Source organism: Cavia porcellus, unplaced genomic scaffold (genome assembly GCF_034190915.1).
Source record: "Cavia porcellus strain 051 isolate PalLab524CR breed Dunkin Hartley unplaced genomic scaffold, mCavPor4.1 scaffold_16, whole genome shotgun sequence".
In the NCBI taxonomy this organism is placed as follows: domain Eukaryota; kingdom Metazoa; phylum Chordata; class Mammalia; order Rodentia; family Caviidae; genus Cavia; species Cavia porcellus.
The window spans coordinates 58,683,569-58,755,657 of NW_026947499.1; positions in this window are offsets into that span (position 1 = coordinate 58,683,569).

The window sequence follows — 72,089 nt, forward strand, 5'->3', positions numbered from 1 at the left end:
TAAGTCTATGATTCTGCATCTCTTGGATTTCACTGGATGCACCAAAAGCAGTGGAGTTTGCTACCTGGAATCTTGGTGTTGGAGGTAACAAAACAACCATAGCAAATGAGGGACCTCAAAATTAGAAATATTTACATTTTATAAATGCCTTAAATTTTGGTACTCAACACTAGACCCAACTGTGCATTTTCACTTTTTGTTCTTGTTTTAGGCGTTTTTGCACTCTGAGTCTGTGTCTGAATTTTATTAACACTTGGTCAAGCCAATATGGGATTTCCTTAGAAAGTATTTCTGACAGAAAACTTCTTAATTTTAGCTTTTAATATTTTTTCCACAAGCTGTAGTAGTTTTAACCAGATCTCTTTCTCTAGCATGTAATAAGGTGCTTGAAAAAGATTGGATAAAAAAATACAGTTAGATAAAAGGAAGAAATTCTGGACTTCTAAAGCACCACAGTGAATATAATTAGCAACAATTTATCGTATACTTTAAAATAGAGGATTTTGAATATGCTTAAAGTGCAGAAATACATCTTGAGATGACAGATATGATAATTACCCACACTTAATGATTATACATTGTATACTTGCATTGTACATACTGTACTTTGGAAATATGTACAATTATTATATGCCAGTTAAAAATTTAAAAAGAATTACTGAATATACTAATTATATTTACAATGACATAGTATTTGAATTAAAAAAGCAATTTTAAAATGGCTTGAAGCCTAAGTATGAACTTATAACAATTGCCCAAGTAATTAATCAGGTTTCTTGACTTTTTGTAGTAACTGTGACAAGACTTCTGCCCCAAATTAACTCTATTTTAAAGAAATATGAACTCTTTATTGTTTCATTCTGGTCCACTCTCTCCTGTTATTCCTTTTGTTTCTTCTTGTTTTTCTTTCCTTCTCCGTGGTGTGTTGCTTTCTTTTCTTATCTTATTCTTTTCTTCTCCTATAACATTGTCCTCCTTTTGAGTAATCATAAAATGAAGCAGACATGTTTTATATTATGCTTTAATTTCTTCTAACATATGTAATTAGTTTTACATTTTGCAAATGTAATGCACTGATGACAGTTCCCAAGTCTTAAAACTTTGTTTTTAATAATTTTCAGTTTGAATGATTTAAAACTTTCCAGAGATATTCCAGTTAGAAAAAATGGGAAAGAAATAGTTATATGTATAGGAAAATAATGAGTTTTTTGAGACAGGGTCTTTCTCTGTATTTCACGCTGAGCTTGAACTTAGTATGTTGCCCAGGTTGACCTCAAATTCAGATGATTTTCCTACTTCAGCCTCATGAGTGCTGAGATTACAAGTGTTACCACCATGCCCAGCTGGGAAATACTGATTTTATGCATTTATAATTATCTGGAAAGTTATCATGAAATAATCCTAAATTCTAGAGGTGTATTAATGTATCATATTAAATCTTAATCATAAAGTTTCCAAGTTCCTTTATGGATAAAACAATAAGAGGCAACTTTCTTCATACCAGCTCACTACTTTTTGAACCAACCAACTTGAAGTCCTCAAATCTATCATCTGTTGAAAGGATGGGTTTTTTCACATCACTAAACGAATGGTCAGAAATACAGAGAAAGAAAGAACTGGAAGTAGCAGGCAAGAAAGGACAGTTCCCCAAAGAGTAGAGCAGAATTATGAAGTGCGACCCTAGACATACATGTACCTGGCTCTTTTTCTCAGGGCTGCGGCACAGCTGCACAATCTGCCACATTTCCAGGAGCTCCATAACCTTCTGCGCCCCATTTTAGCTGTGGGATGGAAAAGAGAGTCCACTTTTAGGAGAAGCCATCATCAGGGTAATATGTTGTCCCTCAGTTAATATGTAAACAACAAAGGCCAACATGTATTATCAGGGCAATGTTTCAGATTTGTCTCAAATGGAATTTTCCTCATGAAATTCAGAACCTACTGTACCTTAGCAAGTTCTTTGAAGGGATATTCCGTTACTCATTTTTCACTATACCCAGCTCTGAGGTGCATGGGGAAATAGTTAACTGTTCTCTCTGAGCACATACATTTTTCAACAGTTCATCCCCTTTTATCTAAAAAAAAGATACTTCTACCTTTATTTTCATAACATCATATTCTCTCCATTTTTTCCTTACTATTCTTCATATTTTATGAATGAATTCATGATTTGGCTTCAAGGATTCTTCATTAAGGTAAATTACTTAGCGTATAGGAGAGACACATATTACAATGATGGTGAACTGGTAGAGTGATTTATAATTCACCTAACGTTACTTATTATTATGTAGCAAAGGCTGTGCTTAGTATTCCTGCAGAAGTTGCCGCATTTAATTCAGGTTGTAAGCTGCTTGAGGATAGAGTTATGTGATATAAAGTTTGTGCTTTGTATTTGTACTCACTGGAAATATATAAAATAAAGAAATCATTGTTTTACAAAAATCTTTATTAAAATGTAGACCTTGGTATACTATTTTCTTGCATTAAACTGCTTTTTCTGTTCATAGAATTGAAAGCTGAAAAAACCCTCATGTTTGCCATGGAGATTTTCTTCACACACACAAGATTAGTTCTGTGCTATATTTCTGTGCTTCATTGCTACTTATTTTTATTAGTGCAAAATGCTAATTCCTACAATATATATACTTACTATTCTGAAACTTTGTTGCCATGTTTGCACAAATTTAATGCTTCACAATTCAACATGTAACATTTATTTTGTCAGTGAAGTAGTGAAAAACAAATAAGCCTTTACTATAGGATTTGCCTCTGCCAATACCATGTTAGCAGATTACAAAAAGTTCATTTCATCTAGTCCAGCAATTTTTACACAAGTTAGATATGATTTTTCCTTAGCCATAGTTTCTGACTATTGCATTATGTTTCTGGATTATAAGTGATCAGATCACACTGTTTTGTGAAGTTTTTAGTATTTATTATTAAATATAAATAATAAATGTAACTTTATTTAACTGATAGAAACTCACGGACAGACATATGTTTCTGTCCTTTAAAGCGATCACTTAGAAGATGGAGTCCTTTAGAATCCATGCTGGCAAATTCCTGGCACTTACGTTAGTCACTTTCTTGTCACCAGGACAAGATGGTCAACATTTACAACTTAAAGAAGAAGAAGAAGCTTATTTCAGTCTAGATTTTCAGGCCATGGTTGGCTGGCTCCAAGGCAGAAATATGGCGGAAGGCCATGGCAGGGAAGAGCTGCTCAACCTGTGGCAGCCAGGAGCAGAGAGAGAAGGGAGGAGCCAGGAATGAGAATCCACCCTTTCAGGTCATAGCCCCAGGTGACTACCTTCAGTTAGGGCCCTTTTCTTAATAACATATTTATCTACTAATCTCATCAATTGGCAAATTCACTGATGAACATGGTGCTGCTGTGACCCAAACACCCTCCAAACACCCACCTGAGATTTTTGGGAAACATTTTAAGTCTAGATCATAATAGCTCTCAAATCAGAAAAGTGGCTTAGTGAAGTCACATAAGAACATTTTGCACAGAGATTTGGGGACACTTGGGCTGGAACAAAACAGAGAATGGAGTTAAGAGATACCAGGAAAAGGACACTTATTTTTATTTCATCTGTCAGAGGATAAATATGTACAGTCAGGATGACATATGAAATCCTAGCACCCAGTGGAGCATTGCTGCCTACAGTCTCTCACATACGCACTTGAGAACTGAGATAAATCATATCACAATATTTGTTAGAGCCTGCAGATGCCCTCAAGTTGCATATCAACCTTGATAGTCATTTGTTCAGTGTCTTACATGAGAATTTTAAGAGGGCCAGGGCTCGCTATACTATAGAAAATTATATCCTTATTAGACTCTAATATGAGAGATAACCAATGGATACAGTCATCCTTTAATAGTCAAACAGCTTATCCTTAGTGTAGGCATTTGCTAATAAAATTAATAATGATATTGCTGTGTTAGCTGCTGAGACAAAATAACTGATGCACAAAATTAAAGGATAACAGTTGTATTGTAGCTTGTAGTTTGCAGAGGCTCAAGTTCATAGCTGGTTCACTCCAAAGCAGGGAGGCAGAGGAGAGGCGCGTCACAGCGAAGAAAGATTTAATGGTGGATGGAAGGCCACAAAGCAGCAAAGGAGCAAAGAGCAGCTGCAGGCCTACCTTCCTGCTATCCCTCTTTATCCATCCCGTCTGCCTCCTTTGAGTGGTGCTGCCCACACACAGAATGGATTTCCCAATATTTACACCCAGAACTAGGCCAATGATCAGTAGACTACTTTGGCAAGCACACACTCTTAATCCCACATTGCATACACTTGGTTGAGGCACCTCCGAAAGCCCCATCTATGAATGCATAAGGCTGTTGGGGACATCTGTTAACAAGCCATAACACCCCCAAACCTTGCTTATCTTTATTTAGTGATGTATTTTACGGAGCACTTGCAGTCTGGCAGTCGCATTGTATCCTTACTGGAGTCCTGAGAGATGAATAGAAGTGGAGGGTGAGTGTATTTGCCCAAGGAAAATAGGGAAAGTGGTCATGATGAAATGAGTTGGTTTAAAAAGATGTGAAACCATGAAAATAAACTATAATGTTTCTTATAAAAAATCAAACAACTTCAGAACAACATACGGAGGTTCAAAATATAGCAAACGTGAAAAATAACCATTTTTCTTGGATAACAGTGAAATAATTTTGGATATTGTTGTAATCATGTCTATAAATGTAAGTAAGACAGCATATATTTGTTGGCCTCTCAAGACAATTTATCTTAAGTTTGGTAAATTCCTATTTCTTTCTGTCTCTTGTCCAGTTCTTGATTTTAAAATATTCTCCAAATGCAGCTGAGTCCTTGAAAATTGACTCAGTTTGAGGCAGGGACAATACACAAGATGAACCCAGGCCATCTTGTATTGAATTGTAAAACCAAACAACAAATGAGGAAACAAAAACAGAAACAGAAAACAAAAGGATGTAGTGAACTAAAAAGACAGGAGCCAATCTGAATGCATTCCCAATCACCAAACCTGGAACAATTTGAGCAACAGAATAAAATAATATAACATTGGGTGATAGTCTAATATACAAATATTATCCATGCATCTATAGTGATACATATAAATGACTAAGTCATTTAATTGGGGGCAAGGAGAAAAATCTTCCTGGAAGAAAATTTCCAAGTATTTGCATTATAAATAATTCTCCAGAAGATCAAATAAACTTCACTCCTCCTCTCAATTTTACATATGGGCTAGATATAGTCACTTGCTTCCAAAGGGAAGGAGAAAATATAGTAACTTAATAGTAAAAACTTTGGCAAATACTGCTTTAACCAACTGATCAAGATTAACATTTCTTATCATCTGTGCATTATGTACTCCTGATATTATTTGATGAGAAGAATATTCTGTCTTTAATACAGTCATCACAAAACCCTGTAACCTCAATCTAATCATGAGAATAACTTTAGAGAAACTTAAGTTGAATGGTATTTTATAAAATATCTGATGAGTACCACTCAAAGCTTCAAGATCGTTAAAAACAAAGAAAAACTATAAAACTGTCAGAAGGAAGGAATCAAAAGAGAGAGTAAATAAAATGTAGAATCTTGAATTGGGTACTATAACAGAAATCTGTTATTAATGGAAAAACTTGTGAAATTTAAATGAAGGCCAGAGTTTAATGTAATGTAACAATGTTGTTTTATTAGCTTGGAAATTATTTCAAGGTTAAAGTCAAATGATTTGATAGGAGAAAGTGAAGCTTGGTGTGTAAGAATTCTTTGTAACATCTTTGCAGAGTTCTGTAAATTTAAATTATTCCCAAACAAAAAATTCATTAAAAACAAACTATCAGTTCCAAAGAAAGTCAAGTCTATGTTTGTGTCTGTATAAGTGTACATGTGCGTATACGTGAATGTAAATTAGTAGAATTTAGCATATAATTGACAAATGCAGCATTGAGTGATAGCTTATTTTAGTTTATCGTTTCTTTTATAGTATAAATATGGAGACTCACATGTTGAGGGCTTGAGCCCTAAATCAGCAGTGTTTGCAGCTGAGGCTAGTGAGGGGATAGAATCATAAGGGGAACAACTTCATCAGCAGATTAACCCATTAAGGAGCTCCTGACTGAGTAGGCTTTTAGTAGCAGTAGTAGAGCCAGTGGAAGAAGCAGATCACTTAGGGAGGTGCCTTTCCAGGGCACCTTGTCATTGACCTTTCCCTCCTTTCTTCCCCCTTTGTCTCTGCTTCTTGGCTGCCATGAAGTGAGCAGCTTTCCTACAATATGTTCTTCAACCATGATATTTCTGTCTCACTTCAGGTTTGCAGCAATGGAACCAGCCAGCCATGGACTGAATCGTGTGACACCCTAAGCCACAATGAACATTTCTTCCTTCAAGTTGTTTTTATTGGGTATTACTAGTAGGTCACAGTGATGAAAACATGGCTGAAACATGTTGACCACTTTTGTATGCGTTCATAAGCTCACCTGGAGTGTTTGACCATACTCATGTATATCATACTCAAATATACTCACACTCGTAGTCATATATATCTTCAATTTTATATTTATTTTCATTCAATTGTGAAAAGAAAATTTTTAATTGACAACTTTTTGAGCATTGAACAGCCCAGGGACATGTGCCAACGGAAAGCCAGAGAACATACGTACTTGCTTTTATTTCTTGCAGTGATTAATGGCAATGACTGTTCTAAAATCTCAAACCCAGAGACTCCCCATCTGTGCTACTTATGATAGCAGTTGTACTGCAGAGGGCAGGTCTGTATCTTTCTAGCAAGGAAGGACATCAGATTCAAGTACCGACATCTCTGACAGGTCAAAGGACCTATATCTCTGCTTTTAAACCTCACACAGCATTGTCTCTGGTACAGTGATAAATTTTGATCATTATAAGGAGAAATCTTGTCTCTTGCTTAGTGATTTAGTGTGTCTCTGTATGTATCACTTTACTTTGGTGACACAAATAGAATGAGTAAGAAACTTTGTTAGTACAAATGGCTAGTTAGTGAAATAGCTCCTGCAGAGCTTTGCTATTCATCACGTTTGGTATTTTTTGGAGGAAAGAATAAGAAAGAATGTATCAAATTCCTCACTGTTCAATTTGTGTATGTGTCAATAGCAGCTTTGATGTGTGTTTTTTATATCTCTATGCTAATCTGGCCGGATATGAGGAAGCTACTGATGCATTTCTCATATCTAAATCGGTCCAAAATGACTCAATATTTCTGTTTGTGTTCTTAAGTTTTCTCAGCTAATCCCTCTGACGTTAGGACTGTGTGAAAGATGTCAAGTTAAAAAACAAAAGATACATCCATCTTATTGTTGGGTGTTGTTTTGATAAAATGACTCATTGATTGATGATGGCTTTCGTTCCAATCTGTTGAAGAATTGCATACACAGCCTCTTATCCTGCCAAACAGCAGTTTGGGGAATTTTTTTATTGACTTTAATTATTTGCCAATGTCTATAATGCCAAAATTTTTCTCATAATGCCAGACTTGTGGATAATGACCAAAAAATATACCCCTTTTCTCCCAATACTTTGAAACATCTCCACAATTTGTTGACTTTTTAACTATTCAATAATTTTACATACTTATTAGTCAGCTTTCCCACCACTAGACACAATACCCCAAATCCACAGTTTCAAGGAGGAAAGGTTTATCTCATGGTTTTAGCAGACTCAGTCTGCCTTCAACTGGCTCCAAGGTGGAGCATGATGGTGGAAAAGTATGGTAGAGAAAAAATGCTTCCTTAGTTCATGGTGATGGAGAAGCAGAGCACAGGAGCAGTGCATGAGAGGAGAGGGCTGGAGAGTGTGTATCCCACCAACGTTTCACCTCCATGAGCCTCAGAAATACCCAGACCTCTTGGTGAGTTCCAAGTCAATCAAGTGAACATTCCACCACAATTACCACAAACTGTTTGCATCTTCACATATTAGCATACAAATTCTGAGCTCAAATACAGGTATGAACTAACTTAGCTTTTTCTAGGTAGAATAATCAAACATCTCACTTACATAAAAAATAAAGTATTAAAGTCTCAAGTATTAGAGTCACACCTAAAATGCTTCTCAAGTGGTAAAACTTAAGCACTAATCATGAAAACTTTATTATTTCTAATTATTAATTGCCAGATTTAAATAGGTTGCTAACAAAAACCTTAAGAATAGCACCTCTTATTTTCTGATTTCACATGTGCATTTCCTCAGAAGATTATAAACTCAAACAGTAAGATTTCTTTTCATATATTTTTAAGAAGAATAATGCTTTTGTGCAAAACATCTCTGAAAAATATTAACTGAACTTCCTGAGGCAATGGTAGACAGTTTTTTTGATTGCTTTTTTCATTTCCGCCTCTTGGATTACAGGATCTAAAATCTGATCCTTAACACTCATGCTCTTGAAATTCAAGGCTTGTGAGGCATTGTGTCTTATCTACACTTTTTTTTCTTAACTTAGATGCACTTTATTTCTTTTTTTATTTTAAAGAGATTAAGACATAACAAAGCAGATCAGAACAATGTAAACAACACAGCATTTCACCAGAAGACAGCCTGTAATTAACAGTAACTACCACAATGTCTCTTTCTTTGAAATAGTTGAGCATAACTTCATATACAATAGTATCAAACATAACAAAAAAGTATAAAACCATTCAAGAGAATGAGAGTATTACAGGGCATTCTGAACCAAATAACAGAAAACAAACAATGGCTACTATGTTATCTCATTTTCCATAGAAAATTTGTTCATACTATCACACAAATACAATCCAATAAGATACAACATGATAAAGCCAATGGAAACAGAGGAGCAAAAGCATGGTAGAAGTTCAGAGGAAGATGATATTATATCAGTACTGGCTATTATAATGTCTTGTTTTCTTCAAAATAGCTGTTCATACCATCACAGATTTAAAAAAAAAATCAAAAATACCAGGATAAACCCATTCCAACTAATGAATGTGATCATTATAAGGCTTCAAAGGCAGTGTAATGGGGAATCATGATTACTGTAAACTCTTATGTACTCTTACTATTTCTTACACTGTGGAGACTATACAGTATTTATTCAATTGAGTTTGATTTATTTTGCTTATGAGTACGGTCTCAAGTTGAGCCCATTTATTACTAAATATTTTTATTAGTAAATATCTCAATACCTGAATAGTACTCCATTGCATAACAATACCACAACTTTTTTATCCATTCCTCAGTTGATGGACACTTGGGTTGTTTCCAAGATCTGCCTGTTACAAATTGTGCTGCTATAAACATGGGTGCACATATATCATTGTGGTGTTTTCAGTTCTTCTGGGCATATGACTATAAGTGACATAGCTGGATCAAATGGGACTTCCAATCCCAGCTTTTGAGGAATCTTCAAACTGACCGACACAGTTGGTTGCACCATTCTACACTCCCGCCAACAATTCAGGAGAGTTTCTTTTTCCCCAGCTTCTCCAGCATTTGTTGTTGGTAGTTTTCTTGATCCTGGCCATTCTTTCTGGAGTGAGATGGCATCTCGGTGTGATTTTAACTTGTATTTCTCTAATGACTAATGATGATGAACATTTTTTCATGTATTTTTTTGCCATTTGTATTTCTTCATCAGAGAAGTGTGTATTCATCTCAGATGCCCATTTTTGGCTTGGGTTCTTGAATTTCAGGGGTCTGATATTTTAAAATTCTTTATATGTTTTAGACAGAAGTCCTTTGTCTGAGGAACAGTTCACTAAGATTTTTTTTCCCAGTTTGTGGGTTTTCTTTTCACTGTGCTGGAGATTTCTTTTGATGTGCAGAAACTTTTTAATAAGACATGATCCCAGCTATTGATTCTGGGAAATAGTTCCCTTGCAGTTTGATTCCTGTTCATGAATTCTCTACCTACCCCTATGTCTTCAAGATTTTTACCTACTTTGTCTATCAACAGATTTAGTGTTTCAGATCTTTGATCCATTTAGATTTTAGTTTAGTCCATGGTGATAGGCATGGATCTAGTTTTAGTTTTTGGCATATGGAGAGCCAGTTTTTCCAGCACCATTTATTAAAGAGACTGTCATTCTTCCAGTGAACATGTTTGGCCCATTTATCAAAGATAAGGTGAATAAGTGTGTTTGTAGCTGTGGTTGTATCTTCTAATCTATTCCATTGATCTTCGGCTCTCTTTTGATTCCAGTACCATGTTGATTTTACTACAGTTGCTTTGTAGTATAACTTCAAGTTAGGGATTGTGATGCCTTCTGCCTTGCCCGTGTTGCTTAGAACTGTCTTTGCTATTCTAGGTCTCTTCTGGTTCCAGATGAATTTTAGAAATGATTTCTCCAGATCTATGAGGTATTTTGATGGTATTTTTATTGGGATTGCATTGAATCTGTGTAACAGTTGTGGGAGAATGGCCATTTTCACAATATTTATTCTTCCTATCCATGAGCAAGGGTTGTTTTTCCATTTTCTGAGATCCTCTTCAATTTCTTTTTTCAGGACATTATAATTTTCCCTGTATAGATCTTTTACTTCTTTTGTGAAATTAATTCCTAAGTATTTCATTTTTTTAGATGCTAGTGTGAAGGGTGTGACTTCTCTTATTTCTCTCGCCATAATTTTGTTGTCTGTATAGAAAAGCTATTGATTTTTTCAGCATTGAATTTGTATTGAGACACATTGCTGAATTTATTTAATATATCTAGGAGTCTTTCAATGGAGTTTTGGGGGTCTTCTATGGAGAGTATTATGTCATCTGCAAATAATGATAATTTAACTTCCTGTTTTCCTATCTTTACCCCTTTTATTTCTCTTTCTTGTCTAATTGCTCTGGCTAGTATTTCTAGTACTATATTGAATAGGAGCAGTGATAAAGGACATCCTTTTCTGATGCCTCATTTTAAGGTAAAGGCCTTCAGTTTTTGGCCATTTAATATGATGCTGGCTGTTGGTTTGTCATAGATGGCTTTTATTATATTGAGGTAAAGACCATCTATTCCAATTTTCTGTAAGGTTCTTAGGATGAATGAGTGTTGGATCTTATCAAAAGCTTTTTCTGCATCTATAGAATTGATTATGTGATTCTTACTTTTGGCTTTATTGATATGGTATATTACATTTATTGATTTACATATGTTGAACCATCACTGTATGCCTGGAATTAACCCCACTTGGTCGTGGTGTATAATCTTCTTGATGATTTGCTGCATCCTATTTGCCAATATTTTATTGCAGATTTTTTAATCTGTGTTCATCAGGGAGATTGGCCTGTACTTCTCTTTTTTTTTGTTGGGTCTTTCTCAGATTTTGGTAATAGAGTTGTATTTGCTTCCAGGAATGACTTAGGAAGAATGGCTTCCCTTTCAATTTCATTGAAGAGTTTGAGGAATGTTGGCATTAAGTCTTCTTTGTATTTCTTGTAAAATTCCACAGTGAATCCGTCTGGGTCTGAGCTCTTTTTTGTAGGTAAGAACTTACATTTTTAATTTCATTAATGGAAATTGGGCTATTTAGCAGTTTTACTTCTTCTTGACCCAGTTTTGGTACTTCATATATTTCTAGGGATCTGTCCATTTCTTCTGTGTTATCGAACCTATGATAGTAGAGGTTTTTGAAATAGGTGTTGATGATCTTCTGTATTTCCACAGAGTTGGTAGTGATTTCACCTTTTTTGTTCCTTAGTGTATGAATTTGAGCTTTTTCTTTCCTTTTTAAAATTAGGTTGGCTAGGGGCTTATCAATTTTATTTATTCTTTCAAAGAACCAACTCTTTGATTCATTGTTTCTCTGGATTGTTTTCTTAGTTTCTATTGCATTAATTTCTGCTCTGATTTTTATAATTTCCTCCATTCTTTTGGCTTTTGGTTGGACTTGCTCTTCTTTTTCTAGATGTTTGAGGTGTGGAACTAGGTTGTTTATTTGTGTTCATTCTATTTTCTTATATGGGAACTCAGTGCAATAAATTTTCCTCTGAGGACTGCTTTCATTGCATCTCACAGATTCTGTTAAGTTATATTTGTATTTTCTTTGCTTTTAGGTATTGTTTAATTTCTTCTTTAATTTCCCTTGTGACCCATTGATTGTTCAAGAGTGTATTATTGAATTTCCATTGTGTTTGTGTAGTTTTTGCAGTTTCTTTTATCATTAATTTCTAGTTTCATGGCACTATGATCTGATAACATGCATGGGATAATTTCAACTCTTTTGCATTTCTTTAAATATATTCTGTGGTATGTGATCTATTTTAGAGAATGTCCCATGCAGCGCTGAGAAGAATGTATATTCTGATGTTGTTGGGTGGAATTCCCTGTATATGTCTATCAAGCCCATTTGTTCATAAGTATGATTCAGTTCTATTATTTCTTTGCTGATTTTCTGTCTGGTTGATCTGTCCCTTGGTGTCAATGGTGTATTAAGGTCTCCTGTTATAATTCTATTATCACTTATTTGATTTTTAATTTCTATTAATACTTGCTTTGTATTACTGGGTGCTCTGGAATTTGGTGCTCATATATTTAACATTATCTCTTCCTCTTGAAGTTTTCCCTCGACCAGTATGCAGTGACCTTCTTTATCTCTTAGGATCATTCTTGGTTTGAAGTTCACATTGTCTGACAACACAATAGCTATCCTCTTTTTTTTGGGCGGGGGGGCTTCCTGTTGCATGTAGTATTGTTTTCTAACATTTGACTCTTAGTCTGTGAGTTTCCTTTTGAATTAGATGGGTTTCTTGTAGACAGCATATGGTTAGATATTGTTTCTTAATCTATTCTGCCAGTCTGTTTCTTTTAATTGGTGAATTAGACCATTTACATTAATGGCTGTAACTGTTATATATTGGTTTATTGTTGACATGTTATCTTTTTGCTGTTGCATCTTTATCTTTCCATTCTGTTTAATTGTCTGCCTTGTTTATTGACTTTTTCCTATGTGTATCTAAACTGTCTTTCAGTATTCTTTGCATGGTTGTCTTGGTGATCATGAAGTTCTTCAGCTGGTCTTTGTTATGGAAACATCTTATTTCTCCATCGATTTTGAAGGACAGTTTTTCAGGTTACATCAGTGTAGGTTGAAAATCATTTTCCTTTAGGATCTGAAATATTTCTCTCCATAGTCTTCTTGACTTCATTGTTTGTGTTGAGAAGTCTGCTATAATTCTGATAGGCTTTCCTTTATAGGTGATCTGTCTCTTCTCTCTAACATCTTTTAATATTCAATTTTTATGTTGGATTTCCAGAATGGTGATTATTATATGTCTGAGTATAGTTTTATTTTGGTTATGGTTATTTGGAGTTCTATATCCTTCACTAATCCTAATGTCAATTTCCATTCTAATGTTTGGGAAATTTTCAGCTGTTACGTCTGTAAATAGTCTCTTGATATCATTTGGGTTGTCCCCTTCTTTTTCATTTATCCCTACCAATTGTATTTTTTTTTTCTTTGCATCATTTTGAAGCTGTTGAATTGTCATTTCCTGATTCCTTGTTATTTTTAAGAGATCTTTCCTTTCTTGTTCACTAGCTGCAATCTTGTCTTCAAGATCTGAAATTCTATCTTCACCTTCGTTGAGGTGGTTTTTACGACTTTCGATGGAATTTTTGATTTCCTGTATGTCTCTTTGAATGTTGTTTACATATTGTTTGTTTATTATATTATTCATCTAGGGATTCTATCTTTTTGTTTTGTTCCTCTAATGTTTTAACTGTTTCTTCTTTAGATGTGTTCAGCATCTCTTTCATTATTTTTATCATTTCTTCTTTTACCTGGGAGATTATTTCTTGTTTGAAATCCTTTAGAGCTTCCCAGAGTTGCTTCTTTATTTCAGTTACTATTATTTCAAGTATTCAGGCACATGGTATATATTTTCTTCTATGTACATGGCTCCTAATCCTTATTGTGATGGGCTGGATGTTTGAGATTGTGTTTTGGTCTTTCGTTTTTTCATTTTCCTGTATTTCCATGTTTAAAGTGTTGTTCCAACACATCCCTGGGCTTGTTGGAAATTTTCTCCTATGTCCTGGGCTTTTGGGACTCCTTTGGCAATGTAGCTCCCTCCTTGGGCAGTGAGGCTCCCGGATTAAAAAAAGGTTACCATGCATGGCTTAGGCAGGCCTAAAGCCTCCTCGAGCAGTGCACCTCCTCTGTCTGGCAGCAAAGCTCCCCGGACTGAAAGAAAGCTACCAAGCACGGCCCAGGCAGGCTGGAAACCTGCTGAGCCCAGTCTTGTGTGGCCCCAAGCCAGGCAGGTCCCCAAGCACCCAGTGCAAGGATCTCAAACTTTCCCAGGGTGGGATGATGTGCAGGCACTCACCTCCTCAGGCGGGGAAGCTCTAGGCCTGAAAGAAGGTCACTGGTGCAGCCTAGGTAGGCCTTCATGTTGCAGCTCCCTTTTCTGGGTGGTGGCAGTGGCAGCAGCAGAGGCGAAGCTCCCTGGGCTGAAGAAGATTGCCAGCGTGTCCTACCTAGGCCTCTGCAGTGCAGCCCCCTCCTCCAGGCTGCAGTGATGATGGCTAATGTTCCTGGGGTGAAAGAAGGTCGCTGCGTGGCCTAAATAGGCCTCAGTGCAGCTCCCTCCTCCGGGAGGCCTTATCTACACTTTCTGATGGTAATGGCTACTAAACTTGAAGGGGAAAATTATGTGCAGTTCGCATCTTCCCATGGTACCCTTGGGCAACTGTATAGCAACTACAATAAACATGGGGGCAATAATAAGGGAAAAGAGATTGAATAAAAATTTCTATGATTTTGCTAGCAAGGAAATGTTTCACTGAGATCTTTCCCAGAGTTATCTGATTCTTGGGTTTGCAGATTCTTGACTGTACAGTAGTGAAGGTTTGTGGTAATGGAGTCTGGAACGCAGGCAACAAAATGTTCCCTCTTTCTCACTCTCTTTTTTGTTTGTCCCAAGGGTAATTTTCAGTTAGAATTTTTGCTCCTGATTTCATCCCTGAGTTTTTTTGGAGAGGAGATTTAGTGAAAACTTGAATTTTTGACCTCCCTTTTTGGCAGATGAGAGATTTGTAGGTGAATGCTTTTTGAGGCAGTAACTTAAAATGTAAGTGCTCTGCTTCATGTAACCAAGGCAAATTGCTTTTTGCAGGTGCTGTTCTTTATCATCTCTCAACCCATTAAATTTTTTTCTGAAAATAAAAGTGTGACATGCCAAAGACCTTGAAAAGTCATGTCTGAGGAACTCAAATGCAAGTGTCTTGATTCTTTGGAATATGAGTAAGAGAAGAAACAGCATGACTCACTTTGTCACCCAAAAGACAGAATACACTGAATATTTTGTAAAACAGCAAATGGCTTTAAAATTTCCATTATAATGCGTTAAATATCCTCTGGTTTGCAAAAAAATGTACATTCTTGACAGATATCTAGAAAATATGGAAAAGAAAGGGAAAAGAAAAACCTATGAAAAACTCTCAAAGATAATGGTAACATTTTGGGTTCTTGTTGTTCCCACAAAATAGTGTCAGTATTTACATCTTTAATGTCACAGAAGAAAAGTAACTTTTGTGTAACTTGTTTTTAATTTTATTTTTCAAAGTAAAACAAATGCCCATTGTGCACTTATATTTTTAGCATATTGCTAAAAATAAATATCTTTCTTAAAAATGAATTTTTAAAAGAGAAAGTGTACCTAATTTTTAAAATCTAATGCCATTTCTTAGGATATGTAATTTTGAGTCTCTTTCCATTTGCTATAACCAATCCAGAGATAGTATGACAAAAGTCTCTGTTATTTATCTGATTCACAGGAAGAATTAATGGAGCAAAAGTAACATCAGTTGGAATAAGAACACTCAGAATTCTGTGTAAATATTCTTTATTCAAAATTATTCCTTAGCCTTTCATATCATGTTTAAAATTATCAGGCATCTGAAACTTAGCAGAGTGGTTCAAAACACCATTGTTTTTTACCACATGAATGAAAACTCATGAGAGCATTGACCCAAGACTTCTACCTGCTTCTGTCTTGAGACGCTGAGGGAGGTGGGAAGAAAAGGAGCAGTGGACCATGGAGCTCTAGTTAGCATCAGCTTTTCAGTGACCCACAGATTGGACTCCCAATGCAGCCAGTCCTCTCAAAAGACCTGTTTCTGGTCACAAATGGAAATGAAGTGAGGGTGCGTGAGTCATTTTGCATTCTTTAAATTTCTAGCAAAACAATTTTTCTAAGGAGTATGCAACAGTGTCATTTTTGTCTCAAAAGGACATACCTTAGATAATTGAATGAAATAGAAACGCAATGAGAGATGATGTAGATATGTGAGTTTAATCTAAGGTCCTAGTTATCCTCTGTTCTATGGAGAAGTACCACAACACAGTAGCAGAAGTCTGGGAGTTTACTGGAAATCTCTTGAGAGACCCAGACGTTAATGGCTGGCTGTTTAAGGTGTCAGAATCCAGACCACAGCCTTTAGTTAACACTGAGTTAAATCCAGGCAATGGTTTCCATTGTGGAATTAGCCGAAAAGAGATTGGTTTGAGAGTAGGGTAGAAACTTCTCCTCCAAAAAGCTGTGTAAAAATGGGATCAAAGAGCAATAGAATGCACCAACACTGCTTCAGAAAAGAGCTTGGCAGAGCAAACCAACCTGCTCCTTTCTCTTCTCTGAAGAAAGAGCCTCCAAAAGGAGAGGTGATGTGGAGTTTAGAAGAGTTTACTTCTAATTGGGCTCAGAATATGCTGCAAAGCACAGTCAGTGAGTAGCTTCCTATTAATTATGTGTCCTTGTTGATATAATTATTTACATGGAGCAGAATAATAACTACCAAAAAGTAATGAAATTGTCAAGGGTGTCACTAATGTATTAAAAAGTAAGAGTTTAGAAAAATTAAACAATTGTCATTTTAAATCATTTTTGTATAAATGAGGGTAGGAAATGTAGGTAAAAATAAACGAAGCATAGCTAAAAAGTGCCTTGATGAAGTATTGTGTAACAGATGTTTCTTAAATTATCTGAGAATGCATGCTTCAGCTTCCATTTCCCATTGACCTAGAAAAATTATATACCATAACAGAAGAAAGGAAACATAGATCTTGGAATAAGCTAAGACCCACGGTAGCATAAATTATATTTTTATTTTAATATCTTAAATTTTTTTTAATGTAAAAAATAGAACTGATCTTTTTATCCTATCAAATAAGGTCCTCCATACTATTGCTTAATTTTTCAGTATTAAAAATGATTTTCTAATACATTTAGTGCAAGTCTGTTCAAAATTAGTAATGAGAAGCATCTTTTTTTCCTACCAGACATCCATTAGCCATTTAAATAATGGACATTGAACTTCAATCTTTAAAACATGTGTAAATATTTACATATCTGCAAGTTAGGAAAAATGTTTTTGCAACATTATTTAACAAAAATTTTAAACTTCACTTTATTTTTGTATTGAAATTAAATATTAGGGATCTATTTAGCTGCCAGTCTTTAAAAATATTGTTTGTATCCAGGCATATTCAGAGGTGGTATAGTGGCTATCAATAATTTAGTCAAAACCAAACAGTAGACATGTATTTGCTTATTTTGGGTAAAATTTTTAATATAGTTTCACTTATTCACAAATAATTATTGAGTATTATATATATATCATCAACTAAAATAGCATTTTATTTGAGATATAATTTCTTGAAATTACATAATAACTTTAATTTTGTTGGGGAGTCCACAGAAATGGGTTCATTGGAATCACTTTTCATGAATATGTCACTTTACCCATTAAGGGGCCACATATACTGGTAGAAGGTAAGCTTACCTAGTTGCTAACCAGGTGAAGATAAGTTATAGTAATACTATACTATAGGTGCTGCAATACATATTTGCAGAGGGTGTCATGAGAGAAAAAAGAAGATACAGCAAAGGTTTAGCAGATAAGGGTATAATAGGGTAACCTTCTGAGAAAAGGGGACATAATTTGATATTTGAGGTCTTAGTATAACTGTCTTATGACTAGGGGTCAAATTGAAGTCAATCTTTGTGTGATCAAGGGAGCATTTACATACATGTTTTGTTTACAGGTGGCTGACTTTCTGTAGACTTTCCTGAGATTAATCTTGCTGCTAACCTTGGATCACATAATTACCTAGTTGCAAAGTGGATAGCTATTTTACACATTATCTATCTTAGTACCTCTCAATCTGAGTGTCCAGCAGATTTCCTGGGCAGGTTTACTGCAGAAGACTGGAACAGAGTTTTTAACCACTTTCCAGATGATGCTGATGTTCCTGTCCTGTCTTGTCATTTTAGGGTGCTATAACAAATGCCATAGACTGGATGCCTTATATGCAACTCAATTCTTAACCCCCAGAATGGTTATAAAATAAATTCCTTTTGCATATAGATGTCTACCACCTTGCTCCTTCCTCAGATGGTGGAACGTGTCCTAGTTCTTATGTCTATTAGACTTCTAAAGGCTCAAATCTCAGGTCCAGGATCTCCAGCCTTGTGACCTAATTACTCAAAATGTGCCACCTTCAAATAGAAGCAGTAGGTTTCCAATGTATAAATTTAGGGAAGAAACATTCAATCTGTAGCATGGTCTGTGCACTGCATTTTGTTGATTACCAGATTCAGCAAAGAATATATTAAATATATTTGCCCCTGGGGTCCACTGTTAGCAATTTAAATATTATTGAATCTAGTGGTTAAAAATGCAAAAAAAAAAAAAAAAAGGATTTTCAAATTTGCACTTTTAAGTCAATATTATTCTTACATAACTTTAGTATGAATTTTAGTTAATCCAAATTGAATTAAGTTGTTTAAACTGCATAGAATTTATGAAAATCTTTAGACAATCAAGGAACTCATTGATTTCTATGGATATAGAGGAATTAGCTCTAAATTCTGCGCTTTTGATATTCAAAAAAGTCTTACAGTGTAGTGTGGGTGTGCAATGTGGTTAGAACAATTGATGACTTGTTTTTCTCTATTTAACAAGCATTTTTAACGAATGCAGTTTGAATTATTTATATGTACTTACAAGTCATAACAAATTCATCATTTCAAAACAAAAAATAAAACATCTTTATTTCTGAGACATGGTGTTCTGAGTAGTCAAATCCCATAGCTATCTTTTTAGCTACAAATTCCTGGGTTGGAATTTTTTATTAGGCATTCCATTCGCTCAGTATTCAAGCTCACTTCAGACATGACTAAGAAAATTATACTTTTTCCTAGACAAAAGATGTGACCTTAAAAAGAAAGGCAAAATATATTCATAATATGATAAAATTTAAGAATATACCAAATTTTCCTGAATGTTTCAAATACATCCTCTACCTCTGCAAATATGAGAGGAAATTGGAGCATAAATGACACATAAGAAGTGATATTTGAATTTTTGTGTAGACAGTAGAGCATAAAATACTACTCTAAAATGATTGTAAGCTGTATCATGAATGGAGTCACTTAGTCTCTGTTCAGTCTGTACCTCTTCACCTCATAAGGTGAAAAGTTTATATAATATGTGCAGGTCTCTACTGCACTGTGAGCTTCACTCTCACAGTTTCTGCACTGTACTCTCAGAGGCACAACACTTGCCATTCCTGGCCTTCCTCTGAAATATTGATGACAGTGTCCCTGGTCCTACAACTCTTGTGTTCGCCAGGTGAGTAAAAACTAGCATCACGAGGATGACACCCAGGTCAGCTGCCACCTTGAAAAGTAGTATAGTAAAATAAATTATGGTGAATCAGTTTTTTAAGAGACTGAGAACAAGGGTCCCAGAGACTCTCTCTGCAAACAAAAGTTTGACATGTTTTTATCCTTGACACTACAGTCCATGTGATCTTGCTGAATTCCAAGATGCCCTCATGGCATCATCTTCTCGGTGTACACAGCACTTGAAGCACTTTTTAATGCTTTTAATGCACTTTAATGCCTCTTTTGATTCTAACGTTGTATGTTACTTTTAGGTCAAAATTTAAGTTTTTCAATTTTTCTACTCACCAATTTCACTATAAATTCTGCTAAAAGCAATCAACAAGATTCAAGCCACACTGATAATTTTAGGCTGTCTTGATCCTTTCTCTCCCAGATAAATTTGTCCATTGCTATTGTTCTCAGTTTCCTGCAAAGTGTCAGATGATGGGCAAAATACTGACACATTTTCAGGCATAGGGTAGCACTGATGGCCTCTAGTACATCTGCCCATGGAATTCCTAAATGAAACTGAGCCTGATCTTACTCCTCACATTCCTGGTGGCATCATGGACTTCTGAGCTCTGAGCAGAAGAATTACCCAGGAGTAACTATCTGTTAGCCATTTCTTAATCCAGTTGGTGCATCAGGATTAATGGTTAATGTGGTAACTCTTGTTCTAGGAACAGCATGAAAAATTTGCTGAGAAGACTTATTCTGGGTATATCATTGAGTTTATTAGCTTTAATTTTCATATCTGCAAAATGAAAGAGCAGAGTAGACAATCTCAATTTTAAACTAACTTAAATTCAGTCAGTGGATGACAAAGCAAAGGATATTTAGGCAACTTTGCCAATTCCATATTCTATTAACCCATAGGACTTAGATTCTACTTTATCTTGCCAAAAACACAAAAGAAGATGAAGCTGCTTATAATATTTGAATATTATTTTAAACAAATTTTAAAAAAATTACCTGTTAGAAAAATGAGTTAATCATTTAAAAATATCTAATCTATTTCTTAGAATTTACAAGATTTTTGTTTGTTGTGCTTTGCTTTGGGCTTTCAATTGTTTTCTCTGCTTGTTAATACAGTAAATTAGAAAATTCTAGAGATGTTAACATTTTATATTTTGCAAATGTTAGAAAATCCAGAGTGTCTAAACTACTTAACAAAATATTGACGTATGAAAATTTTGAATGACAAAGAAGTAACACACTGTTTCCAGTAAAAACTCTGGCTAATAATCATGCCACAATTGTTGTTTTATTTATTTCCAAATTACCTAGGAACATGCTCATTTATAAAATGTTGAAATATGTGCATATGAAAAATAATAGTCACTACATGGAAAAGTAGCAAGGTCTAATTAAGTATTGTCAAAACACTTTCCACTAGATTTTTTGTATGACGCACACATAGATTTGTGTTTGTCTTATTATGTTTTTGAGAGATATTTTGACTAAAAAAGGATAAAAATAGGAATCGTGCTATATCCAAATGATTAATCTGATTTAATTGACAACATCTAAAGAGTGTTAGTGGCAGGCTATTTGTAAGATATTCATATCCTTGGAACCGTCAGTTTAGAAATGTAGAAAATCTGAAAGGACTGTGAGCTCTTTCACAGTACATGTGGGATCCTTATTTGTTGAATTAAAACAACAAAAGCAGTGACAAACTACCAGCTATAAATCCAATTCTGTACTGAAGTGTATATATCAAAATAAGTAATTCAAATCCTCTGTGTTATGACAGAAGAACTAGCAATTAAGATTAAATAAACTCACAGATTGCATTCTAATCCAAAGAGATTATTGTCCTAGAAAGACACCAAGGAAGTTACAAACAGAAGAAAGACTACATGAAGATGGTGAGAATGTGGTAGTCTACAAGAGGATGCAAGAGAAGACAAATTTTCTAAATCTTAGTCTTAAACTTTCAAACTTTAGAACTGTGAATAATTTCTGTTGTATAAACCTCTAAAGTCTAATGATTTGTTACAGCAGCTCAAGTAGATTAGTGTGCTGGATTTCTGGACCATCACTGCTGTCCATGAAGCTACTCAAGAGTCATAGCTTCAGTCCAATCACAAAACATGAAGGACACCTAGAACAAATCTGGCTACTTTTCCATCCACAGTGCCATCCAGAATTCTATGTTAAAATATAGACTTGAGTTAATAACAAAGTATCAACACTATCAAACAAAATGATTATAACAGGTATGTCATTAAGGAAAGCTAAGATGTGACTATTAGTGGATACTGTCTTTTCTGTGCAACCTGCTTGTTTTCTTTACATCAAAAATTTTTAAAATATATATCTGTACTAAAATGATGATCAGGAGGAAAAATTTGCATTACCTATTACCTTCTCTAAAAGATGATTTTATTAATCTTAGCTCAAGAAAACATCTTTCTAATTTAAATGCATAATTTTCTAGAATGTTGCTAGAGGAAAACATCTACATTAGAAAACAAAATTCCATGTATTAAAAGTGTTGGAACTCTTTCTTTTCCTGCCATATAGCAAACTGATGTTGGTGTAGATAAGAATATGTGGAATAATTTAAACTTATTGTTAGAGTATGATTTTAAATTACTTGGCACATATAAGAGGGAGATTTTATCTGGTTCTCATTTAGTAAATCTTTAAGGTGAATGTAAAGTGTCATGGCAAATACATGCTTTTGCCAAGATGCATGCATTTTTTTAGTGATATGGTCTCAATTTGACAGTATTTTGAATTTAATGTATCTTTTGTGTACCACCAGGTGACATCATAATTTTAAGAGATCTGATACTAGAAATGGCAATGCTGTTCCTACATCTCACTATTAAAACGTATTTAACAAGGGATAAATGTATTCCCTGGGGTCATTCAAGGCCTCATTGTGTAAATGAAAGGGGAAAACAAAAACACCTGGCTAAATCACTAAGAGCTGACTCTACTTTTGCTGAACAGCAGCCAAGCATTCTGTACCCCTCAGACAGTAGTTTCATAAGATTTAATGGGTATTCTACCAAAACTGGTGCTCACACAAGTTTGGAAAAACATAGGTTTAACCAAAATGAGAAATATTTGCAAGGCTTCTCAAAATGTACCACTTTGATCGCTCAAGTTTTTGTAATTTTCCAAGCTTCTTAACCCACAAAAGTCATTTCCAAAGAAGACATTATTTGAAGAAATAGATTTCTCAGGAACTGCTCTTAGGGAAACTTGGTTTAGGTAAATGCTCCTTAGATTGAGGTCTTCTAAACAAGAAGATATGCTAGAGGAAAACATCTATATTAGAAAACAAAATTCCATATATCTTCTAAACAGGAAGAGCTGAATCTAAGGAGCCAGTTGTCACTACTATTGCTTGGGAAATTATTAGAAAAGTAAATTCCTTATGCATTCACCTACATGTTCTGAATCATAGACTTTTGGATTGGGAGCAGGAAATCACAACAAGCATTTGGGGTGCTGTTAATGCACCATTAATTCTGGAGCTCCTCATGTCCTGAACTTGGAAAGCAATGTTATTGGTTACTTAATATCTTTATTATAGTTGTCTTTAAAGGAACTGCTATCTTCACATAGGAAGCCATGACTTCATGTTGATTTTCAAGAGTCTCTTTATCTTTAGTTTCTGAAATCTCATAATCAGATAAGTGGGAGAGGCCAATTAAGAAGCCTGAGATGAATCAGAAGAGTTCTTTGATTCTGTAAGTATCTGACGTTTTGCACAAGGTTGAGTGAACGTAGAGGTCCTCTTTTTTTTTTTTTTAACACTTGAGACCATGGTGTCATTATGGAACAAAATGAAAAACATGGTTGTAAACTATGAGGACAGCTTCATTTCAAGGCCTCAAATCATTCAATCAGTATAATAATAGTGTAACATACATCCACAGTGTGAAGTATGTCAGATTAGGGAATACATACAGAATACTTAAATTTGGGGACTCTGGATTCAGATTGTTTAAGGGTGAACTCCAGCCCTATCTCTAGCAAATTAATTATACCCTGTGCTTCAGTTTCCTATTGACAGAAATGGAGATTGTAAAGTACTTACTCCAAAGTATGCTGTAAAGATTATACAGATGAGACCATTTTTCAACACAAAATAGTCAAGCTCAGTATCACTGTTAAATTAATGAAAATCAAATATGAATAATGTTGATTTCAGTCTTACATCTGTGGTCACATGAAGGTTGTGATTGTTTATTAAATTGAAGTAAAAATTTATATCTTTATGATATTTTAATGTGTATTATACTAAAACAGTTGAGAAAACAGTACCATTGCATGTTTAACTTTGGTGCTTCATTCAGTCTTTCATCTCATAAATTTATATTCGGAGCTTAATATTTAAAAATTGATCTCAAAATGATTGACTCAGTTGATTTATTTTTAAATTTATTAACTGGATCTGAACTTCATACAAAAAGTTTATTTTTCTTATTATTATATAATCTGATAGATTATTTTATTTCATAATATATTATGTTTTAAAATTATATGTGCTTCTATATTTATTGATCAAGGTTTATAAGAAACAGAATTGAAAATACAAACTATATTTTCCTTTAAGACTATATGTTGATTAAATAATACTTTGAGGTAAATTCATTTTTATCAGAGGCTAAAGTTTAGAAATGTTTGGAGACATAAAATTAGTTCTCTTATGTGGATTTTACTTAAAATTTGCTTAAGCATGCAATATTTAGGCATTAATTTATTTAAATCTCCTTTTAAGAGAAGAACTAAAAAGTTCACCTAAAGATGAAACCTATATAATAAACTAAAATAATACAAAATTCATATATACTTTTCATTTCAGTATTACTTCTAAATATGAATATAAAATTTACATAAATGAACTCAGTTGCTCTCCAGTGTCAAACATATTTACTCAACCCATGATTAAATAAGGGTAATACAGCTACAATATCAAAGAATACATCAAGTATAGTTTGTCCTTTTAAATGTCTATTTTTAGCTTGACTAGGAACGTTATTTACACATTGTCTATAATGAAATATTTGCTTTATTTATTTTGACTATTGTATATTTATTGCTCTGTGCTACCTAATTCCCTTTCTTCTTGTCATTAAATAAAATGTTTCTTTAAATGCGTGTCTGTGTTCCCCCACTGCCCATACATAGCCAGCTATGCTATTTTTTATGAAATATGGGATAACAATTATAGTTTGCATAATTTTCTGTGCAGTTTTGTCTTTATTGGTGCATGGAAAAAGTGATTTGTATGTGTGTTGTCCAGTTTCGACTTTATGTATACATTTCTTTTAATTTACTGTTGTGATTGTATCTCCAGAGCTTTATGAAACTCTTAATTTCTAATTGTTGCATTCTCACCATACTTTTCCTCTTCAAAATACAACAGTAATCAGCATGTTTCAGAATTCTGTCCTACGTGCCACCTTAGCTGTCTAAGTTATGTGCACCTTACCTCCAAATGTGTTGTTAGGTTGCAGACAGCAGGGGCCTGCTCTGTAGTATGTAAGATACTTAGTTTTTCAAATGACAGACGACACACCAGAATACAAGATTTTGGAGCCAATACAGTTCTATGTGCCTAACAAACTGTTGTGTAATGCCCACCTTGTACCAGTTATGTGCTTAAACATACTGTCTTGCTTGATTTAGGGTATTGAGTCCTAGTATTGTGTTTGCTACCTGTATAACATTGGGTGGTTTCTCCTCAGAGTGTAAGTATTTTATAACGTGGTGATAAAGACTGTCTTAGAGTATTTTGGCAGGATTATAAAAACCCCACCATCTGTAAAGTTCCTGGCAAATACTAATCACTTCTCTGCATTTCACACTTTTCTACAGACTATTAGATATGCAAGTGGTGATTGTCATTTCAACACTCTAAGCCCTTCTGTTATGTCTGGTCTGAGTTGGCACATGTTTAGTGGGCTGTAGGACAGGGATGCTAAAGAAAGGGAAGAACAACTCAATCTGAAAATTCAAAAAAAATCACTGGTGGCTTATAGGAAAGCCAGAGAGCATCTTTTAAAGAAAGACTTGCCAAGAGCTGTGTTTGGGTGTTTCACCATCCAAGCACCTGGCAAGAGAAAGATCAGGATGTGGAGCACCACTGCCTAGAGAGAGCATGACCATAAATGACATTGCTCATGTACAACCCCTTATTTCTCCTTTCTCGTTTTATACTTTGGAAAATATTGGGGAAAGTGATACATGGAAAACTTTAATACTATTGCGTTATTTTTTTTTTACCACAGCTTTCTAAGGTGGGAGTCATTTGGAGTTCAATGAACTTTAGAATTCTGATAGTGTGTGGGAATGAGCTTTCTTAGATCTTGGAAACAACCTAAGTGTTCATCAACTGAGGAACGGATAAAAAGTTGTGGTATTTTTATACAATGGAGTATTACTCAGCTATAAAGAATGATCACATTGAGATATTTATAAATAAATGGGCACATCTTGAGACCATACTCATAAGCGAAATAAATACAAACTCACATGTGTAAATACCAAATAGTTTCCCTAGTGTAAGAAACGGTAAGAATACATAAAAGTATGCAGTAAACATGATTCCCCATTATATTGCTTTGAAGCCTTGTAATGTTTTCATTTATTAATTGGAATGGTTTTGTTCTAGGTTGTTTGATTTTATTATCTGTGATGGTATGAACAGTTATTTTGAAGAAAACAAGACAATATAATAGCTCCCGCTGATTTAATATCATCTTGTTTTGAAGTCCCATGAAGCTTTTGTTCTTCTGTCTCCATTGGTTTATCATGTTGTATCTTACTGGATTTTATTATATGTGATAGTATAAACAAAATTTTTATATACAAGGAGATAATATAGAAACCACTGTTCATTTTGTGTTAGTTGGTTCTAAATACCCTGTAATACTTTCATTCTCTTGAATGGTTTTACACTGTCATGTTGTGTTTGATGCTATAATATATGAAGTTATACTCAAATATTTCAAGGAAAAAGACACCATGGTAGCTACTGTTATGTCAGGTTATCTTGTGGTAAAACACTATGTTGCTTAAATTGTTCTGTTCTGACAGAACAATTTATTATGTGTTATTATGTTGTTATGTCCTCTTTTATCTTAATCTTCTTTCTTTAAATTTTTTTAAATAAAAAATAAAAAGATTTGAAGCAATCTGAGAAGTGATAAATACTACTTATTTTATCAAATTTTAGAACAAATCTGGGGGCAGACTATAAATATGGAGGTAAGAAAAACAAAATTTTCTTATAACACTATACAAAACTAACTAAATATATCGTATACATTTGCTTTACTGTCAGAGAATAAGATAAAACTTAGTTTTTATGAATTTTGATATATTCTATGTTAGGAGGATTTAAAACAAGCAACAGGTACCTACAAGGAGCCTTGATTCTAAGCACTGACACATTTATTTTGGTACTAGGCATTATACTCAGGTATACTATGTCACTCCCAAACACATTCATGATGAGTTCATACTCTAAGTATACGAAGGACAGTGTGCTTTGTCATTGCTGACATATGTAATAATGCTGTGACTGAATGTGCAGCCCCAGATATTTTCTGGGGGAAGGATGGTGGGAGGATGAAAAAAAATAAAAAGAGATGAAAACTGGGATCAGAAGGAGACCTCTTCCTCCTGATGGGAGGAAAGGCACTGCCCCCTCACTGCAAGGGTGTTTATTTATACATTTTAGCAACTTAATGTCACATGACACCCTGTTGTCCTAGCAATCCATGGTTCAGATTGTCTAGGGGCTAGGTGTTCTCTGGCTGAAGCAGCTTCTTCACGTGTCTTGCCCTGGGAACTCTTTGTTCCTGGGATGGCCAAGCCTTGCCTTGTGTGGTCAATTTCCAACAGAGTAATTCAGAAATGAGACATAAATAAAGATATAGTTAATGATAAAAAGAGAAGAAATAGACCTGATAGATAAACAATGCAGCTCTCCCTAATGAGAGAGAGAGAGAAACAGGGGGAGAGAGAGAGAGACAGAGAGAGACAGAGAGAGAGAGAGAGAGAGAGAGAGAGAGAGAGAGAGAGAGAGACAGAGAGACAGAGAGACAGAGAGACAGAGACAGAGAGACAGAGACAGAGAGAAAGCCAAAATGGTTTCAAAACCCAAGACTTCACAGTTAAGTGTATAATATGAATGGAATATACTTTTTAGTGAATCTTAGGATTTTAGAGGGAGAAAGAGCTTGCCATCACCCTTTCCCCCCATTTCATCTTTCTGTAACGTCCTTTGGCCAAACCCCTGGAAGCCAGTAGAAAGAAGCAGAGTCGCGGAGAGGGAGGGAATCTGGAGAGGCAAAGGCAGGACATCTGGCCGGAGAGGGCAGACTTACCGTTCAGACCCCACCTCTGGTTTTTTTTCCTACTGCTTTGACACTGTGCCAAGGACAAGGTTTTTGTTTGTTTATTTTATTATGCCTTCCGTCTTTCTTGGTCCCTATTGTAAACAAGGACTCTTTTAAAATAGATCCTTTAAGAATCTCTAAAGTTTTCTCTCTTGTTTTAAATAGTAGTTTGATCTTAAAATAAACTACCCAAAGGGCTGTCTTTCCACTGTACCTGTTTCACTCCTTCTCTTTCTAAACTTCAGCTTTTCATCATTTCATGTTACTAACATCTGGTGGTTACTAAAAAGTAAGCAAACATCAAGTTTCTCCAAATGCATACATTACAGTGCCCACAGGGAACACGCCCGGGTTGAACAAAACAAACCCAGAGTGGTGACAAAAAAGGGACAGTAAATAGAATCTTCCCGGGAGCCAAGGCCCTCTGGTCAAGGCGTCTGAGCCCTTCCAGTCCTGGGACAGCTGGCATTTAGTTGGCTATCTGAATTCTAAATTCAGAGCTGGACCCTGGGCTGTGCACATTGAACATGCACTGAGTTTAAGCAAACTCTTCAGTCTTCTTTTCTAGCAGCCTTTCCCCCTCTTCTTAGATTGATGGTCTAGACCATATATTGTCCAATTTTGGAACCCAGACTCTTTCAGACACCTTTTGGTATTTCAACTTATCTAATAGTAAAAATTAATTTAAAATCTCCAGCCATCATTAACAATAGCATCAAGTGAGAGTTCAAGCTCTTCAAAATGTGAAGTACTTCTTTTGCTGAGTAAAGAATTAGCTCAGCCATTTTCATGTTTGATCAGAAAGAAAGAAGGAATGGGTAATGGCGGAGAAAAATGACAAATATTAACTGCAGCTTTGCCTCACAACACACTGGTTACACCTAATAATGGATCAAAGAAAAAGTCTTGAAAGAGATGGCTAGGGATCACATTTGTGATCTTCTCATAAAGTGTTGTGAGATGAATATTTTGGTTCAGTCTTTTTGGGAAATAGCAAGTTGTCTCCCACTCTTGGGTTTCTCTTCGGAGAACATGTATTTAACAAGAAATTTCCTATTTCTCACATCTTTTGCAATCTAGATAGACGGAGAATTTTCCCAGTTATCAAGTCTAACTTCCTTTTTTGCTTAACAGTTCTCCCTTTTTGATCTTTCTCTTTCCTCTAGTAGCACAAAAACTTGGCTGGATTTTTGGCACTTTACTCTCTTCAGTTAAATATACGTGTTTATACATTCTGTGTTCTTCTCTCCATGTGACCATTGGCACTAACTCAGTTACAATTTCTAACTCTATATTGCTAGTTTCAATAACTGTCCTCTAGTTTCAAATAACATCATCCATATTTCCTTCTTAGGCCTCTCCAGCAGTGTGTTCATGTGCATGTGTCTACCAATGGTCTATTGATGATTACCTAGGTGTTCTCTCTAAGATGATAAGGGTTTTCTCTACCATACTGTTTACTTTACTCTCGGTCTTCATTAGCAGTGCCTTTAACAACGATGTGCTCAAAGCAATCTACTTTTTCTTTCATGCTCCTCATATTTCTCTCTTTACTCAGTTCCAAGATAACAACCACATATTTAAGTATTTGATACAACAGTATCCCACTTTCATTATTAGGTCTATTACTTTGGTAACAAATTACGAAAATTCAGTAGATTAAAATAACATGAGATTTCATCTAGAGGTCAAGAGTCCAAACTTGATGAGCAATACTCATTCCCTCCAGAAACTCGAGGGGAGAATGGGTCTGTTTGTTCTTTCCAGTTTCCAGGCCCTGCATATCTTGTCTGCAGAAACCTTTCCTCTGTCTTCAAAGCTAGAATCCTAGCATCTGTGAATTCGACTCTCCATTTTTGTCTTTAAGTGTTTCTCTAACTCAAATCCTCCTGTAATGCTTCTATTGAAAGGGCTTTTTGTGATTACATTGTACCTACAGGATAATCCAGGATGACCTCCCATTTCCAACCTCTCCCATAGGTGACACTTTTGCCTTTTTCCAGGTAAGATGAGATGGTCAAGCTTTTGGGGATTGGTATGTGGACATTTTATTATTATTTTCAAGAGAAAAAATAAAACAGACTTTCAAAACAAGATAATGAGAGTAACAATAATTCATGCATTATGTATTGTTATCTTCATAGTAGGTGTTCAGGGTACAAGATACAGGCATGGAATATTGTCCAAAAAACACTAGCACAAACCTTTCTTTTCTATGAACTAAGAGAAACTAGCTATGTAACTATCTTAACTGCCACCTCTCTCTCTCTATTATATATATTATATTAGATAAATTATATATATATAAAATTTCCTTTCCCTTTCCTTCTTTTCTCTTTCCCCATCATGGTTTCTACTTTGTTTTGAACAATTTCTTCCCAATTCACAGTATCTATTGTACACTTTGGATCTTAGTTACTCATTCAGCATCTCTTTTATTCTGTCCACCACATGTACTCATTTTTGAGCCATAGATTTCAAACCTTGAACTACATAGAATTTTACATTTTTAATTTGCATTTCTTTTTTCTTTGAGTGTTACTTATGTTGTGAAGCTTTGAGTCTTAGCTTGAGCGTTCTTTTTTATTTTCTTAGTATTGCTACTACGGCCTCTCCTCCTGTGGGCAGAAACAGCAGGATGTAAAAAGTGTTAGAAGTCAATATGGGAATGAAGATTGAAGAGATTTTTGCGATTCCTCTACACATCTCACTGTGTTTGTACTATATGATGCTATCACTGCCTCATCTTATCTCCAAAATATTTATTCTTTACCTTTTATAATGAACAAATTGAAAACACTTCTTTAGGGAAATGTTAACCACATTTGATTAATCATGCAACAAGAGACTCCTATTACATACTGAACAAAATGAAGAAAAAGAATGTTTGCATGAAAAATGATAACTAGTACCTGAGAGTAAACTGCTTCTTAGTTGTTGTTAATGGTTGGTAGTTTTTTTTTTTAACCTTAGACATTGAAACTTCTGAAAAAGTCTATGTTCCAAGCATAGTCTACCTTCAGTCTTATTTTATAGTCTCTTCTGTTAAGATACTTCAGTAGCTTCGTATTTGAGGCATAACTTGAAAAGTTGGTGCTTCTGTGAATTGGTAATGCTACTGATAGTATGAACTCATCCTTTTACTTGGGTATCAGGATGAACAGCTGTCTAAAATGTGTAGGTTCTTCCACTTAGTGTAAGATCATGTATCTGAACTTCTCCTTTGTTAGCGGAGAAGTCACTCTTTGGCAGTAAACTCCCTCTCAGGAAAATGAAAACAAAATTTTGATGTCTTGCCACAATCTAGTGATCCAAAAAGATTGCTTTCGAAAGCCTTTAGGGGAATCTCAACTGTGTAATGCTGTATAGAAAGACATTATTGTGAGCCTTCTAGAGCTTTTGAAATTTAGTGTAGATAAGTAAATAGATATGTAACATCAGTGGTTTTGTTTTGTTACCCTGTAATCCATGGAGCTCTGGGGATTTCACGGATGGGCCACAGAGACTGTGGTGAAGAGTGAAAGTTCAACCAAAGTGATATGTTTCATCTGATTTATGTGTTGACTCTGGATTCTCTTTGCTTGACTAAGGCTTTTTTATTTTCTCAAAAAATAGTTGGATAGAAATTGCATCCAATGATTTGACCTAAGCTTTAGCCAGTGAGGGACAAAGCCAGAGGAGAGCCTCATCATTTGATTCCTTTGCTTAAATCCCTTCAGTGTGTCCCTATCAGCCTCAGAGTGAAATCTGTGCTTCTCCACCATAGCCTGCACACTTTTCCTGACCTACACTTGCCCAGCTCTTCAGCTTTTCCCTCTTCCACAGTATTTTTGCTGCTTTGAAGCTTCTTTCCACAGGATGTGAAGTCCATATCCCTGACCTGTCACCTGGAAATCTTCATAAATTGTGTTTGAAATATGTTAAGTAAATGTATGGGAATACAATGTACTCTGAATAATCAATATGATCTAATAAAAAAACTTTACATTGAATGCCATCCACCATCATTTAACTTACCACTTAAACTCTAAGTTTACATCGTAAACCGTGTGATTGCAGGTAGTTTTATACACAGAGTAAATGTTATTTTAAGCATTTTTTCTATTTCAGTATGTACCTAAGGCATTAGTATACTATACCTAGGATAGTATCTCTCTGAACTTTAGATTTTATAGACAGCTTGCAAGGACACATTTTATTTTTGTTTCCTCCAAAATGTTATAAGATAAGTGGCTTTCTAGGTCATCAAATTATGTATTATCAGTTGTTATTGTTAAGATCAGGAATGTCTCCTGAAAGCTTTATAAAATCAGAAGTGGGACTTTTGGAAAGTGATGGAAACTTGAGGTGCAACAGCTGACGGTGTTAGGAGGTGCGGTTGGCTGGAGGAGGTGGTCACAGGAGACATGATCTGGAAGCATATATCTCCCTAGTCACAGTCCCAGTTTCTCCCTTTTTTGCACCCTGGCTGCAATGATATGAACAGATTTCCTTCACTGTGCCCCTCTGCCATATCTTCCTGAGTTGGAACCAGCTGATAATGAACTGAGAATATAAGCTAATATAAACCTCTCCTACTTTAAGTTGTGTGTCTCTGGTATTGTGTCCAGCAACAAGAAAGTAATTATGACAGATTTTGGTACCAGAAGTTGTGTCGTTGCAATGATTTATAATCATATGTGGTTCAGAAGTCTTTGGAACTGGTTTTTAGGAGATGTTTGAAAGGGTTTGGAGAGATCACCTAGAAATCCCTAGAACACTATAAACTGAGCTTAGTGAAAGATTCTAGTCAGAGCTCAGAACACCAGAATGTTGAGAAGTGCAGAGCAGAAAGACCAAGTTCAGGAGGTTTCTTCTGGGAATAGGAACTCTGTTGGCTGTTGAAATAGAGGCTGTAAGTGTTATACTTTGACTGAAGTATTGTCTATACTTTGCCCATGTCATGAGATTTTATGGGATACAGATTAAGGGCAGCAGACTAGTTAATCTGGTGCAAGAAATTTCAAGGCAGCTCAACGTTCAGGATGTTGTATGATATGGCTGGATGCCTTTAGTCTGGTTTATATTGAAAATCAGGAGCAAAAGCTCATTTAAAAAGTTTTCAGCTCAGTCAGAAAGGAAGTGCTTGCAAAGGTGCCTTGGAGTGAAAAGTTGGTAAAAAAAGCTGAAGTGAAATTAAATGCTTGCATCAGGACAATAGGAAAGATATTTGAGGTCATAAGCAAGACCCTAACTTTGGAAGGCTACAAGGTATACAAGTCAACAACTTTGTTTTGAGAAAAGAGCCATCAGGTGACATGATTGAGAAAGGTCACCACGGGGATTGATTCCCCAAATTCTCTTCATAGTGCTTAGCTATTCAGGCACTCAGTGGCCTCTGCAGCTCTAATCCAAGCGGACTTGGCTACTGCTCTGGCTGGCAGCAGATCGTGGCATGATCCATGTGGTTTTATAGGAATGCAACACAAGAGTTGGGTCAAGAAGGTTTCTATGCAGATTTCCAGAATCAGAAGTCCTGGGAAGCCAGACTGTGTTCCCTGAAAGCAATGCATGAAGCTGTGAGAGTGAAGCTAAATTGCACGGAGATAACAGAAATCTGGAGAAGTCAGGAATGTGGAACATCTGAGGAAAGTCACAAGGAGGGAGAAAAAACAACCCAAGAAGCAATGAAAGTTGCAGCCACTATCAATGTCACAGGGGTGGGACCATTCTTGTCCTTTGGAATTCACATCTTGTTGCCTCAACTTGCCCTGGGTGCTGTTCATGACCAGATTTCGTGTTTTCTTTGTTTGGTTTTGGCATTGCTTTATTCCCATTTCTTTCTATACCCTGTATTCCCCTTTGGGAATGAGAACTTTTACCCTGTGCCACTGTATGCCAGCAGTGTTTTATATATATATATATATATATATATATATATATATATATATATATAATTTTTACAGGGGCTCACAGCTAAGAGTTGCATTGAGTCTCAGAGGAGACTTTGTACTTGGATTTTTCAGCCATGCTGGAACTGTTATAACTTGGAGATGAATTAACTGCATTTTGCATAAAGTGATATGTGTCTTCTGGGATAGGGCGCAATTTTATGGTTTGTGTTAGGAATCCATAAAATCTATACAAGCCCACCAAAATCCATATACGCTCATAGATTAGGCTTTTTGGAAGGTGACTGAATCATGGAAGTCATAGATTGAAGTTGCTTCTAGGTTAGGGATGGAAGAGGTGGATCACTGGGGGTATAACATGGAATGAAGTGTTTCCCTCTCTAGCTCCTCTCTTCTCTCTCGCCATGATGTGCAGTTTTTTCTTTGATAGGCCTTTCTTCCATGCCTTCCTGTTTTGGAGCCAGCTGACTATGGCCTGAAAGCATGAGCCCAAATAAGCCTCTTCTCCTTTAAATTGTAGTGGCTTCTGAATGTGGTTTGTAAAACTATAAATTCCTTGCCAAGAGACATTCCTCAGAGAAATTGTCTGTTCCTTTTCCTTGAAAATGCCTCCTGAAGAATGCTGATCTCAGTGTATGCCAGGACCTACTGTTGGGTCCATACCAAGGAGCTAGAAAATAATAAATCTAATTAGTGCATTTTAAGAGTATCCCAATACCGAAATTGTCATAACTGTTTAAATATAGAAGAAACATGTTTTATTGCCTTTTCTTTTGGAAAGCTTTTCAAACAACTTAAATTGGAACTTTTTAAATAAAATAATATAATTTTATAAGAGATTTCTTCAAGTTTAGCTTCTCAGTAGTTTCATGAAATTTGGAAAGTTGGTAAAACACAATTGTATAGTGAATAGAATATATACATAATTTATACAGTACTATTGCCTAGTGATATAGTAGCTGTGAATTTAGAAATAGTTTTCTTAATACTATTTAAAATATTTAGCTTAATTGACCAAGAATATTTACATTCCCTCTACAGCATTTCATTTAATATCATTTGCTTGTGAATTATAATCTTGCTGGAAAAAGCTAAATCAAATCAGAAGTATATTATAAACAAATTTCCTCCATAAATATCAAGTACAGTGAATTAAATCATTAATATTTTTCCTGATACTTCTGGAAGGCTGTATAAAAATATTCAAAATAATTAAAGATCATCTTGATTTTGCCACTGATTCTGGAAAATTAGGTTACTTTTGAGTTTTCTTTCCAGATATTGTAAAATCTTTAATTTTTATAAGAACTTTTTAATGTGCAATACATAATACATTAAGATATTGAAAAAGAATATTATTGAATTTTTAGTATAATTAAAAGTCATATAGCATAAATCGCTAAATTTGAAACAAGAGCTGAATCACTAAAGCAGGCTATTTTTCTATTCATCAGCTTGTCTTCACAAATTTTTGGGTTATTGGAAACCTAGAAGTAATGTTACTGCTTCAAAGTTAATAATCTTAATCAATTGGGCATCAGCATCAGTTTAAATAAAATCTACAGATAGAAGTGATCATCTTGCTTTCTGAGTCAGACCCTGGGCTGAACTTATTGGAAAATAATTAAGGTAGGATCTAGGAATCTTTATTTCCTTCCTCAACTGACCTTATAAACCAATATAACTTTTTTGCTTCAAAGGCTATGCTGCATGTTACAATCTACTAAGGCCATAAAAGGAAAATCTTGGTATTTCCTGTCAAAATCATAGCAGCCAAGATTTAGTGATAACAATTTAGGAAGAAGTGTTTTGTGTGTTAAAATTGCAACTATAAAAGAACAACAAAACTATGCTTCTCTTTTTCCTGTAGAGCCTTTTCAAAGAGACTGGTGTTCCAGGGCAGTGAGTCATACACGGACGGCACCATGATAAATGTGTCAAGAATAAGCAGGATTACGGTTGACTAAGGTCGGAAAATTTTCTAGGCATAAAGACATAGGAGAGTACAGAGGTACAGCTCAGGAGTTCTTAGAAATTGTAGCAAAAATGGAAACATTAAGGACTGACATTTTGGAAAATGTTCATTATTTGGCAAATACTCCATAGACTTTTAACATCACATGAACTCTAAACAATTATTCATTTATTTATCTAAAAGTAAATATTATCAAATACATAGATCTTTTTTCAATTGCAGTAAATTTACTTTTTTTGCTTTGATTTCTCCATCTGAGATGGAATGTATTTCCATATATACATAAAACTCATATTTGTTATAATGGAAAATTATATGCTATCTTTAAAATACTTTGAAATAATAAAGAGTAGCTGACATTTATGGAACATCCACTATTTTATATTATTAGCTTTATAATTTTTAATCTTATTTGTACATATTTGCAGTACACAATGATTATATTCATTGTGGGGAGTTGGAACATGTATATAACTTATGCTAATTCTGCCAGAATTGCCTTAACTTCTACCTCACATAAGGGCACAGGGAAAGCTGACAGACGAAAAATAAATTTTCTGTTCATCTAGGTGCCCTCAGGATAGTAGTTGTCACATCAGAGCTTGTGATAAGAATCCCTTGGTCAGGAAGGCAGTGGGAGTGCTCCTGTTCTGATGATGACAGCATCCCAGAGTCACCACGTGTCATTGTCAAGACTCTAATTACTACCTTTATAGCTTGAAAATTAAAGTCTGATTGTTTTGTTTGGTAGTTGAAAACTAAAAATGATCATCAAGGCATTGCTATCTTTTCTTGAATGCCTGGGGAACTGTGGGAATTGTGTGTGGTGAAAGCACAGGGGAGTTCCTCTTAACAACAACGCAAAGCCACTATTGGTTGCACAAGGATTGCTGCAGGTGTAGAAATAACTTGGAAATGACTTGGCCTTAAGTGTGGGAGAATACTCTTAAGTAAAGCTAGGAATAAATATATTGCTATATTTTTATCATTTTGAAAGATCCAGAGAAAAAGTATGTGAATAACAATTTACGGTTTTTAGTTATCTTATGGATTCTTTATGTCTCTTAACAGGAGGAGAGAAATAAAATAAAAACAATGTTACTCTCTCTTTAGCAATACTAATGCATTTGGCATTAACCAATATATTTTCTGTCCAGTAGAGAGCAGTCAAAGCCCATGATTCTTTGAAGAATCAAACCCTAAATATAAATATATGACTATTACCACAGAGCCATTCCATCAGGTCTTGGTAGGGTAAGGATCTTCTAGAATCCTAGCTCAGTGATCTCTCCTGGGTACAATATTCCTCCTCATCCCTGTCCTTTGTATTTACAATGTAGTATCTATGTATCAGGTTATATGGGCATGTAATTGGACACAAGAAACTTTGTGACCACCTTGCGTTCAATTACCATGCTTTTAAAATTTTTCAGAAATATGAACTATGGAATTATAAGAAGTTAGTGGTATAGGGACGAATGAAACCTTAACATTTCTGGGAAAAATAACCGATTGCTACACCTGGGCCAGCTTCATTACTACCATCAGCTAAACGAGGCTATTCTTGTGGAAATAATGATGAAATACATGAATTTTTCACTGAATGATAAACTAAGGAAGAAGTAAGAATCACCAAGTGAAGACTAAACAGTATAAAGGAATATATAGCTATTCTATGTACGCATATACATATATAATCATACATATGAATATATAGGAATCAACAAACTTCATCTTTGCCAACTTTTTATTCTGTCTTAAAAACTGAGACACAGTACTGTACACGTATATGCAATTCTGTGCTATAATTCAATCCCCATATACAATGTGTAATAATACAGTAAGTTATAAGCACTTCTATCTCCTCAAAGATTAATAATTTATGTTTTGAGACAGGGTCTCACTATATAGTTCATGCTGGTCTTGGGCTCACTATGGAGCCCAGTCAGGCCTTGAATTTATAGCAATCTTCCTGCCTCATCCCTCCAAATTCTTGGATTACAGCTGCATCACCACACACAGATTGCAGATTAATGTATTTTTATATGTTGAGAAACTTTTGTACTCTTCTAGGTGTTTTGAAATATAGAGTGTTGTAAATTTGCTTTACTGTGCTATAGAAAATCAGAACTAATTCCTCCTAGCTGTGTTTCAATGCCTCTTCCTTAACTTACATCAGTTCATCCTACTCCCCTCTTGTGATAGTAGTTACTATTACACTTTCTTCTTCTAGAGAACAACTTCTTGTTTTTCACAAATAGGACATGTGGTAACTATCTTTCTTGTCTGGCTTATTTCACAGAAAACAGTGACCTCTAGTTCCATCCATGTTACTTTAAATGATAACATTTCTTTCTTCTTGTAATTAAGTAGTACTCCATTGTACCACCATACTTTATCCAACCATTGGTACTTGGACTGATTTCTTATCTTGGCTGTTGTAAATAGTAACATAACAAGCATGGGTTTGTAGGTGTTTTTTAATGAAACAATTTCATTTCTTTTAGGTGTATATTCAGTCATGGGATTGTTGAATTATATGGTAGTTTTATTTTTAGTTTTTCAAAAAGAAACCTACATATTAATTTCCATTGTAACTATATTAATCTACATGTCCACCAACAATGTACAAGTGTCTTTTCTCCTCCTCCAAGCTAACACTTGGTATCTTTAGTCTTGTAAATGGTAGTCATTTTTTCCAGAATAAGATAATATTACACTGTACTTTTGAGTTGAATTTATCTGACAATTGGGGATACTGAACATTTTTTTCATGTAGAAATTGGATATTTGTATGGGTTTTTAAAAAATGTGTATCCATTTTTAAATTGGATTATTCAGATTTATATTTTTTATTAATGATTTTTTAATTCCTTGTATATTCTGGATATTAGTTCCTTGTCAGATTTATACCATCTGCAAATATTTTCTCCTATTCTATAGGTTGTCTCTGGATTCTGTTTATTGTTTCCTTTGCTATGCAGAGACTTCTCAGTTTAACCTAATAACTTTGTCTGCTTTTCCTTTGGGAGGCTTTGATTTGGAGGAAGCTAGCCAAAATAAAACTGCCTACACCAATGTCTTGAAATGTTTCCCCTGTTTTCCTGTAGTGATTTTATAGTGTCAAGTCTTACAATTAGGTCTTTAATAAATTTTATGTTGATTTCTTAGCACGGAAATTGGTGAGGCACAGTTTCATTCATCTGGATATGTGTATTAAAGTTAACTTTTGTTTGTTTTGTTTTTTCAAAACGCCAGAGGAGATCAACATTTTAAAGAATTCATCTTTCTGTTTTTTTAGTTATCAATAGGTTTGATTGTTTTAATATGTAATGTTTCAGTGTAGGTCATCTCTGCTTTTCTGATGCAACATAATACTGGAAAGTTCTAGAGGACTGTCAAGAGACAGTGTCTTAAAAATGTATACACTGCCCTATTGCTGTTTAGCTTCATTGGCAGAAGCCAATTTGTAACTGGGTCAGTGTGATTCAAATTAAAGAATGACCTCTATTAAGAAAGAGACAGACTGAGGAGTTAGACCCTCAAAAACATGTTCACCCTTTTGCTCTTTAGAATAAGTACCACCAGTAGATTCATTTTGCTCACTAAATTGCTATCTTCACTTATGTGTCAATGATGCTACTAATTCATCATCAATAAGGAAGGCATAGAGTTTAAAGTTATTTTCTCCAGTAGTTACGTTGTTGGAAAACAGCTACAACCTTTGATTTGGCCATCCTTTTAACCAAAGACATGCACTTTAGTTGGTTTGCATGAATTAGGTGTATAATTTGTGGCCACGAAGTAGACTAGAACTAACTATTCCACATGCAGTGAATCTGAATGTCAGCCCGGTGGTTTCTACTCTTGCCAGAAAAGCTAGACTGTTACAGGAGCCACTGTTAAGAATAATTTCATTACCAATACTTTTGTATATCATTTTAAAATGTATGCTTCTACTTAGGTTTGTAATTTTGTTGTCGAGGAATTAAAAATAAGCTTGTATTTCCTTGAAATATACCATTATTCAATAAATGAAATAACTGGCTTTTTTAGTTAGTTGGAAAATATAGTTTTCTGCTTATGAAATATTCTAAAATTTTTATTGGACAATACTTATTAATTGAAAAATAGTCTTAAATGATAATTTAGAAATATTGCAGGTTGATTAGTAGCTGCATTTGTTTTGTTTTAGAAACTACATAAATACATATCATAGTGTCTCTTTGTAATTATACTTAAATGAGACAGTGTGTTGTAGTGTCAAGCACTTGGAATTTACAGTTAGGTGACATGGTTCTTAAATGAATCCTGTAATCTGATGTTTAGCTCCTCATGATTCCTGTCATGTCCACCAAAACATTCAACATACTCCCTGATTTGGATAATACATTTTCTCTCCAATTTCATTTATAAAATAAATACCTTTCCTAAGCTATTTCTTTTTTTTTTAATTTTATTTAAGGAGAAAAAGAAAAAAAAGCAGAGAAAGGGCACAAGTTATATAGATTTACAGAAAAAAATAAACAGTAGGAAATCACTAGTTAATGGATTACATATCGTCATCTTAGAAATAATTGTTCAAGTTACAAAATTAAAGCTTATAAAGTTGACATCCCAACAGTGAGACTGCAAACAGTTCTGTTCAGTGATCCAACAAAACTCAGTGATATCATTATCTATCTTATATACTTAAATATACATGCATTTATATCATTTAGAGCACTTTCTTTTCCTCTCTTTTGTACAATGACAATTACACATTTTGGGTTTTGTTGCTCCCACAGTTCTTATTACTTTTTTGGAAGAGAATAGAACCAAATGTGACATAACAGAGCAGAGTCAGTCAAATCAAAAGGGTGGACCTAATAGATAATGTGAAAGCATAATACAAGGTGATCAACAATGGTTACCATAATGCCTCCCACTATCTCTAATAGAATTGCCTATATCATCAGTTATAATAAAATCGAACAAAACAGTAAAGAACGAAACCAACAAAACCAAAACATTGGAGAAATTACAGGTCTTCAAAAGTAGATAATAGTCAACCAGAATGGGCACCATAATGAATCCCACTATCTTCACAGCTATTGCCTAAACTTTCGAACCGGGTAGTATCAAGCAAAACAGAATAGAGGAACATCAGTCAAAACAAGATGGTGAGAGCAATACAGGGCTTTAAATCAAGATAATGAAAAGTCAAGGTGGGTTACTATAATGTATCCTGCTATTTTTTATTTATTTTTCCCTTAATTAAAAGGATAAAAATAAAAAAGTAAATAATAAAATGGAGATTGAGATAAAAGAGGGCATAACAGCAAAACAGCGCAGATCAAAACATAACCATTTAAGCAAAATAGTGTTTCACCACAAGATAATCCTGACATAAAAGTAGTTTCCATATTGTCTCTTTCCTTGAAATCTTTGAGTATAACTTCGTATACTGTAGCATCAAATATATCAAAACAATGTAAAACCATTTAAGAGAATGACATATTATAGGGTATTTAGAATCAACTAACAGAAAATGAACAATGGTTTCTGTATAATCTCCTTGTCTATAAAAGTTTTTTGCTTATATTATCATATATGATAAAATCCAATAAGACACAACCTATTTAGACCAATTGGGACAGAAGAACAAAAGCTTGATGAGACTTCAAAACAAGATGATACTAGATCAGTATTACCTCTTAAGGCATCATTTTCTCCAAAATAGCTGTTCCTATCACCCAATCTTCTCTGCCTCATTTCTGTTGAGCTCTTTTTCTGTCATTAGTTGTCAGTTTGTCTTCTTCATTTTGTTTTCTGCTCCATTCATTGTGGCCTCTCTGCCACTATTTCTGGATTCTTTGTATTTTTCTTTTTTAGAATATCCTGCAGTATTCTCTGTAGAGTTGAATTGGTGGTTGCATATTCCCCTAGTTCCTCTTTATCCTGGAAGTACCTTGTTTTCCATCAATTTCCAGGGGTAGTTGTGCAGGATATATTAATCTTGGCTGGAGATTATTATCTTTCAAAGCTTGAATTATTTCCCCCCATACTCTTCATGATTTGATGGTTTGTGCTGAAAAGTCTGCTGTAATTCTGATGGGTGTTCCCTTGTAAGTGGTCTGTTTCTTGTCTCTGACAGCTTTTAATATTCTGTTCTTGTATGGGATTTCTGGAATTTTAATTATTATATGCCTGGGTGTTGCTCTGTTTGGGTTGTAGGTGGCTGGGGTCCTGTATGCTTCATACAACTGAGTATCTTTACTTTTTGCTAAATTAGGAAAATTCTCCTGGATTACTTCTGTGAGTAGCTTTTGTAGTTCATTTGTTTGTGTCCCTAGTTCTTCTTTTATGTTCTTAATTCTTAAGTTATAGATCCTTTTATCATCTTCTAGTCTTTGTATTATTGCTGTTTGTTTCTTTGTTATTTTTAAGAAGTTTTTCATTTCATGCTCCCATATTACAACTCTGCCCTCCAGTTCAGATAATCTGTCCCTAGTTTCTTTCAAGCTGTTATGCCAGTTTTCGATAGACTTTTTAGTTTCCTGGTAATCTCTTTGAACCTGCTTCACGTGTTCTGTGCTTTCTCTATTTTCTCCATTAAACAATGCTCCCCTCTTTTTCTGTTCTTCCATTCCACCATCTGTTTTTTCTTGGGTGGTGCTTAGCATTTCTCTAACTATTCTGCTTATGTCTAGCTTCAGGTCATTAATAACTTCATTCCTGAACTTGTCTATGAGGCTCTGGAGATAGCGCTTTATATCTATTGGTGCTGTGTCTGCTATTGCCTGTTTCTCAGGATTGGGGGCTGAGGAGCCTTTCTTGTTGCTGCCTCTTCGCATATTCTTTGTTCCTTATATATGCAAGTGTATATAGGAGGTCCAGCTTCCTTCCCTGTCAGCCACAGTCTGATTGAATTGTGCCGGCTAGGTGTTCCCGCCCACCACAGTGCACCAGGAAGTTGCAGACCGGGCACCCTATGTGGGGCCCGCCCCTCTAGGTCAACCTACCTTCAGGCGCTGGGACCTGGGTTGTGCTAGCCTACTGGGTCTCAGCCAGCTGCGTCACATAGGCTAGGCACTGCTCACCAATCCCGCTTGAGAGGGGGATATGTGACTGAAGTCATTGCAGCGCCCTGTTCCTGCAATTCTGCCAGGTCCCAGAATGTCCTCTGTTGGAGTTTCCTAGACCATGGAAGAGTCCCAGTTTCTCTCACTCACCGCAGGGCAATGCTCAGCTCCCCGCCCCTCCTGCTTTCAACTCTGCTCACCGATTCCCATCTCTCTCCCTGCCGAGCCAATGTAGACACAGCAGCAGCGGCGGGAAACCCAAATCGCGGCTTCCAATGGTGTGGGCTCCAGCTTCCATATGAAGCTTTTCTGTTCTTGTTATAGCACCAGAATTGCATTCCCAGTTGGTTTCTCTCAGCCCAGTTCGTTCTTGGTTCAGCGGGGCATATCTCCTCTTGCTTATGATTCCTTACTCCGCACCATTCCTGAATTCTAAGCTGGGTCTTTCAGAGAGCCTCCATAGGTGCTGCTATCTGTCCACCATGTTCTCCTGGAAGTTTCCTAAGCTATTTCTAACCATTGATTGCCTAAGCTATTTCTAGAGATCATACTGAGGGTAATAGAAATCATAGAGTATAATAAGCAAGCTCATTTTCTGAAACTTATAATTCACAATTGGGCTTTTAGGTGATCAATTCCTTTCCAGAGAGGACACAAGGGGACTTTGAGGTGAGGAGGCTTGGAATAGCCCAGATAGTGCTCTGAGTATCTCAGATAAAGCATAGAGCCAAAGAAATTTCAAGGAGGGATTTGGCTGATGAGAAACTGCCACAATGAGAGGAAAATATGAAAGATGATTGCATATTTTCTTGTCTGCGAAGGAGATCATTTTGTGGAGGAGAAAGATAAATCCAACTCTAGATCTCTTGAGGCTTAAGTGGCCTTATGCTATTTCAGATGGGATGCCCTTAGCTATCTTCAAAATGGATTAAAATTTATGTCAGAGATTATAGTTAGGTATATATATTCAAGTACAGGTATAATGTAGCACTATTTGTACTTATCCTCTTTCTTACTGTCATTCTTCAAAAATTATATGCTCCTTTGTCAACAATGGAGATTGGAATTTTTGTCATTATTTTCAATTCAACCCACTGTAGTGTTTAAAAATTAATGATATGTCCTATAAACTTATTCTTCTACTCCTGCACAGGAATATGGCTAGAGATGATTTGGGAGGCCTATGTGTATCATTTTCACTAAGGTGCTATTCTTTTTTCCCTGAGAACTTCTTGAAAAACCTCATGCCAAGCTTGACTTGTCCTGGAAATTTTATGTGAATAAAATCTGAAAAACCAAACTGAAAACAAAATATTTTTTTTCTTGTACGTTGTATAGTCAAAACATAACACAAAAGAGTTATTTTCATGATTTTTCAGTAATAACTTATCCCAGTATCTGGACCATATTCAATCTTCTCTGGAAGTTTGTATTTTGTATACAAGTGGTATGATTCATTTGTTTGTTCTTTCCAGGAAATAGTTGATGACTCCACTATGTTCTAAGTAGTTCTCTAGGGGAATAGCAGTAGGGAAATAGTGGAAAATAAATATATATGACTCCAATTTACATTCCAGAGAATATATGAAAAATGCACGTAAACTAGTAAGTGGAAAATGATTTTTAAATGGAGTTAAAAGAAGAATGTGAGTGAAGAATTGCAGTAAAAAGTTTCAGGTTGTTTAGTGTAAGAACAATTTTTTTGTTACATCAACCATGATTCCATATTCCATTTTAAAAAATGTTAAGTGAAATACATCAGACATACAAGCTTAAATATCACATGGGTTTTCTTATATGAGAAACCTAAATTATAAATAATGAGCCAAATAAATATAGATAATAGGTGTTATGGTTTGTATCTAGATACCCTCCCAAAGCTTCATGCAGTCATGGGGTGTGGGCTTTTCAGAGGTGGTTGGCTCTAGAATGTGTGATTAATCCATGGCAAAATGCTAAGATTAAGGATGTGAGTGCTACACACCATAGGGCAGGTAGCCTACATCTAAGAGACAGAAAGAAGATTGTGCTCTCTCTCTCTCTCTCTTTCTCTCTCTCTTTCTCCCTCCCTCTCCCTCTCTCTGTCTTTGTCTCTCTATCTCTCTGTGTCTCTGTCTATGTCTCTATCTTTCCGTGATTTTCTGTCTTCTGCCACCATGAACTGTTGCCCCTCTGCCATGTACCGCCCTTAGAACCACTCAGTTATGGACTGAAACCTCTACAAACTCTGAGCTAAGTAAATCTTTCCTCCTTTAACTTTGGGTTTTGGGTATTTTGTCTTAGCAAAAAGTAGAATAACTAAGACAATAGAGGAAAGACACCATGAGAGAGAGGTAGGGAGAAGATGGGAAGAGAGTGAAAATAGAATTAAGGTGTGTTATGTACATGTACCAACTCCCCACAAGGAATGTTATCATTGTGTACTACAAAATATATATTAATGAAAGTTAAAAATTGCAGAAGTTCAAACAGCTTCTGTGATGCAGAATTTTTATGTTAGGATAGCTCATTATCAGAATAGAAATATCCATACTATACTGTATTAAAACATGTAAGAAATATGATAGGTTCTCATCATTCTCCACTCTCAATTTCAGGGACTCTTAATAAGACAATTATTTCCTTTTACACTGGGTTGGAACTTAAATCTTCCATTACCTTGTAAGAATAATAAATTTTCATTCAAAAGTCCTGTATTCTAAGGCTTTTTGCCTATGGGGCAGCACAGAGATTTCATATGTTCATTACTACAACGAAGATAGATGTTGAGGCATCTGCCTGATTATCACATGTCTGCCTGGGAAGGATGATCCTGTGGGCATCATAAGATCTGCATCTTAGACAGGAAAATCTAGTGGAGATCAGATCCTAGAGGCTGGATTTCTGGAGAGTTCGTTACTTGGATTATTGAGTCTAAATTGAAATTACTAAGGAAATAAGGTGACTATTTCTTAACTTCCCGCCTGATTTGCCAAATGAACTGCAAAAGAACACTAAAGGTTTAGGGTACAGTCAGACAAGAAATATTCTGTAAATAATGTTCTCTAAATTTCATCTTCTAAGTTGGAATTTTTATACATATGTATGCGTATATGTATATATATTGTACAATTAATTCTCCTGTTTTATGATAATTGTGTTCTAAAAACTTGCCATAAACACAAATTAATGAATCTAGAACTATTATTTTAAGAGAAAGCATTAAGTTCCCACAAGCCTTTGCTTACATTTTCATCATCTGATCAATACATTAGCTTTTAATGTATTTTTATGCTTACTTTATTTAATTTATATTATTGATTTCTGAAAACTGAACTTATGATTAAAAAAGTTTTAGCATCACTAAAACTTCTGCTTAAGGAAAGCTTCCCAGATACCTGTATTTTCTCTGTAAGACCCAGAATAGCTTTCCAAACTTATTTGTATCATTTTTGAAGTGTAATAATGATCATTATAAACACATTCTCATGTAAAAGTGTATCCTATCTGGGAAACTGATATACTATTTTTTTAAAACAAAGTGAAAAATTCCAGAGTTCATGAAATATTAATTCCCATTAACAAATGCACCGAGTATGCTACCTATAGCCCACTTTACATGTTTTAGGAGAAAAATCAGAAACACCTAAAAAGTATATTTTCCTGCAGTAAACAAGGACACATTGATTTTAGAATCTGAATCTATATATAGCCATTGAAATATAATACAACTGATGATAACTTCTTTTCAACGTGGGGATTATTTTCCCTTCTTACAAAGTGACTTAATTCTCTCTAAATCAATAAATGCTTCAGTGAGTAATTTTTTTGTTTTGTAAAAAGGAAATTACATCATAATAGTAGTCTTCAGATAAACAGGAGCTACTCATTCTCTAATGTCAGCATTTAAACCACAAATTGAATATCAAGATCTTAAACTATTATTTTCACTTAATTTTAAAGTCATGGGGAAAAAATTCGGCATGATTCAACCATCAACATAAAAATGAACCTAGAAAACTCTAATGAATATTTTTAAATCAAGACAACACAAGAGAATTCTTAGGAAGAATTCTAATAAAAGTGTGTATGTTTGAATTGAAAATTTGTAAATTAAACGTAAAAAAAAGCATGATAGCAAAATGCTTCCTGCTAGTTGGAAATGAGCATTACTTGGTAGGTAGGACTACCTGGTAGAAGGCCTGTGCCAACAGCTGAGGTATGGTGTGCTGAAAGAGAGTTGGATTGGTTGTTAGAATCCTGGTTCCATGCTTGCTGTGCAACTGCTCTCCTTTCTGTATCTGGGTTAATCACTGAACTCTCAAATTTTAGGTATTTGCATTGAACATTCTCAACAATAAAATGTGGAGGTTAGATAGCATGAATTTTAATGTGTATCCTACCTCTAAAGTTTTCTGAGTCTCCAGGAAGATATACCTAGGTGGTCATTCATTTTTCCAAAGTCAGAGCATTTCACAGGAGTTTATTGTGAATAAAAGGAGTGGGACAGTTACCACAAAAAAAAAAAAAAAAAAAAAAAAAAAAAAAAAACCAAAAAACCTTTATGACTTCAGAAGCCATAGCCATATAATTTGTCACAAAACCAAGATATTTTTGGGAATGAAAGATAATACTAAAAGTCACTAAAAATATACAGGTTTATTCCATGTGTACCACGTAGGATTTATGCTCAGTGGGCTTCTGACTTTAATTTTCCTGGAGTCGTAGGCCCTCTCCATAGGGGCTCTTCAGAGGGTAGTGGAAGTGACATATGGGCTAAAGGTTCTAAGAAATGAGATAGAAGCTGCTAGTTATGTGAGAACTGGCTCAGAGTGGAACTGATCCAACCTGACTCTTACCTCACTGTATTAGTCAAAGCAGGGGGAGGCCAGCCTAGATTTAAAAGATGGGCAAACACTCACCACCTTCCAATAAGTAAATGTCTAGTGAGTTACTGTCTTTATGAATTGCTCACAGAAGTAATATAGTTAGAAATAATGGAACTGATATAGTCATTCCCTTCCATCCATTTGATTTTAAGGCTATTCTTCCTTTCATTGTCCTAAGAGAGGTAGAAAATAAAATAACAGCAACACAGGAGGCTTCTGTTGCTCTAAGTGAGAGCGCGCGCACTTAGATTTCCTAGCCCGACCTTCTCCAACCTTATTAAGGGTTCATAAATATTACTACACACCATGCATGTAACTAAGATCAGAACATATTCTGGGATGTGTGTGGGGAGTCTGTGATGGAACCCAGCACCTGTCAATCACATCTAGAGATTGATGGGGATGCACCTGAGGTGAGGTACATAGTCTTTACATTCCAAAGCCTGATTTACTGGGAGCTATATATTTCATTGTCTGTTTTAATTTCTTTTGAACTTCACATGAACAAAATTCTGACTTTCTTGTTATCTCTTTGGTATTAGAACCCAGAATGACACATTAAAAGTTTTCTGAATGAATAAATGAATTAAAAATACATTTCATCTATTGATACATGTTTTAGTTAGGATTCAAACTGTTCCCTTAAAAGGATCCTTATGCTGAAGACATGGTTGATGATAGAAGTGATTGGGTCATGAGGTCTCTAATTTTATCAAGTAGATTAATCCACTGATGGCATCATGATTTTATGGCATCTTTGACAGGTGAAAGAAACAGGAGGCGGAGCCCAGAAAAGGGAGTGGGTCCCCAGGACATGGCTTTTAGTACGGCATGTAATGCCTTGTGCCTTCCTCTTTCACCTTTCTTTTTTCTCGGATTCCTTGTGTCCTTGAGATGAACAGTTTCTCCGCTTTTCTGCCATGATATTTCTGCTTCATCACCAGTCTAAAGCCAGTGGAGCCAACTGACCAAAGGTGAAAAGCATGAGCCCAAAGAAATCTTTTCTCCTTGAGGTTATTTATGACAGATATTTTGCCATGGCAATGTAAAACAGACTAATACAAGAAATAATAATTCCTCTAAAACCAGTTTTTTATTCTCTGCATGAAAATTTTTTACTAGAAAGTATTTCTGTATATACAAGATTTATTTTCTTTGTAAATTCATTTCCTTTTAACTTAAGACAAAATGGATCAATCAAATGAGACTGGTGCTTTTCCAGTTGTGTAATGGTACATTTGCTTCATTTTAGTTTTGAGATGAATTCATTCAAATGACTCTTTACCTAAAATTATTTCAGGGTTGGAGGAAGAGAAGATTTTAGAAAAATTATACAGAGTTTTACTCTTTTTCCAGAAACAATGTTATATATTTCAGAGGAACTCAGAATTAACTTTAAAATTACCTGTATCTACTGTTTTCAAACTTCTTCTTGTTTTATTAAATAACACTTTTAATTTCAGTAAAGAAACTAAGTACAATAAGTAGTCCTTACCAAACAGTATGACTTAAAGAAAAGAAACTAAAAATAAAGGCTTTTAGTGTTTTTTCAATATTAGCAGCCATTTGATGTTTTTTGAGAATATAAATTTAGATTTTATAGGACTGAAGATACTTGGAAAATATTCTAAATTGCTTATTCCAACATGCATCCAGTTTTACCTTTCTTTTAGGACATCCAACATATTCAAGATTTTCTAAACAACCAAGTAATAATTTTGAGAGTAAAGTTTTAAATAGAAATATTTTAAAATTTAAGATGAGAGACTAGTAAGCAGAGAGATAAATCATTTTTTACTTTGTAATATAGCCAAGTCATGGAGAAACACTAATCTTTTTAAAGGAATGATTTCAGATTTGTTTTATTTTGTGGGTCCTCTAGTAGCTTTGGTGGATCTTTATTCAATATTTACTTCATTTTAAACTCTCAGTGCTCTACCCTGTGGATGGGGGTCTAATTTATACATAATTAGACTTACTACATCTATTGAACCAGTATAAAAGTTTCATGCCTTTATGTTCATGCTTTTTTTCTCCACAAGGGTATGTTAGATTCTTCAGGTAAGATATTGAATCAGCTGAGAAAGTCATGGGCACATAAATAATAGTATTTTGGGAGTTTGAAGAAACTTTATTTTGTGAATTTCTTCTGACTTTTTCACTTTTACAGTGATCTTATTCTTCTCTCTTTCTGCCTGTATCTCTCCTTTTAATTTCTTTTATATCTTGTCATTTGTAATTATCTTAGTATTTAACATTAGATTTAACATTAAATCCCCCTTTTTGGTGAGTCTGTGAGACAGATTTGTAGAATGACATAAAACATTCCAAAAAGAGAGATGAGCTCATTAATGTCATTCAGGTATATACTAGACATATAGTCAGGCAAGAGATTCTTTTGGCTTAATGAGAAAAACAACCTGGCACTTGGGTTTTAAGAAAAGTAAAATTTTCAGGATAACATCCCCATAAATGCTATACTAGTTGGCTGAAGAAAATATAGCATGTGTTAAAACATTTCTCTTTTAATCTTAGTTGACAAAATGTTTTTACAATTAGAAAAAAGCAAATGGATTCCATTCTCCTCCATTAATTTGGTCTCACTTTATATAATTTTTGAAAACAACAATGATCATTTTTCATAAAACCATACATCTGAATGACTACAGCAGTGCAATAATGTTATTTCCTAGTGAAGGTGAAAGGGAAATAGTGTTTTTAAAACACATACTATGAGCATCCTTGAGCTAGTGAACATTTAAAACCTCAATAACATTTTTACATCATTGCTATTACTAAATCATAGTTCACATAAAGAAATGTCAAACAATTTGTCTAAACCCTAGAAATAGAAAATAACCAAGAAAAGATTTATGCATTTGTCTCCCTGGTTCCAAAATGTTTACCAGTTACCTTATTTGTTTTAGAAATACATATTTTTTTATTATTCTTATACATGACTATTTATACAATTACATATTAGTACAGGCTATGTAAACATTCAAATGAGCATCATTAAAATGAGTAACAGATTATTTTAACATAGGGCAATATTCTTGGAAGTTGCTTTGTAATGTTTAGAAATTAAGGAAAAATATATAATGATATTGAAAAAGCTACATAAAAATGATACTAAATTGTGGGAGAAAGCTATCAATTTATACATTATAGCATTCTATAAATAAACAAATTATTTTTCTAAACTGCATTAAAATATCTTAATGAACAAAGCTAACCTTTGCCTAAATATCACATGCTAACTCATTAATTTAGGCAAGATGACTTAAGCAAAATGTAGAATTTTGCACTGGCCTCTGAGGCTAGCTCCCCCACGTAAAAAAAATTCCTCAAACCAAAACTGATTTCTTCTAACTACTGGGTCAGCCAGGGCTTGGACAGACTTTTCCATCCTTGAGTTAATTGATATGATGTAATTGATTTCTTAGCCAGAAGCCAAGATAGTTTCCAAGACAGAACAAAGACTCACGGTCTCGTTCAAACTAATTTAAATCTGAGTTATAGCTTTCTCAGCAGACTAAGGAGTAGGAGCTTTGGATTTCAATGCTAGATTTGTAACTATCTTCACATGTGTTCCTAAAACACATCTTTGCCTGTATCTCAGCATCTTCACTTCTAAAATGAATACTTTTCTTTAAGGAATGTCTTTCTGATCTTTAAAACTGTTGAGTCTAGAATTGCCAAAGGACACCTTTGGGACAAGTGCTTGGGGATGGAGTAGGGAAGAGAGAAATAAAAGACAGAAGGACACACAAGACAAAAGGGAGGTCAAGAGTATGTTTGAATGGGGATTTCTCCATAACGCTAGGGATTTTCCTATCAAAACAGAGACTTACATGTTTCATGAAAGTCCTATCTTTCTATGAAATTAGAACCTTTCACTATTTTTAGCAGTTAGCATCACAATGCAAAATATTTGAATGAGATGGCTTAAAATTCATGAAAAATATTGGAAGCAGGAGGCAGGAAATACAGAAGTTAGGCTTAGAAATAATACAGTGAAATAATCAAAGCCTGCTGTTTTTCAGCTTAACTTCAAGCACAAGTGTCACAGCACATTTTCTGTCAGCTTGAACCTTTCCTGAGAAAGAACTATCTAAGTCCGGTTTCAACAGGATGAGCACAACCTGGGCCTTCAAGGGTTCTCTGTAAGTACAAAGGCCTAAAGCGTTTGAAGTATTAGAACCAGAAATTACTTGAATCTAGTTTTCAGGTATACAAGAGGCCAGTGTAATATGAGGATTACAAGAAATGGAAAAAGTGAGATGTGCCGCAGACTTTTGGATGTACGTTGAGCATGTGATGGATGAATGGAGAAGGGCAGCCAAGGAGCTGTTAAATGTGGGCCGAGCCACAGTCAGAATCTTGGCAGCCGGCAAGCGAAAACATCAGCATATTGTGAGCAGATTAAACAAATCACAATGAAAAGATAATGCTGGTGGTATGATTTCACTGATACCCAGAGATAAACTCTATTACCTAAGTTCTGAATGTCTAAAGGAAGAATGAGGAGAATATCTAAAACTTCGCTATTATTATGTTTGCTTATAAAGTTATAATTTTATAATTAATATAGCCTGGGTATTACTATACTAAAAATCATTTGTGCTACTTTCGCCTGTCTATTAAATTGAAATGAACTCCTTCCTACACAGTAACAAGTCCTGTGACCTGGCTGGCTGGCTCTGACCTGTCTTTGCCGTAGTCTGTGACCCGCCACCATTTCATTTTGCTCTACCTTCTAGTATTCACTGAAAGGCCTCCTTTGCCCACTTGGGGCTGTTTTGACTTATAACTCTGTTATAAGTCTGTTTATATACTACTTATCACTCAAGAGCTCTTGCATGAAGTCTTCCTTGATTCTTCCAAAAGGCATTGTCTTACCTTCTTTGACTGCAAGACTTTGGTTCTGATGATAGCAGCTTAGAAATGATGCCAGCGTATTTTCTACCGATGGATTTGTATAGCTGTTGGTTTATTCAAATGCTCTGTGTTTTGCTTAAAGGGTGAATTGTTTTGTTCGTCTCTCTCTCTTTGAATGCTTAACAAGAATGTCTCTAATTGTTACTTCAACTGTTGCGGAAGGCTCTTGGTTTAAGACATGACAATTTAAATCAAAAGAACAATAATCTATGGTCATTATAACGGCTTTGATTTGTCATGCTGTAATCTTACTATGTGGTGAATATTAGGCATACAGTGATACCAATACTTCCAAAACCCTAGAAAGTAGAACGGAAATATGTATGTACATGTAACTTTAAAACTTACACCTTCTCTTTACATTACCTTCAATAAAAATGATTATAATGTTGACAAGCTGTTATTTCTGTGTCCATTTCTGCCCTGACTGTAAGTTTGGATAAACTATTAATCTTTTTAAGATTTAGCTTCCTCACTATTGAATAAAGGTGTTGATTTCCAAGTTATAGCTTAGCTTGATAACACCATGGTTCTATTGTATTCCAAACTAATGTGAGTAGTAATTTAAGATTTATATTCATCTATTTTTAGTTTCTACATAAAATGTGCATTCTGTTCAGCAGGCACCGGAGGTTTGGTGAAGAAGAGTAGTGGCTTGGACTTCTGCGGGTGACAGCCAGGTCCCACTTAATAATCATTTTGGAAAAAAAAGGACCGTGTCTTGACCCTGAAAGAGACACCAAGAGTGAACATGCTGTATGAAGGAAATATTTCTATGAGGAATGGAGGGGATCCTAATCATTTCTTATCTGTAGCAACACAGGTTGCTGTAACAAAATGCCACAGAAAGAGTAGCTTACACATTTATTTCTCATGGATCTGAAGACTACAAATCCAAGATGAAGGTGCTAGACTGATTTGATCTTTGGTGAGGACATCTTCTTGATTTGGCTGCTTTTCTGCGTAGCCTTGCTGGCAAGAAGGGAAGGAATCCTCTCAAAACCGTATGTAAACCTAATAAACTCCAAAGTCACCACTCCAACACTCTATTAAATTGAAGGTTAGCTCTTCAACATGTGAATAGAGGGGAGACACAAATATTCCATAGCCACTTCCTTTAGATGATGCAATAATCCAGGGATGTAATTAAGGAAGATAAAAGCCAGACTACTGAAGACGTTTTCTGGGAAGCCAGGAATCCAGAAGGGAGTTACCATGCTTGTCACTGAATGCCCCATGGGCGGCTGACACCAATGGGACTCTGTCAGGGTTAGCCCTGGTCCTGTAGGGACTGACTGCTAGAAGACAAGGAGCAGAAAATTCACAGTGTAGGAAGAAATGTGGAGGCAACTGTAGTTTCAAGACTCCTCATTCTCCTTTCCCATTCTTATCAAAAAGAGATGAGAAAAAATAGGTTCAATGCTCAGCACACAAACAAAAGAAAAATCAAACAAAAGAAAACTCTGATCTAATTTTATATCAAGTTATTGGGTTTTTTGCTGGTCCAATTCAACTTTTTGGTAGAATATAAAAAAATTAATTGTAAGACACCCTAGAGTTGATTTTAATAGGGCTTCCAATTTACTTTTATGTGTCTTCAAATAATTTAATGAAATGGAAGAGGTGGGCTTCAGCCAGCATAATTGAACTTATTAGAGATATTAGAATTTGCCTTTTAAGGTGAACAAAATAATGAGGGAGTAAGTAAAAGTCAGGCTGTATTTTATATACACTTCATTTTTGACAGCTGATAATATTTTCTGTAGTCAGCAATGTGTATTATTTATAACATATATTTTAAAGTCTACTATAAAAAGGACTTCTGATTAATTTGTGTGTCTTTGGAAATATAAGACTTCATTTAGGAGAAAAAAGTCTGGGTACTGTGCCTTTCCTATGCTATGTATAATTTTAAAACCTAAGAAAGTAAACAGATTTTTAGGAGATTAAAGACTTCAGAAAAACTCAGTCTTCCCCATAAAAATGCATTGTTACTATATTTTAAATTTTGATCCCATATTTAAGTTAATTTGTGATTTTCACCTCTTAAAGACTTCATTTGTGCTGCCTGGATATCCAGAAGTTGGATATCCATTTTTTCTATACTAAGTATGTAAAATGTTATTTAAAGCCTAAAGTTTGCTTTTAAATATTGCCCAGTGGTTTTTGTTCTATACTGGTCAAATTTCAACCCACCTCCTTAGACTTCTAGGCCTGAGAACCTTTTAGCAAACTTTATTTCTGTTCCTTTCTCCTGAAATAGTTGTCTTTGCAGACAGAGGTTTGGCATTTGCCTCCCTTCCTCTCATATTATATACTACTTATGGAACTTTGAAAACCTGAAATGCCTTATAGATGAAAAACTTGGCATGGATGAGATTCCCTAGATGTTTACATTTGGATGTTTAATATTTCTCTATTTATGAAGTTAAAATTCAGAAAGGGAAATGTGAAATCAGATATCTTAAAAGGGGTTGAATAGAAAGCATTTACATGTTTAGTGAGCTGTCAAATTTCAAAATCAGTATTGAAACCTGTTCTAAAGTGTATTTCATTATGCTTCTGAATGACCTGAATTTATTTTTTGGTCTTTTCTAATCTATTCTAGAAAAGATATAGCCCTGTATTTTGTTATAGTTATTTATTATTGCTAGCTAAGGCAGGCATTTTGAATATAAAACTTCTAGACTCCAGATCTCTTTGTAGTAGAATTCACACATCAACTATGCTATTTCATATTCAACTTAGTACGCAGACCTTCTGAAATACTGAAATTATTTCAAAGGTTATATTCAATTTTAAAAGACACAATACAATGGCCATTTCATTAACTTTTGCTACTTATATTTTATTTATCTTTAGAATCCTTGCCATGAGAAAATAATGTAAAATTACTATGAGTCATACTTTAAGGGAAAGAAAAAAAAATGTACATGTAAGTAATTCCATATGTTTCTGTTTCCTTCTTTTCCAAGAAAATTGTTATGCAGGGTATTTGTAATATTAAAATCTACCTCTCTGACTGACTTCTTTTTATTATTATTTAGATTGTTACTTTAAGAATTAGGATGGATACCAATATGACTAAAGAAAAGGTCTTTAATTTTAACTTTATGAATATGTATGATAATTAATGTTTATTATGTAACACATTCTACAGTGTAATTTTAAACCTCATTTATTTATATTTTGGGCCCTTTGTTCTGCTATCCTATTTTCCTCTTTATTTCTGAACAAATCTGAATTTGTGTATATAATTTTAAAGTTTTGTTTCATATCATTGGTCATTCAAGAAATGCAAATGTAAGCACTGAGATTTCATCTCACTCCAGAAAGAATGGCCAACATCAACCAATAACAAATGCTGGAAGGGCTATAAAGAAAGAGGAACACTTCTCAGTTGTTGGTGGGAATGTAGATGGTACAACCACTGACGAAATTAGAGCGGCAGTTCCTTAGAAACTAGGACTGGAGGTCCCATTCAATCCAGCTATTCTCTTTCTGGGTATTTCCCCAGATGAAGTGAAAACATCATCCCACAGCAATATATGTGCACCCATATTTATGGCAGCACAATTTGTAACAGCCTGATCTTGTAAACAATCCAAATGCCCATCAACAGAATGAATAAAACAGATGTGGTCTTTTTATGCAGTGGAGTACTACAGCTACAAAGAAGCATAACCTCGAGGCTTTTATAGGTAAATGGATGCCACTTGAGATCACACTCATAAGCAAAATAAATCAGACTCTCATGTGTAAACACCATATTGTCTTCCTAGTGTAACACACCAAAAAGGAAGAACCACAGATGTTGAGAAAGGGTACGGAATTTCTCAAAAGGAAAAACAAACAAACAAACAAACAAACAAACAAACAAAACCAACTGCTATGGGGGAAAGGAAAAAGAAAGAAAGTTAAAGGAAAAAATATAGGTATGCTTATATCTATATCCAAGATAGCTAAGATAATTGTACTGCTAATTCTATGAGTTCAAAGAAAGGAATCAGTGCTCATATTGTTTGAGAAACTTTGCATGTCTAAATCTGGTGATCTGAACAATTCTTTTAAGGATGACAGTGTGCCTGGAAGCAAGTGTTACCCTAACATCAAAAGTAGAGAAAGACCCAACCAAAAAGAGAGCTACATGCCAATCTCACTAATGAATACAGAGCACAAATACTCAATGATATGATGGTATACAGAATGTAGCAAGTCATCAAGAAGATTATATACTCTACATAAAGACCCCCAAAACTTCAATGAAAGACTTCCAGATGTAATAACCAAATTCAGTAATGTAGCTGGATACAAAGTCAACACTGAAAACTCAGTAGCATTCTTCTACACAAATAACAAACTCACTGAGAGAGAAATAAGAGAAACCACACTCTTCACAGTAGCATCCAAAAACTACTTAGGAAATCAATCTAATGAAGGAAGTAAAAGATCTATTCAGTGAAAATTACAGTACTCTGCAAAAAGAAATTAAGGAAGATCTCAGAAAATGGCAAGGCATTCTTTGTTCATGGATAAAAAGAACAAACATTGTAAAAATAGCCATACTCTCAAAATTGTTATACAGATTTAGTGTAATTCCAATCAAAATGCCATTAGCATGCCTCACAGATCTACAGAAATCATTTCTAAAATTCATCTGGAACCAGAAGAGACTTAGAATAGCAAAGGCAAGTCTGGGCAACAAAGGCAAGGCAGGAAGTATCACAATCCCTGACTTGAAGTTATGCTACAAAGCCACTATGGTAAAATCAGCATGGTACTGTCAACAATAACAGACCTGATGACCAATGGAATAGAGTAGAAGATACAACCACAACTACAAACACACCCAGCCACCTTATCTTTGAGAAACAGGACCAAACATGTTCACTGGCAGAAAGATAGTCTCTTTAATAAGTAGTGTTGTAAAACTAGCTTTCCATAAACCAAAAACTAAAACTAGACCCGTGCCTATCACCATGAACTAAACTAAAGTCAAAATGTATCAAAGATCTAAACATAAAACAGACCTAAATCTGCTGGAAGACAAAGTAAGTAGAAATATTCAAGACACAGGGGTAGCCAGAATTCGTGAACAAAAACTACCTGCACAGGAAATACTTTCCAGAATCCACAACTGGGATCTTGTTTTGTGAAAAAGTTTTTGCACGTCAAAAGAAATCTCCAGTAGAATAAAAAAAAAAAACCCATGGATTTGGAAAAAGTTTTAGTCAAGTATCCCTTGCACAAAGAACTTCTATCTAGAACATATAAAAAAATTTTTTAAATTAGGCTTCTGAAATACAAAGACCCAATCCACAAATGAGCATCTGAGATGAATATACAGTTCTCAGATGAAGAAATACAAATGGCAAATAAATACATGAAAAATGTTCATCATTAATGGTCATTAGAGAAATATAACACTGAGATTTCATCTCACTCCAGAAAGAATGGACAGGATCAAGAAAACCATCAATAACTAATGCTGGTTGGGGAAAAGGGAACTCTTCTGCGCTGTTGGTGGAAGTGTAGACTGGTGAACTACTGTGGAAATCAATGTGGAGATTCCTCAAAAAGCTGGGATTGGAAGTCCCATTTGACCCAGTTATCCTGCTCCTGGATAGATTCTCAGAAGAACTGAAAAAAAATCATACCAGAGAGATATTTGTGCAACCATGTTTATAGCAGAAATAGCTAAATCTTGTAAACAACCTAGATGCCCACCAACTGAGGAATGAATAAAAAAGATGTCATCATTTTATACAGTGAAGTACTACTCAGCTATAAAAAAGATTCACACTGAGGTTTTTTATAGGTCACTGGATATGACTTTATACCATACTTATAAATGAAATAAAATCAAAATCACATGTATAAATAACATATTGTCTCCCTAGTATAAGAAACTGAAAGAGTAAATAAAATATAAAATCTTTAATAAATATTGTGAAAGGGTAAGAAACTGCTCAAAGGGGAAAAATAACTCAGATAGGAAGAAAGAGAAAAGAAGGAAGGGAAAAGAAAAAAGACATAAATTTGTATACATACACTTAAGATAGTTAAGATGATGTGATACTAATTCTATTAGTTCTTGGAACAAAACAGTTAACATTCGTAGGATTAGATCAATTTTGCATATTTATATCTGGTAGTCTGAGTAACTCTTTTGAAGATAACTATGCAAAGTAACAAAGCTTTGTTATGTTCCTACCACCTTGTTTTGAATATCTATATTGTTGTTTTAGACTCTCCATTATTGTTATTTATTTATATCTTTGTTTCTTGTATTTTGTTTTGTTTTTTCCCCCGATACAGAAACATTAGTTCACATGTATAGACTTATACATGCCTAGAACTTCTCTTAAAGAGTTTACAAGAATTGATTTTATTATTTGTGATGATATGAACAGCTACTTTGAAGAGAGACATTATGGTAACCATTGCTGATTTCCTGTCATCTTGTTCTGAAGTCCAATCATGCCTTTATTCTTTGTTTTGATTGGTTTTAGCCTGTTTTTCATTATTTGATTTCAATATGTGTGAAGGTATGGACAGCTATTTTGAAGAAAACAAGAGACATTATAGTAGCTATTGTTGATTTCATATTGTCTGGTTTTGAAGGCCTGTAATGCTTTCATTCTTTTGTTTTGATTGATTTTATACTATTTTGTTTCATTTGAATTTATTGTGTGTGAAGATATGGACAACTATTTTGAGGAAAATAAGAAACATTATGGTAGCCACTGTTGATTTCCAGTTGTCTTGTTTTGAAGTCCTGTATTGCTTGCATTGTTCTCTTCTGATCTGCTTTGTTCTGTTTGGCTTTGTTTTATTCTCGTTAAAATAAAAAACAAGATAATAATGTGTAAGGCAACCATTGTTAAATTCCTAGCATCTTTTCTTAAAATCCTATATCACTGTTGTTTTGGGTTTTTGTTGTTATTGTATGCTTGTTTTTTGGTGTTTTTTTTGCTGTTTTTTTTTCTTTAAAAAATAATTTTTTTTTGTTTTAAATAGGGTGTTTTACTCAAAGTTTGCAAGGAAATATATGTAATACAGGACACATAATTTGTAAGATTATTTTACAACATTCATCCAAAAAGTCAAATGCAGAGGAGTCCAGTAGATAGTATTATCACATTTATTTATGTGTTTGATTATTTTATTTAAATTTGTTTAGTTTAGTTGCCTCTAAATCTTTTCCCTTTCCTTTTATCTGTTCACTTTATGTTTTATTGTCTAACTAATGCTTATCTTAGTGCAAAAACATTTATAGCTATGAATTTGATTTTGAGAAAAACTCTGATCATATTATTCTGCCAACTTTAAAAAATATATTTCATAAATAACTTACAATTACACAATTATTTCTGTTTTCCTTCAAAAACTCTTTGAATAAAATTTCCTGATTCATAGGCTGCAGTGGGAGAGAACCAGGCCTCACCAGGAGGTGATCCTCTCCTGGAAACAATATCATTTTCATTGTTTTCTTGGGTTGGGTTTTATTCTCTTTTGTTTTGTTTAATCATGTTAAATCAGATGCTATGCGAAGCTATTTAAACATAGCAAGACATATTATGGTAATCATTTTGGATTTACTGTTAGCTTATTTTGAAGTCCTTTAAAAAATTCTTGTCCTGTTTAAACCAACCAGGATTGAAGTCTGACATAATGTCAACTTTCTGTGGTTATATGTTTCTAAAATGTCTGTATTTAGGCTTATGTTTAAAAAATAAAAATAATCTCTAATGTTATTTCCTTACCATATTTGCATTGGCAGAATATAAACATAAGATTTTGAACATAAAAATAAAGAAATAAAATTTCTTATGTTGAAAATTTAATTTCTAATTATTGATATTTTATACTTCAATTTATTTTTACCTTTTAAAAATATACTGTTATATTATTTTCAGAAATATTTCTTATATTTCTAAATCTTTTTATTACAATTTAATGCTATATTTTCCATAACACTTATAGTTGCCCACCGAGTCATAGGCCTCTGAGTTTTCTGTCAACTTTGAATTTTTTGCTAGCCCTATCTATCACTGTATACACCCAACAAATAATGACTACCTTGGAATGTCACTCTCTTGACCCATCTGGAGATATCAACTTCCCAGTCACTCATCATGTACTGCTAAATTTGTCTCTGGTTCTTATTTTATACTTTTGCTATACCCTTAACACAGATAATCAAGGGTCTTGTTCAGGTTCTTGATACAAAGGAATGGTTCCCACGCAAGGCCAAAATCCAGTAGGAAAAGCATTAGATCCTGTAGTTCCATGTATAGCATCTGAGTCCATCTGTGGCAAGATGTGAACTCTAAATGTTTTGGGCAGCTCCAGCACTATGGCACTTCTGGCGGTTATAGCTTCCCTGTCTTTTTTCTTGGGCCAGCTCTGCTCCCTCCTTGCAGGTTTCCCCAGATGATCCATGTTCCTGGCTTCTCCAAACTTCTGAGGTTTCCACTGTATCATTGGCTTCACTCTCACAGCATCACACACTGCTCTCACAGGGACATACTGCCTGGCCTGTTAGGCCTTCTGAAATCTAGGTGGGAGCTTCTTAACCCCATAAAACTTTCATTATGCATTTTCCTGAATTCAGTACCACGTGGATGATGTCAAGGTCTCCTGTTAACAGGAGCAGTAGCCAGGTTTTCCTCTCTTGGCTGTTGGGGTGGGGTGCCTGGATCACTAAGCTCTCTCAATCCAGTTCTGAGGAACAAATTCTCTAGGCTGCTGCCGTAGTGCAATATGACTCTCTGAGGCTTTCTTCTCAAAGTAAAGTGATTTTTGCAGTTTTGAGGCTGCAAAAGATAGAGTCCTATTGCTTCTGTGAGGCCCTCAGGTTATCTTTTGTATTGTCCTGTTCCTTCTTAGCAACCAATATCTCCTCTGCTCCATCTTTGCAGTCCACAGCTATACTGGAACTTCCTTTGTGACCAAATTCACATTTTAAATCATTCTTCTGGGTTCTTTGCTCTTCATTCTCAACATAAATCTGGCTAAAAGTCCCAAGAGTAACCACTCCACTACTTCAACATTCAAATACCTTGAAATTTCTTCTACAAAGTTGATTAGTCTGCTGCCCTTAATATCAGTCTCAGACAGTCTTGGAACATAAGTAAAATGCTGACAAGCTTATTTCCAAGTGACAACACATTGCCTGGAGTTCACCAGCTTAAGCAGTTCTTCTTTCTAGTGAAAATCTCCTGAGCCTGGTTTTTACTTGCCACATTTCTGTCAGCCTTATAGTCTTTTGAGTTCTGACTAGAATTTGCCATATCAAATATAAGCAGTAGCTATAGCTCTGCTTTTCAGCCAGCATCTCTGAACCTTTCCAGTCTCTTCCCACAAGTCATTCCCAAAGGCTCTTGAACCACATTGTCAGGTATAGTAGCAGTAATGACTTCACTTCTGTTACTACATTCTTTCTCATTTATTTTTCTTTCATCACTGGGACAAAATGTCCAACATCCAAAGTTAAAGGAGGAAAGGTTTACCTAGCTCATACTCTGTGGATATTTCAGTCCATAATCAGCTGGCTTCAATGCAGGGTGGCTTGGCAGAGGGACAACAGTTTCTGGTGGCAGAAGACAGCAAAACAAGTCTCTTTTCCTCTTGTATATTGGGTCGGTGCAGCACTTGTACTCCATACCCAGCAGTAGACAGTGAGCCAATCACAGACTAGATTCAGCTACCTCTAAAGAAAACTCTGATTGCATGAAGCTTTGCAGGAACATATGGACACAAATCATAGCATAAATCTTTCAGAAATATTTTTAGTGTGGCGCCATAGGCAGGATATTTCTTTAGTCCTTAAATGTATGGTGCGTCTCATTTCTCGAGGAATGTAAAAAGAAATAGAAATTTATGGGTAAAAGAATTCTTTGATCACATAACTCTCCACACAAAACTCTGCAGTAATTGGTATATCCATTTTAATTTTTATGAGGTGAAGAATGAGTATGAATCAGTCTTTAACTAAAAAATAATCAAATGTATTTGTAACTGATACATAAAAGTATAAAATTGTCTTTTTTAATGGAACTCTGTGTAATAGATCAGCTGGTGGGTATGGATTATTGGCAGGTGCCATCACACTTTAATTACGTCAGATTTATATCTATATCATTGTTTATCATTTCTTTTGTCAAAAATATTCTAAATCTTTTCTCTATTGTTTAAATATATGGCACATTACTGATATTTGTAGTCACCCACATGCTTTCAACACTACTCCAGAACTTCCTACTTTTGTCTAACTGCACATTAGTTTCCATTAATACTCCTCCATCTTCATTCTCTGGTCTGTGGTCTCTTTTCTACTTGGAATTTCTAGATCAATTTGTGAGATTCCCACACAGATAACTTTCATCTTTCTGTTTTTTTTTTTTGCCCAACATAGTGATCTTTAATTCCATTCATATTGCCATAATAAAACTTCTTTCTTTTTTTAAAAAAATATTCTATCTGGTTAAATAGTACTCCCTTATGTACCTGTTCAATTTTCTTCTTCACCAGTTGTTGAACACTTAGGTTTATTCTATACTTAAGTAATTGTGAAAAGTACTGAAATAAACATGGGAGTAGCTCTTCAAAATATTGATATCATTTCATTTGAATATATAACCAGGAGTGGAATTGTTCGTGCATATGGTAGATGTACTGTTAATATTTAGGGGAACCTCAGTACTGTTTTTCATAGTGATTGTAATAGTTGAATTCTCAGTAACAGTGTTCAAGGGTTTCCTTTTACACATCCTTGCCAGCACTTGCTAACTTTTGTCTTTTTGATAGTATGCATTTTCACTGGAGTGAGGTTACATCTCATTGTGATTTTGATTTGTGTATTACCTGAAGATTAGCGATGTTGAGCAATTTGGCATATAGTTATTGACTATCTTTAGGTCTGCTTTTGAGAAATAGCTGCTTAGTTTTATTGTTCATTTTTTATCAGGGTTATTTATTGGGTTTTTATTTGTTTTGCTTTTGAATTTTTAGTGCAATTCTGGGTATTTGTTTCTTATCAGATATAGTTTGCATGTATTTCTACCGTTCCGTATATTGTCTTTTTAATGTAATTACTTCTTTTTCAGTGCTAAAGATTTTTAGTCTGAAGAAATTTCATTTGTCTATTTATGATTTTGTTTCTTATGCAAATAGTTTTTTTTTAATCCAAAAACCCTGTCCATTTCATTGTTCTGAAACATTTCCACTATCATTTGTGGTAGTTTATGGTTTCAGGTCTTACTCATAAGTCATTAATTCATTTAGACCTGATTTTTGTAAATGATGAGTGATAGGGGCCTAGCTCAATTCTTCTGTCTGTGGATATCCACTTTTCTCAGCACCATTTATTGGAAACATCGCTCATTCCATAGTGCACGTTCTTAATACGTGTTTTGAAAGATAGTTTTGTATAGATGTGTGGATTTATTTTCAGGCTCTCTTCTACTCTGTCTGTTTTTATGCCATCATGTGGTGGTTTCCTTGTTTTAATTTCTTCTAGTGCTGAGAATCAAACTCAGTGATCTGTGCATACACTGATGTACACCCACAGCCCTTAATACCATAGTATTTTGGTGACCACAGATTTTACAGTATATTTTAGAATCTGATAGCGTAATGTATTTGGCTTTACTCTTTTTGCTCAAGATGGTTTTGGTTAATGAGGAGATCTTGTGGTAACCTACAAACCATATGACTATTTTTTATTAGTTCTGTGAAGAATGTTGTTGATATTTTGTTATCTATTGCTTTGAATATTCAGCTTATTTTGGATACCATGAATATTTTAACATTACCGATTTTTCCAAACTATGCAAATTGTGTGACTTTTCATTTTTGTGTTCTGTGCTTTCATCAATGTTTAGTATTTTTTATTATAGAGATCATGCACTTCTTTGGTTAATTTTTTGTTGATATTATTTTTGTAACTATTATAAACAGGATTGCTTTCTCAATATCTATTTCATCATTTGCTGTTGCCATAAAGCAACGCTAGTGTTTTTTGCATTTTGATTTTGTATCCTGCAAATCTGTTGAATTCATTATTTTTAATAGATTCTTGGTGGAGTTCTTGCCTTTTTAGTATAAGCATCATGTCAGCTGCTAATAGTGATACTTTGATTTCTGCTTCTCTAATGTGGTGAAAGTTTCTAAAAAGTAAACAAGAGTTTGCGTTTTTCTGGCCTAACTGCCTATGATTTTTATTTTCTTTGCAATTATTAAAATAATGAATCAATAGTTAATAATGTGGCATTAATAGTCTATAGATTCTAATACTATAACAGAGAATCAAATTAAACTCAGCCATTATTATACTAAGGAAAATAAAAGTTAAAAGGGAGAAAAACACATGTCAAATAAAATATAATCAGATCCCTTATTAAAAGAATGAAAATGCATTGTTATGTAATGAAAAGCAATATCTGGAGAGAAGAAGCAAAAATTATGAACTTTCTGACTTGATTTATTTCCATAATCTCGACAGCAGCAAACACTGAATTATGTGTTAGTGTGTGACATACTGGATATTGAACATTTCCTCTGGAAGTTAAGGCAAACAAGGAAGAAGTATTTATTTGCCTGTGAACAAGCATTAAAAAGTCTTGTCACTATGGGACTTACAAAATCTATCACAGACAATATTTGACCAGAGAGGAGAGACACTGGTGTCAGGGACATTTGTAGTCTCTCTGTGGTTTCTATACCAGCTTCATTCATTAACAGAAATGTTGATTCTAATGAAGCCCAAGGCTCCAAAAATGAAACCAGTAATATTTGTTTTCTAGTGATTTCAGTAACATAGTATTGTGACTGACAAATTGGGTGACACAAACTAGCGAGAGTATGTTTCCTTCTTTGCTCTTTCTGATTTAAAACAAATTATATTCAAGTTTACAAAGGCACCTAAAGAAGACAGAGAGTAGTGTTTTTATTTTTATTATAAAATGTGCCAATTATAAAATGTAATTAAAGTTATTATTGAGGAGAAAGTGTCTAGTAGTGAAGAAGATTGTAGTTAAGTATTAGTAGTGAAAAAAATTGCAACTGAGTATTAAATTGATTTGTGTAAATGAAAAGGTAAAAGGGCTATAATTTAATTTCCTAAAGGTGTTGATAAAGTTATTCAAATTATAGTTTATATTAAAATTTAAGTTTTTTTTGCTTGTATAAATATTATGCACAGTTCACTAATCCTGAACCAATCTATCTATAATCATGTCTTTCATTCAAGCCTCCTGCTACGATCCTCCTTCAAACCAGGGCCAGTGATTCAGTGCCTTAACTTATCATTCTGAAATCCACATTGTATGTTCTCAGCATTGGGAAGATTTATAAACACATTGAAGCTGGATTATCCATTATGAATGATCTTCCTGATATGTCAACTCATTTGATTAATAAATATCCAGCAGATAAGTAGAGCACTGCTGGCAATGTTAATGAAGGCAGATTTAGATATAATACACAATCCCTGGCCCCTTCTTCTCTACCATTCTGCCTCTGCTCTGCTCCTATCTGCCATGAACAAAGCATCTTTGCCCCATCATGCCCTCTGCCATGATGTCTCTGCCTTGCAACCAACTAACCACAACAAAAACTATGTGCAAATTGAATTTCTTATCCCTTAAGTTATCAATGTTGTGTGTTGTGTCTCAGCAACAGGAAAACTGACTAACAGAAAACTTGTTCCAGAAACAAAATTATTGCCATGATTATACCTTATCATATGATTTAGAAGGCTTTCTAAATTGTCTTTGGAAAGAGTTTAGAAATCTTTGGAAATATGAGCAGAGAAGCCATAGAATGCTATAAGGAGAGGCTGATGAGTGAGTCTGCTTATAATTCAAAATATCAGAATATTGATAGGCACATAAATAGTAAAAGCCAGACCCAGGGTGTTTCATTTGGGAACAAGAAGTCTGTCAGCATTTAGAGAGGTGGCCATATATGTTATGTGTCGGCAGAAAAATTGTTTGTGCTTTAACTGTGTCCCAAAATGTTGCAGGAGACTAAGATTAAAGGTGAAGGACTAACTATTCTGGTCGAGGTAATCTGAAGACAGCTCAGCATTCAGACTGCAGCATGAGTACTGCTGACTCGTGTTAGCCAGTTTGATAGCAAAACTTGAGGGCAAAAGCTAGAGTTGAAAAGTTTGAATAACTAAAATTTTGGCCCAGGAAGAACAATGTTTAGAATTAGAACCAAAAGGGTTGTGACAACTGAAGAGATTAGTGCCATTAAGAAGAAACCAAGAACATTAAAGAGAAGAAAGATGCCTGAAGAGTATCTCAGGAATCTGCAAGACCTCAGCAGCAAACTTAAGCATGAAAAAGTGTCAAAATTTCATTTGAGAGAACTAGTGATATGCATGCTTAAGAAAGGGAACTAGTTCCCAGGAACTCATTTCAGCATCCTCGGATGTCCAAGTGCTCAGAAACTGCTGCAGTCCTGGTCCAAGAAGGCCTGGCTATTGCTCAACATGACAGCCAACCTTGGTGTCATCCTTAAGATGCTGACTTTACTGATATGAAGAATGAAAGACTTATAGGATCGAGGAAGCTTAAATCCAGATTTCAAAGGAATGTCTGTGTCTTAACTTTCTTGTTGAGACAAAACACTCAACACCCAAAGTTAAAAGAGAAAAGTTTATTTTAGCTCGCAGTTTTCAGAGATTTGAGTCCATAGTTGGCTGATTCCAGTGTACGGCAGCATGGCAGAAGGGCACTGGGGGAGGAACCGTCTGTGGCACAGCAAGTGTAAGGCAGTGAAAAGCAAGCAGCCAGCCTCCCTCTCTCTTTTATCCCATCCAGGCCTCCAGAATTTTACCTGGTGCCATCCAGAACTGTACTAATTCTAATAAGTGGAGTAGTTTAGTGCCACATGCCCTTCTTTCTAGTATAACATACTAGAATAGATCCAGTCACCTCCACAAATGCCACTATGAGCATGCAAGGCTTTAGGGGAAGCATCTAGACACAAGCCATAATAGGCAAGAAGTTCCTGAAAGAGAAGTCCACGAAGCTGTGGGAATTAAGTTAAAGATGCTGTGGAGATTCCATGAAGCAGTGATGTCAGGAATGTGGGATGTCTGTCTAGGAAACTACAGGATACAAGTAAGGCCAGCCTAAGAGAGAGGTTAGTGACTATAACTGGCCAGGCCAAGCCAAGCCAAGCCCTTTGGAATTCACATTGTACCATCATCTGCCCTGGGTGTTAGACGTGCAACTACATGGCTTAAGGATTGCCTTGATGGATTTGGGTCTTGCATTGCTTCAATTTTTAATCCTTCATCTATTCCTTTTAGAATAATAATATTTAATCTTTGACGATAACAATATGCAATGTATTAACCACTGTTATTCCCCTACTATCTTGTTTTGAAATTTTGTATCGTTTTATTGCTTTTTCTTTAAAATAAAAATAAACAAACTGAATAAGAGCTTCATGTATTTGCTTATGTTATTCTTCTCTCTCCCTTATGCTTTCTTTGTTTTTCTTTTTTCCTTCTCTGTTTTGTTCCATTCCTTGTTTATTTTATTGTGTTTCACAGTCTGAGGCATGATAGATTATTGATTTCATGACATCTGTAGAATTTATGAACAGTAAAGGAAAAATTCTAAAGATATGATGGAGAGGAAAGTTGAAAAGAAGATTACAAGGCACGACTTAGGAAGGTCTAAAGCCTCTGCGAGCAGCGCGGCTCCCCCCTCCAGCAGCAAAGCTCCATGGACGGAAAGAATGTCTCCAGGCACGGCCTAGACATGCCGAAAACCCACAGCACCCAATTTAGTGTGGCCACAAGCCAGATGAATCCCCTACCATCCAGATGAAGGATCTCAAACTCTCCTGGGTCCAAGATGGTGTGCAGGCACCTACCTCCTCGAGGGGCAAAGCTTCCTGGGCTGAAAGAAGGTCGCCAGTGCGGACTAGGTAGGCCTCTGCAGTGCAGCTCCCTCCTCTGGGCCAAAAACTTTTCTTTTCAGTGAACTAAAAGAAGCTAGTAGTATAACCATCTTGAATTTTTTTTCTTTTCCTTTCCTTTCTTTTCCTTTCCTGCATTGTGGTTCCATTTTCCTTCTGAATAATTTCTTCCCATTTCACATTTTGCATTGTATATTTTGCACTTTATTTACTCTTTCAATATTTCATACCAGGGAGACAATATGTTTACATCAGTGAGTGATTTATTTCACTTATGAGTATGGTCTCAAATTGCATCCATTTACCTATAAAAGTGTCAAGTTTGTTCTTCTTTGTGGTTGAATAGTACTCATTGTATAAAAGACCACATCTTTTTTATCCATTCCACAATTGATCTGCATTTGGGTTGTTTCTAAGATGTAGCTATTATAAATTGTGCTACTATAAACATGGGTGCACATATATTGCTGTGGTGCGATGTTTTAATTCTGGGAAAATACCTAGAAGGGGAAGGATTAGGTTGAATGGGACTTCTAATCCTAGCTTTTTGGGAAATCTCCATACTTATTTCCGTAGTGATTGAATCAATCTGTACTCTCATCTGCTAAAATTGTGTCTATTTAATAAGTATAGCAATGAAAATGTTAATATATTTGAAAATTATTTATTTTCTTGTGCTGATTCTACCAATCCCTGTCTTGTGTTTACTTGAAGGCAAAATAAACACAGGAGATATGCAAAATTCAGTCAACTGGTAATTTCCAAGTACTCAAGGTACATAAATGCTAACATTTATTTCATATCTAACATGCATGCTGTGACATTTTAAAAACATTTTTATTAAAACACATCATTGGCTTTCCAGATATATGAGGAATCAGTTTCAAATGATAAAATTTTCAGTATTAGATTAGGCATTAGCTCTTCAATGAGTGTATTATATAAAATGGAAATATTGGTAAAATTTCCCACATCATAGAATTCCATTAGATTAGACAGATAGACAAAGAGAATATGTATATATCTATATTTGTATATGTATTTTTTCTTTCTTAAAATTTTTGAAGAAATATCTAAAAAAAAATGAATACATACTTATTCTGGCCCACTATTTATTGAATTGTACAGTTTTTATCTGTGTCACTCTTCTGAGATTGGAAAGTTTGGCTTTTCTGTGAAGAAAGTTGGATGAGAACACCATATGTTCCAATAAATCACTGTAAAGTGTTTCCAAATGTTTTCACTCACACTTTCTCTACACTCCTCTAATTTTGTCTCCACATGCCTTGTTTAAAGTGCTACCTCAATCTCTGTGCAGACATGGGTGACACAGCAAAGGGAGGGAGGCAGTACCTCACTCCTATTTCCTCCTTCCCAACTGGGCAATTGCTTTCTAGGTCTCTGAGTGGTACGTATAGGTCCATACACTGCTCAGCACAGAAAGTGCATGATTGCTTTGGCAAGAACTTACTCTGGGCTAGAGATATGGAGTATATTCCCAGAATGAAATACATGTAGATTCTTAGTTATACAGTTCAATATCTGTGTATTATTAACTCAGTCTTGATTTGGACATAATAAATGACATTTGAACTCAACAAAGAATTTGTTTGCTATGGTTCTAATTGTTCAAAATGATCTAAGTAAATATTTTCAAATTTCAAAGACCAATAGCCATTTCTTAATGTCTCTTCGTTTTGTTTAGTCTCCTTACACAAACTCCAAATGTGACATTTGCCTTAGTAAAAGCCCTTAATTAGAGTTATTTCTCTGAAATGTCGCAGGTTACTCAGACATACTTAGTTTTTTTTTAATTTAAAGAAAAAAAGCAAAACAGAAAAAAGAGTAGAAATAAAACAAAATTTTAAAAAAACAGTAAGAAATCACTAGTTGATAAATTATATTTTGTTATGTTGGAAGTAGCTGCTCAATTCACAAAATCAAAGAATAAAAAGTGGACAAAAAACAACAGTATGAACCATTCTGTCTGATGAACTAACAACAATTTATAGTATGGTTGTCTATCTTGCACACTTAAGTATATATACAGTTATATCCTTTAGAGCACTTTTTTCCCTTTCATTATTACAATATCTATTATACATTTTGAATCTTATTACTCTTTCAGTTTTAAATCTTGGAAATATAGGGATAGGCAAAGAATTCACAAACAAAGCAAACCACATGGGAAGTACTCCAAAGAATCAACAACTGGAATCTCATTTTATTAAAAAGTTTTAGCACATCTAAAGAAGTCACCAACAAAGTGAAACAAAAGCCCACAGAATGGGAAAGAATTTTAGCTAGCAATTCCTCAGACAAAGAACTCATACTCAGAACATACCAAGAACTGAAAAACATCAAGCCACCCAAATTCAAAGACCCTCTCCAAAAATAGGCATTTGAGATGAACACACATTTCACAGATGAAGACATAGAAATGGCAAATAAATACACGAAGAAATGTTCACCATCACTGGTCATTTGAGAAATGCAAATTAAAACAGCATTGAGATTTCATCTCATTCCAGAAAGAATAGCCGCCATTGAGAAATCAATGGATAACAAATGTTGGCGAGACTGTAGAGAAAAAGGAACACTTCTTGCAGTTGGTGGGAATGCAGACTGATGCAATCAGTGTGGAGAATTCTCAGAAGACTAGGATTGAAGTTCCGTTCAATCAGCTATTCCCCTCCTGAGTATCTTCCCAGAAAATTTGAAATGGTCTTGTCACAGCGATATATGTGTACCCATGTATATAGCAGTGCAACTTGCAATAGCTAAATCTTGAAAACAACCTAAATGCTCATAAACTGCAGAATGGATGGAGAAGATGTGCTATTTTTATACAATAGACTATTATTCAGCTGTATAAAGGATGATCTTGAGGCTTTTATAGGTAAATGGAGACAATTTGAGACTATCCTCATTAGTGAAACAAATCTGACTCATATTTGTAGGTATTGTATTGTCTCTCTAGTACAAAAATAATAATGAAAAACTGAATGTACACATACTTAGGTCAATGAAATAGTGACAATTATTTGGTAAATAATGTCTAATTAACATGGTAGGAATTTCACAAGTTCTTGCATTAGAAAACATATTCATTGGGTTAGGAATAAAGCAGAAAAACACTGATTTTAAATTTGAAACTATTGGTAATGTATCTTATTAAGCAAGGTTCTTTTGTCAACCTAAATGTATTTGTCTTCTAATAAATTTGTGCTTCTAATAAAACTCCTCTTATCTTAAAATAAGAACTTCTAATCTTGATATTACTCAACTCAAATGATACTGAGGGGAAATGACCTTGCAGAAAAAATTCCTTTGCAGAATTTCAGAGAAAACAGAGACCATTTTATCAATAGTAA